Source organism: Cibotium barometz, chromosome 56 (genome assembly GCF_041138505.1).
Source record: "Cibotium barometz isolate CiBa-2024 chromosome 56, ASM4113850v1, whole genome shotgun sequence".
Lineage (NCBI taxonomy): Eukaryota > Viridiplantae > Streptophyta > Polypodiopsida > Cyatheales > Cibotiaceae > Cibotium > Cibotium barometz.
In genome coordinates, this window is record NC_141101.1 from 16,941,467 (window position 1) to 17,013,555 (window position 72,089).

Below are 72,089 nucleotides of genomic sequence, written 5' to 3' on the forward strand. Positions count from 1 at the left end.
GAATAATATTTTTAAGAAGACGTAAAATACATTCTTATAATATTCCCTCTTGCTTGGGGGCTAGGGGAAAGCTTTTAAGCTTTACAAAATAAATGTTAGCAAGGCTATGCTTCAAGTCTACCCTTGTAGAAGCACTACTAGTGGTTTCTAGCTCCAAGCTTTGTGCTCTCCTTCTTGTCTCACCACTAAGAAGATGATTCACCTCCCAGTAAGGACTCACCTCTCTCGCTCTTACTCACTGTCACACAATGAGCAAGAGACACATGCACCAAGATTCATGCACTCTACTCTTAAGTCTCTCTTTCTCTTAATAACAAGATAAGAGCAAGTAGACACGCACAACTCAATTGGCATAAAGGGGGATTGTGTTTTTTCATTATGAGAAAATTGCTTATATACATGTGGCCCTTATTCACACTTGGGCACCCAAACTTAAACCTAGTCTATTAAGCTTGGTCATTTGCCAGCTTTTCTCATAATATATATAATTTTTAGAGTGCCGTTTACATAACACTTATTTAGCTACTCCTATGTGTGTAGTAGGGAGTGATGTTTACCTAACACTTATTTGGCTACTCCTCTGTGTAGTAGGGAGTGTCTTTGTTAAGCCCAACATGGGGTTAACAGCTACCCCTTTTTACATAGTGGTGGTGGCCACTCTCTAGTTGAGCAAAGCAAGTGAAGGAGCTGATGTGAGTAGAGAATATAATGATGATTGAAACGATAACCAAAATAAAGAAAACATCCATTTTTTCCACATGGCACCTCCTGTTCTAATTTGGATTCTCGATGACTTTCACTCTTTTGGTTGGTAGTTTGTGACATGAATCCATCTCTCTACACAAGTGTTGTAAGTCCCATAATATAGAAAAATCATGCACATGATGTTGCTATTGACGTCCTTATAATAAGGACCCAAAGTTTGTGTGCACCTCTATTCACAGGTGCTTGAAGATGTGGTGGTAAGGATGATCACCCCCATTTGTCCTCATGATTAATGTTTGGGTTGTGTGCTTGAAGATGTGGTGGTAAGGATGATCACCCCCATTTGTCCTCATGATTAATGTTTGGGTTGTGTGCTACATCATAGAGATGTACCATGTCGATGTTCTAGTGAAGATGGCAGCCATTGAGGATGTGGATGCTGGTCATTGCCTTCATGTCCGAACAGCCAAAACTTAAGGGAGAAATCAATTGTGATATTTGCCTCACCCCTTTTAAGGAAGGGTTGAGCACTCTTGCAACATGCATTTCCACTCCAAGTGCATCAACTCTTGGTCCTCCGCCTATGCGCCAACTCCACTTTCTATCCCACCTCCATACATGCATCCACCTTTCGCACGCTAAGATGTGCATACAAAACACAAGCTTTCCCTTACAGATCAACAGTTTCCTTGTCTCCCTCTCTTTTAGATTGTGCAAACTTATAACTCATGTTTGCCTATTGGGAACACTTACCTTGTTTTAACCCCATGAGAGAGACTTAGGTTTTCTCTCCTCTGTGAGATGAAGAGAGTAGCATGCATGGGCTGGTTACTTAAGAGAGAGATTAGAGAAGTAGAAATAGATATTAGACTTGGGTTTTCTCTCTTCTTCCAGTTGTGGTGGTTTCCTCTTCCCCCCTCATTTTGTTGTCCAAAAGTGTGTTTCGTGGTGGTGAAGGTTTCCATGCTCTCTCAAGTCTAGACCTTTAGATATAGACTAATTACCAATCTCGTTTTTATTTAAGATTATCTAATGTTCACATTGGCTTCTCCCCCCCCCCCCCTCTCTCTCTCTCTCTCTCTCTCTCTCTCTCTCTCTCTCTCATTTAAGATTATCTAATGTTCACATTGGCTTCTCCCCCCCCCCCCTCTCTCTCTCTCTCTCTCTCTCTCTCTCTCTCTCTCATTTTCATTTTATGCAATTAAAAAGCAATTAGCATTATACATGATTATTTTTTTTCTAGGATTATTTTATATTTTTTAATAACATATGTATCATTACATTGTAAGACTATGCTAAAACTGAAGAAGAGATCAAGAGAAATGGAGATAGGAAGATTTTTTATTTCTAAAGAGCCTAATGTTGATGTTCAAAGTAATGATCCAAAGAAGAGTTGGGGTAGGACTATGTAAAAAATGAAGAAGACAACAAGAGAAATGGATACAAGAAGAGCCTAATGTTGATGTTCAAAGTAATGATCCAAAGAAGAGGTAGGATAGTTCTAAGAGGTTGTCAAATGTGGATGATATTACATTACAGTCAAATGTCAACTTAAAAGTTCTTAATTTGACTGTGACAATATCAGTAGGTGGGAGTGATATTGATGAAGCATTAATAATAAATCTCATTGAGTTTCTCACAAAAGAATGCCTTGTTAGCTGTTCATTGGAAAGAGGAGGTACAATTTTCCATCTTCACTATCAAATGGCACAGTCTATCATTACAGTTAATAAACACATCAAAAAGTATCTTGGATGGGATAAGAAGGTGCTATTTTCCATCTTCACTATTGGATGGTTATTAGAATTCATGTAGAGTCAATCATTGCCCTTAATAAATTGATTAAAAAGGTATTTTAGATGGGATAAGAAGGCTCTTGTTGGTAGAATCGTAATGTGTAAAACATGCACACATTTCATGGGATGATTGGTTATTGCATGAAAGATCTTAATATTAGTGGCAAAAGATAAATATTAAATATAGTATGGCGCTGAAAGTATGCCTCACTCCTATAAATATTTTTGATATGCCTCACTCCTATAAATATTTTTAATAGGGTATTGATGTTTTGGAAGTTAAACTTAAAGCATCCTTTAGGCATACATTTTTTACTACAATCCACAAAATGATCAAGATGAGAAAATACTATCCATCTTCTAATTGGATATAACACTATATAAAGGTAGACGAATGGAGCTAAGAAAAATTGATGCTTTATGGAGGGCAATGATGGTATATCCATCCGCATAACAACAATGGAAGATATTTAAGATATTTTTATATTTTGATGCTTCACATTTTAGATCAAATTGGTTTATCAATAGGTGGAAAAGAAATGAGAACAAAGTTGATGATCCAAGGTATGCATATGAGTGATGAAATAGTAGAGAATGTGAACGTAACTACAAAATAAACAATTGAAATAATAGAGCAAGAGAAAACACATAGACCTAAAAAAGAGAAATAAAATGAGAAAATCATTAATATAAAAAGTGAAGATGAAGAGATCGACAATGAAGTTAACATCCACAAGAAACATTATATTTGTTTATGCAAGGAGAGAAATAGTGCTATTGTAATCACATGAAAATGAAAAGAGAAATGGTGCTATTGTAACCACTTGAAAATACAATAAATGACACTTTTGATATGTTTTCTCTCAACTTTGAATCCATGGGAATTTTTGTCATTAGTAGAAGTAAAAAATATGTGTGGTTATATTTTTGTTTTCCTCTTTCTAAATTGAGAGATATGATTTTTTTCAAAGAGTGCAGCCAATAGGCTGTAGGAGCATACTAATTCAATCTGTTGAATAAGTTGTTCACAATATATATATTTGGAATATACTAAGAGACTATCTTATCCACATCAATGTCAAAGAATGAGAGAAAATTCAACTTCATCTCGATCACCTCCCTCAAGCCAAATCAATCTTTTGTTGGTTGAACAAATTGTACACCAAGTAATGGGAGAACATATAATCTTTTGTTGGTTGAACAAATGTGAGAACATACTAAGAGCATATAATCTACATTTTTTTTCCCATGCACGCCCCTTCTCTAGTACTTTGCTAACTCTAAGACTCTTGATTTTGATATGCCAAAACTAACTATAATTGTTGGTCATATTCAATTTCATATCCTACCAAAAGATCTATAGGATATGCCAAAACTAACTATAATTATTGGTCATATTGAATTTCATATCCTATAGATCTTCCCAAAGATCATAACTTAATCTTGGATAGGACTTGGAAATGTTAACCACACAAAACCATGAATAAAATGATGCACCTTTGCTTAAATGTGTAAATATGCTTAGGAAAGGTTGTAATCTATCATGCTATCACACTCTTAATGATTTTGCCTATGAAGTCAAATGAGATGTTTAAAGACATTCATGTTTTATAACATGCTTTGTTGTAAATGTCATGAAGGGGTGACTATGGTCAATGCTCTTCTATAGCTATGGTTAAAAATGGAGTGTCGTGTAAAAGGGAAGAGAGAACATTCATCATGAGACAAAGGCAATCCATACTACAACCCAAGAAATGCACACAATCGTGTTAACCTAACTAGTGGGAATCTAGCACCGCCACTGGCTACACTATTGTAGTAGTGCTAAAACAAGGTCTAGAATGGTCCATTAGGTAAATTTACTACTCTCTCTTCTTTTTGACAATAAGAAGAACTTCATCTTAGGTTTCAAATTGTTCAGTTTTAATACAGCATGTCTATTCTAAATTCACTATTAATCACACTCCCAAGTTATTTGCACCACTTACTCATCACTAATACTTTCACCTTCTATGCTAACCTAAGATACTAATAAAGAGAAGAAATAGATTGGGGACTACATGCTGAGTGATTCTACGCTTATTCCCTTTGCATTATCTATTGTAATCCTTTAGCCATTTTGTAGCTTCATTCCCTATACCAAAGCATAGAGTGATTTAATATGATTTTTAAACTCATATCTTCAATTGTAGCCTTCCCATTGATAGTATTAATAACAAAGCATGCCCCTAGCTTTTTCATTCCCATAAACAAAAGCAATAAGTGATTCTATAATATCAATAAGATTTATTATTTCTTATCAATAAGATTTATTATTTCTTACTCATATCTTAAATTGTGGCCCTGGTATATTAATAACAAAGCATGCCCCTAGCTTTTTCATTCCCATAAACAAAAGCAGTGCATGTTTATTAGCAGGCACAAAGGCTATTTTGTAACTGAGTGGTGCATTCTGCTGCTTGTGTGTGAAGTCCCTCTAACTAAGTAGTGTGGTTGGTGGTTCATAGGCAATGATAGTCGGGGAGGTGCACAATGGGTGTTGCTTGTGGTTGAATATACTCTTTGATTTATTTCTATATGTTAGATTTAACACAAAGCATATAGGATTTTATTATAGATAATAGGGGCATACAACGAGTGAAAAAAGATATTCAATTAATTAACTAAGGGGAACTTAGATAACATTTCTTAGTGTCAGTAAGGTTTGTAACTTTGTTGGTAAGAGCTTTTACTTTGAAAAAAATATTAAATGTTGCAATTTGTAACTGCATGATTTGTAGAAGCGCTCATTGCAGTTGGGTGTTTTGCAGAGGTGGTGGAAAATGTAGTTTCGCTTCTCGTGTGTAGGCGGTGGTCATGTTGTGTGAAAGTTCGTTGTTAAGGGCAATGCATATATGATGATGCGGTTGAGGGGCAATGCGTATATTACAATTTTCCAACAAGCACATGAGCCAGCGAAACGGTGCAAAGGTTGTGCTTGTTTTGCAGCATTGGAATTTGCACAATTAGACAACGATGATTAAGGTGGCAACATCGTCTATTAATTTATTGCTTCTAAATATTAATGTTTGGCTTTACTTATGGAAAAAAAATCATAGCTCCTAAGCAATCGAAGCCTTGTAGAATCTGCCTCCATTGTTATTTTTAAAAAAACCCAAGTAAAATTTGTATGGAAAAAAATACAATGAAAACCCCAAGACACACAATGAAAACCCTGTGGGGACAGAGAAATGATTTCTTCTGGAACGTTGTATGCCCCTATTAGCTGGCCGGTTGGTTTGAATGTGCTATAGCATTGCATCCACGTCAACCGAAAATCCACCTGGCCAATGTCACCGCCTCTTTCATCTCTCATGGACAGGGATAGATCATAGATTAATAGGTGATAGGCTGAGGCCACAGATAGCACTCACTGAACAGTGAGCACTAAGCACTAAGACTTAAGAGGCATCTGGGCAATGGGCATCCTCGAGGGCAGTTGCAACTTCAATCAAGTGGTGTCGAGGCACAAATTACATTGCTGCATGTAAGGGGACGTGGACCATGGCCCCCGCCGACTACAAGCGGATCATTGGACTGAAAGCAGAGATAGACATCCTTGTTGCTATATGATAAAATTTAATTGGCTGTTGTTGGTGGCTATAGTAGGGTTGATTTGGTGTTCATTTTGAGAAGAGATTTTAATTTATTTTTATAAAAGATGTGGAAACATTAACCGTACTTAGATTTTTTTTTTGAACTTACATTTCAGGCTCGTTGTGCTTTGGTAGTCGGATACAGTTTACCAAAGATATTTAGCATTAGACCAATTTCATTAATTTGGTAATATATATGTCTTTTGGAAATCTATTTTTATAGACCGTGGTTTAATTTGCAAATAAATATAATGTTCTTAAACTTGGCCAATCAACTGTTAATGTTTCTTTCCACAATCGTATTAGCAATAATTTGACTGTATTTTGAATTATTAACTTATTCTTTTCTTTTCTTATGTAGTGAAATGCCAAAAATGAAAAAAAGAGCAAGAGAAACAACGACTGGAAAATTTATAAATTCAACTAATGAAAGCCATGATGTTTCAAGCATAAAACCTAAGAAAAATCATGGTAGACCTAAGAAGGTCTGTAATGGAGATGCAATGTTAGATCAATCCAATGTCAACTTGAAAGTGCTTGAGCTAAATGTGACAATATCATTAGGTGGTAGTGACATTGATGAAGCATTACTAAATAATCTTCATAATTTTATCACTAAAGAATGCCTTGTTGGTAGTTGCTCGTTAGAAAGAGGAGGCACAATTTTCCATTTACACTATCAAATGGTCATTAGAATTCATGCAAAGTCAATAATTGCAGAGTTAATAAACTCATCAAAAAGTATCTTGGATGGGATAAGAATAATCCCATTAGTGGCATTGTAATGTGTAGAGCATTAGGGCAGAAGAACATGCACACATTTCATGGTATAATAGGCTATTGTATGAAAGATCTTGATAAGCCGCATTAAATGTGTCACATAATATTACTGTTGAAGATATTTCAATGGGAATAGAAATTTACATGCAATATGGTGTAAGAACAAAGTTTGTCTTACTCCAACAAACATTTTTGATAGAGCATTGGTGTTTTGGAAGTTCTATTTAAAGCATCCTTTAGGGAACAATTTCTGCACCACTATTCACATAAAATGATCAAGACAGGAAAGTATTACCCATCTTCTAATTGGATAACCCCATATCAAGGAAGAGGAATGGAGCTTCAAAAAGTTGAGTCTTTATGGAGGACAATGGTATATCCAACCATCAAACACAACAATGAAAGATATCTTTGACATTTTTATTAATAAACAGAATTTCGATGCTTCACATCCAAGATTAGATTGGTTCATGAATAGATGGAAAAGAAATGAGAATGAAGTTGACGATTTGAGGTATGCCTTTAATGAACGTGAAATAGTAGAGAATTTATATAAGACAAATAAGCAAACAATAGAAATTATGGAAGAAGAGCAAACACATAGATCGGTAAAGAAATGGAAAAAGAGAAAGACATTCCTATTGATGTTGAAGGTGATGATAGTGGACAACAATGAGGAAAACATCCACAAGCTAGAATATATTCCTTTATGCCAAAAAAGAAATATTGGTATTGTAATCACATGATGAAAGATCAATAAATGACATTTCTAATATGTTTCAACCAAATGTGAATGCATAGGAATTTTTGTCATTAAAAATAAAAAATATCTATGGTCTTATTTTGGTTGTCCTCTTTTTAAAAGTTGAGTGAATCATTTTTCCTGAATAGTTGAGCGAATAAAAAATGTTTAGTCAATTATTTTGAAAAATTACCATCAATTATTTATAAGACCGCATGAAAAAAATTACCATCACTTATTTTAGGCAAAGTTATACATTCCAATTACGCCTAGTGTGAAAGACTTGTCTTTGAAATTTGATCGACAAAGAAATGAGAATGCCCTGGAACGCCATGGCTGCGAGGCTTGGGCTGTCATTTCGTGCCCACAACACAGGCAAATCCGTCTCAGCTTTCCGCCCCTTGCTACGCCCTGTGTTGCAGGCAACACACTTTTTTCTACACGGGACGACCACGGAGCCTTATCACGGCGAGAAGAGATCTGCATCGGAGGAGCCTTCTCCGTCAGAGAGCCATAGCGGTAGCGTTGAGAGGGTCTCGCATGATCTTGAAGAAGAGCAAGAGAACAAGAACCCACACACAGGAGAGGCCAAGGGCCCCGAACCCACTCGCTTCGGTGACTGGGAGAAAGGCGGTCGATGCTCTGACTTCTGAAATTGCTGGTAAACCCTTTCCATTATTTTGAAAGCAAAAAAAAAAAAAAATCCTGGGAAAAAATGTGTGTGTGAGAGAGAGAGAGAGAGAGAGAGGTGTTATCCTAGAACTGCCATAGTGATGCATAATGCATCTCCCAAATCCTACCAAAACAATCAAAATGGAAATGAAAAATGAAATAGTAGAATCTCTAGAGTCTCTTGTGAGATGAAGGAACGTTTCATCCATCACAGCTAGTTGCTTGGAAATCTCCTCAGAAGACGTAACGAGATCAAAAAAGTCCTGTGTGCTGGTGGGAGTGTCTGATAGTGGATCTTCAATGTAGGTCTTTGATGTGTAGTGTGAATCACGTATGGGTTGCAGAGGCAGCTAGCCATCTGGATGTTGCAATAGGGTGCCTTGTTGTGGTGGTTGGTCTAGTGGTAGTCTGGCTGAGCCTCTCTGTGTTCAAAATGCTGCCCTTGCATTGCTGCTGGTCTGGAATGCACTTGCAGAAAGCGTGACTGAAGTCTGAAAGCCTTATTTTTGAGTTATGCTAATGACACATATCTTCCATCCAAGTGGGATGCTGCCGAGGGTTCCATGGATAATTTTGGGCCTGAAAGCAGCACTCTTAAGTCAGTTGAAGCTTTCACTATGCCAACTGTGGGTAAAGGTATTCTTTTTGTAGTCCCCATGGCTTTTGTCAATAATCAATACCTTGGTTTTGCCAAGGTCGACTTTCAAGCCCATTTCTTTGCAAAAGAGTGTGTGCAATGTTGCTTGGTGATGTTGGGGTCGGCAGGCTGTGCACTTTTGTCTTTGGGTCATAAAGAGTCCTTGCTACCTCCACGGCCCATGCACCAAGCATCTATCTTGAAGTCATTGCCCATGCACCAAGCATCGGCTCGGGGGTCATATATGACCATAGTAGCATGAAAATGCGCTTCAGACCGAACGAAACAGACCGAAACGTTTTGGAAACGTTTCGTTGTATTAAACATGTTGTTTCCCCAAAAAATCCGTCCTATCGTTGTACCAACTTCTCGTTTTGTGGCACACGTTTCGAGGAACTCCTTTTGTTTTTGTGCGCATCTGTCCTGACTCCTGTTGCTATGTACGGTTGGCCGACTGTGATTCGTGAATGTCATGTGCACAGAGTGTATCTACCATGTGCTACACGCACACAAGATGGGGAAGCTTGGAACTAGGTAGGCTGATTGGCAAGCTGGACTAGGGATAGACTGACGAGCGAGCACCCAAGTATGGACGGGCGGGCGTCCAAGTGTGGATGCCCGGTGACTAGCCAAGAGCCTATAAAAGGGTGGCCAAGGTTGGTCGATTGTTCGTAGAGTCTCGCGAGTCTTTGTGAGAGCTCTATCGTCAGGAGCCTGGATCTAGTGCAGATGTGCACCGGCTTCATGCAGCCAAGGCCGGCATATAAGCCTATGTGTTTTTTTTAAAGAATGCTTTTTATAAGCCTTATGTGTGGCTTTTATAAAAGCCCTCTAGCATAAAAAAAAAAAAACCCACAAAAGCAACACATAAACACACATGCTTTTGGGGGAGGCCTATAAAATACACCTAAAGTGGGCCTCTTGCCACACATCTCCTCAAGCTTTATAGCACTTTTCCTTGCTTCTAGCCAAGATTTTTTTTCTCACTTGCCCTCTTCAAGATGTCGACCCAAGAATCAAAGATGAAACCCATTCATGAACGTGAAGACTTGCCAGAAAGAGTGCACAGAGCAGAAGCAAATAAGCACTAGTGTCATGTGCACAGTGTGTATCTACCGTCGTGTGCTACACGCACACAAGACTAGCTTCGAGGTTTGGAGAAGCTTGGAGCTAGGCAGGTTGATTGGCGAGCTGAGTTAGGGATAGACTAACGGGCGGGCACCCAAGTATGGACGGGTGGGCGCCCAAGTGTGGATGCTCAATGACCGGCCAAGAGCCTATAAAAGGGTGGCCAAGGTGAGTCATTAGTTATATAGAGTCTCGCGTGATTTGTGAGAGCTCTATGGTCTGGAGCTTGGATCTAGTGCAGACGTGCACCTGCTTTACGCAGCCGAGGCCGGCAGCTGTCTCGAGTCCCGCGAGGGTAGCTTCGTGGCAGTATGGGACGTCGCGAGATAGAGATTGGTCGGTACGTCAACCTAGTTAGCTCAGCTTGTGGCTCGGTGGGGACAACCAAGATTGTGGGCTTGCCCACGGCTGTCGTGGTTGGGAGGTGAGTCAGGCCTGCACCCCCTTCTTGTTTTTTTGTTTGTTTGCAGGTTTGGAGTCTCGAACCAGGAGCGTTCTACGAGGAGATCCTATGGAGATTTGACAACTAGAGTGTGCTGAGTAGAGTGCAAGAGAGAGAGAGATATGGAGCAACTATGCCGAATATACTGAAGTGTTATAGTCCCAAGCAAGAGACAGAAGTAGTCTCATAAGTGAGGGAGCAAAAGATAGACTAGGCAAGATACAAAAGTGAGAGGCCAGCCCACCTATTTATAGGTGGGAAGAGCTAGCCGACTGGGCATGATAAAAGCTGGCCGATTGGGAAAATGCATCCAGGCTGGGAAAATCCCAGAAAAATATGTAAATAAGGGCTAGCCCACAATCAAGGGCCATGCAAAAGGGACCAAAAGGACACCAAACATGGGAAGAAACTGGGGATGAATGTGCTAACATCCCCTCTCAGTACCAGATGCTGAACAAACTCCGAGAAGCCGAAGATGAGGAGCCAAGGAAGCCTGAGAAATTGACTTGGTGAACAAATCTGTAGCATTCTCCGCTGAAGCTCCAAATGCAAATCTCCAGCAAGAACCCGTTCACGAACATAGTGATACTGTATCTCAATGTGTTTCGTACGAGCATGAAACATAGGGTTTTTGGCGATGGCGATGGCGATGGCGATGCAACTTTGATTGTCACACCAAAGAAGAGTAGATCCGGTAGGAGGACAGCCAAGCTCCTCCGATAATCTCCGCAACCAGATCGCCTCACATGCAGCATAACAAACCGTTTGATACTTCGCCTTTGTAGAGGAAAGCGCCACAATAGGCTGCTTTTTACTGCCCCATTAAATGGCTCCCGACCCAAGTGAAAAAAACACAACTAGTGATCGAACGTCGAGTATCTAGATCTCTAGCCAGCCCAATCTGAATCAGACCATCCGACAAGAGTGCATCCTTGGCCATAGAAGATGCCAAAGTCTAGAGTGCCACGCAAGTACCGAAGAACTCTGAGAGCACACCGCCAATGCTGCTGACAGGGTTTGGATGAGAAAGAACTCAATAAACTAACTGCGAAACACCAGCCAATTGGGAGCAGGTCAACCAAACCAAACAACCGACGAGAACCCGATACTGTCCCTGATCAATCCCTGGAGAAGCATCAAGTAGAGAAAGCTTCTCACTAGTATCCATAGGAGAAGATACTGGTTTGCATCCAATCATTTGAAATCCGTCAAGAATGTCCCGTGTGTACTTCTGCTGAGAGAAGAAAATGCCCTTCGGGATCTGCCAAATCTCAAAGCCAAGAAAATAAGACAGAAGGCCAAGATCCGTCATCTCAAACTCTGTCTCCAAAGCATCCATGACTGAACGGATCCGCACAGAATAAGAACCTGTAAAGATAAGGTCATCAACATAGACCACAATGATAACAGTCAACCTCCTCTCAAGGAGGATATAAAGGTTCGAATCTGCATGAGAACGGCGCAGGCCAAGCTTCTGAAAGAACTCATCAATATGTTGGTACCAAGCTCGTGGAGCCTGCTCCAGACCGTATAAAGCCTTCTCATAGTCACAAGGGACGAGGACGGGAATGGGGCGGGGGACGGCCGTATGTGTGAATGGGGACGAGGGTAGGAACGGCACTTAAAAATGACTTTGTCGGCGCCACCCACTCGCCTACACGGGCAAAGCTTGCATGCCCATGGCCGTGCACCGCCTCCATGAAAGTTGAGGGAGAACTTGAGTGTGAGGGTGGGTGGGGGTGTGTGTGCACAGTCTGTGTGTGTTTGTGTGTGTGAAGCTTGAGAGAGTGTGTGTGTGAGGGAGAGTGAATCTTGAGAGGCTAGAGCTTGCTTGTGCGAGAGCTTGAAACTTGAGACCTTGGCCCTTGAGACTTGTTGCTTGAGGGAGAGAGGCCAACTCCCAACAAAACCCTCAACTACTATGCTTTGCCAATGGTGATGACTCTTGAGTTCTATGTCATATAAGCCTTAATCATACTCGACTGAGTAAATTTTACAAAATACAATTGTCAATGATGTAAAGATAGAGAGAAGAGAGGAGAGAGACATACACCACACGTGTTTGGGTTTCAAAACCCATTGAAGGGCCTCCACCTTGTGGTGTATTTGCATTTTTATGATGTCGATTGAGTATAATGTAGACAATCCTTGACGTGAAGATAACTTACTTTTTGTTGAGGTGAGCATAAGCGTGTGGTTCCGGGCATCTTGTGGATATTCTTGATGGCTCCTACTTGCACAGTGGAAGCTTAGCACCTCGTTTGTTGAGCGCTAGCCTCTTTCTAGCTTGGGAAGCCCTTTGACCATCCCTCTTCTAGACCCCTCCTGAGTGCGATGAGGAGCTCCTTTCACAACCTCTTATATGGAACACACCCTTACAACTTCCGCCTGGCTCCACCTCACATTGCATCACATCATTTTTGGCCCTCTTGCCAGCACTATTGATTTTTGGCTCTGTTTTCCTACCCTTTCCTCTTTGGTTGCTCAGGAGAGGTTTGCTTGCCTAAGAGGAGATACGTGCCTCAGCCTCGACCTCGACCTCGACTCTTCCATTCCCCTAGAGTAGTGCACTTCCATGGATCCGCCTCCCAATTTTGTTTGGGTAGCCTCCTTCTCACAACATGATGTTTCCTAGTGATCGTTAGCATCGAGGAGGATTCACCCCGCCTTGCCTTTGTGGTGGGGGACGAAGGACGATTACTTCGAGTAGCAGACCTCACAAAGGAGGACTACTCCTCACACCCCCAGTAGGTGAGGATCGTGGGTTTCCACGACTGTCGGTGGCATACTAACCCTTCCCTTGTGAAGGTAGCTGATGATCTGACTTGGCGACTTTGGCTCTAGGAGAGCCATCCCTTAATCTGCCTCAAGTGGGATGTGGAAGAGTGGCATTGGCAGTGTGAATATAGTAGGTGTGAACCACCTCTTATTAAGGGTCAAAAGATAAGGCCTTGGTTCTTATAAAAAGCATGTATTTGGGTGGATTCTATTGGGTAGGAGGGCAGCTTGCGTGTGTGCGCGCGCACGCGGCACACACACACACAACCTCAAGCACAGAGAAACGTGAGTGCTGGAAAAGATGTACTCAATGAATAATAAAATAAAGTACAAGTGAGTACTAATAAAAAGCCTAGGGCTAAGTGCCCAACACAAAAGTGTGTTCACACGGGGAAAAAACCTGTCCAATCACAGGGAAAAAATGCCCGTGAGTAAGTTGGGTTCACACCTGAACTAGCCGGGAGTGGACATGACCAACAAACCCCGCTCAAGTGAACGTTGTGAACGGGTAGCAGGGTGATAAAGCTGTGAATGCTGCCCTGCACTATGCTCCACAGTAAGAATGATCAAGAGAGATCACGATGGCAAAGATGAACTGCAGTGCCAATGGGAAAAGCAAGCGCTATATGACGGGGAAAAGAAGAATCCCCAATGTCATCAAATCAAGAGGCATCGCAAAATACCCCCTTGAAGGCAAACATCCAAATGCCAAGGTGAACTGCATGTAATCCACATCAATGACAACAAGAGAGCAAAGCATAGCTCTGTAACAGCACCAGTGTGATAAGCATAAGAAGAGGTAGCAGATATACGCATGTGTAAAGGCAACAGGATCCAGAAGTCATGCCTGTGAGACATGCAATGTAAGCTACAAGATAGAAACTCATCGATGGAGGATCCAATGAGGAAAAATCAGCAATGGTAGGGCTAATGAAAGAAAAAATTCAGCAATGGGAAAAGCTGAAAATCGGGAGAAAAAGTGGGGGCACGGGCGGGCATCAGCCAATGCTATGAGAGGATGGGTAAACTCTTAGCGATGCCATGATCAGTGGCATGTATGGCAAGTGCATAATCCTACAATGAATAATATACATGTGACATGTCAAAACCATGAGGGCAAGCCAACACTGGCCAAGTGTGTAAAAGGCACTGCCAGTAAACATCACATGTGAGAAAATGACAATGGCAACACTGTAGAAAGAATCCTGCCGCAAGGAAAAGCAGCATAAAAGGCATCTCCATTAGACATCACATAAGAGAAAGTGTCTAGCATAGACAAGCATAAGGGTCAACAAGCATAAGTGACCATGAGGCATCACCAACTGCATGTGGGCAAGTAAAATCCCCCCCTGGAATGCATCTGCCAAACAATGCATACCAAGAAGTACTGACTATAGAGCATAGTCATCAAAAGCAACGACATCAGAAGACATCTCTACAGGTGATGAAGATGTAATGGTCAAGGCTGATACATGTCTAGCCAAGTTGGCTTGATCTGCACCTGTGGAAGAAGATGCCAGCTTCTTCTTTTTTTTCACTCTCAATACGCTTCCTGCATTCCTCTATGGTGTGCCCTGTTTTCCTGCAATAATTACAACGCTTTTTCTTTTCAGGCTTGTCCTCTGTCTTGGGAGGATCTGATGGGCTAGGTTTAGGCCCAGATCGATTCCCACGAAAGGGAGCAGCCATTGTTGACTCAGCAGACATCATGTTGTTCCTATTGAAACGGGATTGCTCTTCACTGAGCAAGAGAGTCACAAGGTTGTCAAAAGTGACCGCATTAGGTGCATTGCCAGCCAACAACCATAGAGTGGTGCCAAATGTCTGATAAGAGTCGGGCAAATTACGCAAAACTATCTGAACAAGATAGCCATCTGTCAAGACCTCATCAATGTTAATGAGCTGCTCTCGTAGGTCTTTCACATGCGTAAGGTAGTGATCGATAGAGTCACCTTCAAGCATGCGGTTAGTCTCAAGCTTGCCCCGAAGGTAAGCTACACGAACCTCATTGCGACCTGAATACAACGCCGCCAAGGTATCCCAAGCACCCTTTGCAGTGGTGCAGGAATGAATGTGCGGAATGATATGCATGCAGCACGAGAGAGCAATCAACGCATGGGCCTGAGCATCCCTAGCATCCCAAGTACGCTGCTGGTGGGTAGGAGGAGAACGAGGAGGTGGACCTGCAGGAGGGTGAGCGGGAATCACTTTACCTTCCGCTGGAGCAGGTGCTAGAGGACGCTTCTCAGTGCCATCCACATATAGCCATACATTCTTGGCAACCAATACATGACGCATCATATAAGCCCACATAGGGTAGTTATCCCCATTGAGCTTGTCCTCTTGAGATAGCATATGCCAAAGAGGTCATTATTACTGTGGGCCATGACAACACATCAAATCTGTCACAAGTCACCACGAGTAGGCAATGCCCAACAAAACCGAAAGAATGCGGGAGATAAATAGTAGGATAATCAATGGACTGAAAGGGAACTCCCTCACCGCAAGAAATACATATACATGTCCCAAATCTGCAAGTGTACTGCGCGATAATGCAAAACTGTCAAAGTGTCCACAATGGCATACATATACTGCAACAAACCACAAATGTATACATGTGCCGTGAAAAACACGATCAGCTGACACCTGTAAGAGCTGCAAGTGCTCAAATCCAGGTAAAATCAATGGTAAATGGATCAAATGTCGCAAAAATGGGCTCAATGTAGAAAAGCCCCAATTTTTAGGCAGCCAAGTAGACCAAATTTGAACCGGATTTGCGTCTGTAAATCTGCTAAAGCAATTGTCACCTGTACCAAATGTTGTAATGCCCAAAAAATTGGGGGAAATGCCTCAATGCCAAGTAAATGTGCCTGTAACACCCAAAATGCCTGCAAATGTCTATAATAGACCTGCAAATAGTGCCAATTTTTTCAAAATCCCCAAATTTCTAGTGCAATTATGCACCAAATCTGCTGAAATCAATGCCAATGTCGCAATTGCAAGCTCAATGGTGAAAAGCCCCAAATTTCAAATGACAAAATGTGCAATTTCAGGTCAAAAACTGCCAGATCCCACAAACTTGTAAATCTGTAAACCTATGTGGGCTGAAATTTTTGAAAAATTTCAGATGCCCCAAATTTTGTAGTGTGTAGGTGGGTGGAGATCTAAATGCTGTCAGTTCTCGCCAGGTACAGTCCCGTAGTACAGGTCGGGCAGAAGGTGTAGACTGGGCGACACAGGGGAGTGGCGGTGCTGGTATAGTCGGCACAGAGCGGCGTTGGTACAGTCGGGTGGCGGTGCTGGTACGGTCGGCACAGGGCAACGGCGCTGGCAGGACAATAGCGAAACAGCACGCACGGCAGCGATGCAGGCGACAACAGCAGGGGAGAGAAAACACAACTGTAGAGAGAGGTCGTGAGCCGTTTTTGCAAAAAGAGAGAGTGTGGCGTGTATGCACGATAGGCTGAAGCGGGAGGGAGAAGCTCAAGGGCAATGGGGGTAACCCTAACCCTAGCAGTACCTTGCTTTGATACTAATGTTGGGTAGGAGGGGAGCTAGCCTGCACACACACACACACACACACACACACACAACCTCAAGCACATAGAAACGTGAGAGTGCTGGAAAAGATGTACTCAATGAATAATAAAATGAAAGTACAAGTGAGTACTAAAAAGCCTAGGGCTAAGTGCCCAACACACAAAAGTGTGTTCACACGGGAAAAAACTTGTGTCCAGTCATAGGGAAAAAATGCCCGTGAGTAAGTTGGGTTGACACCTGAACTAGCCGGGAGTGGACATGACCAATAGATTCATCATCACAATGAATATCATTTGGGTTGTGCAAACTTGCTCTCTCTTGGCTTGAGTATCTCCTCTCTCCCTCTCTCCCCCTTTTACTTTCTCTTTCTCTTTCTCTCAGCACCATCTCCATGGCTTCATAGTACTTAGGAAACGCGTTTCCTACAGGGAAGAAAACTTGGAAACGTTTTCGAAACGCGTTTTCTTCAAGCAAATTTTTTGACTTTTTTTTTTGTCCTAGATCTAACGTCGAAACCTGTGTGACTCTTTTGTTATTTGTCATTCAAAGACTATAGGCTTCAAATTGATGTTTCCATGTATTCTATGCATTTAGAGTTATTTTTACATATTTTATATAGTATATATTTGAAATTTTGTACATTCAAAAGCGTGTAGGTATGAAACTTGTAGGAAACTTTGGGCTGATTTTACGAAACCTCATTGTACTTGCTTCTCTCCCATGGGCACACCATGGATACCTTCAAGCCACCATAGCTTGCTCCCTCTCATCCTGTGATATCTAACATGGTATCAGAGCTAGGATGATCTCATCACCCCTGCGTTTTCTAGCGCCGTTGCAGAGTGATCCATGCATTTTTTGTTCTTGTCACGTGCACGCCCGTGCCATGGCTAATCTCCAGCAGGAACATCATAATCCCTTATTAATCCATCAGTTAGGACAGCATTTAGGTCATCAGCAGGAGCATCTTTACCATCATTAGTAGTATCATCAGCATCAGTGTTAGCATCAGCATCATCATCATCACCACCATGAGGGCACGGGAGCCTGTCGGCAGCCAGCAAATCTCAGTCGGCAGCCAGTAGGTGACCTAGGTGGCAGGCGGCAGCAACATTGTGAAGGCCAGCCAAGTGTGGGCAACACATTGAGTAAAGTGCAGCCTTTAAGGCCTTAAATCTTGAATTGTTTATCCAAGAACTGGCCGACAACATTTGGGGCTGGCCGACCTGTACCTCAGCATAATATAGGCATCATTCGCAGCATTTACATCAGTTCATTCACCATTTCATCAGTCCAGAAGTCAGTAGAATTCATGTAAAGGGGCCAGAGGTCACCCCTTTGGGGCTGACCGAGGTCCTAATCACGCATAAGCATTCAGCAACGTTTTTGTACCATATAAATACAAGAAAACCTTGACACCAACCATCTCTCTTTTCTTCTCTCTCCTTTGTCTTAATCATGTTTATTCAGCATCTTGTTCTTAATCAAGCTTAGAACGTGGATCAGTACAACAAGGCTTCTGGGCATGCAACAGTTCTGGACTGCGTCGCCACCTTCTCTAGTGATTGACGTCGGTGTGTGCCCTCTTCTCCCTGCAGCAGCCATGTGACGGAGCATGGAGTTGGGCTGAACTACCGCCCTTTCCAACCCTCCCTTGCCTCACCTCTTCAGCCTTTTTCACAGTTGCCGCTCAGCCAATCCATGTTATCGAGGCTGCCGGCTCTAGCGTAGTCCTCTGTACCACCTACCACTGCGTGTGACTCCAACCCAGAGCTACCAAGCTCTATGTCTACATCAGCTGCTGCATCGTCAACAAAGCCTTTGTGTTTTTGTCAGATCTTTGCATTTCTCTTTAGTCTTTGGATTTTTATTAATCCACGTGATCATCTGCAAAGTTTGGTATCATCATCTGCAAAGTTTGGTATGAGGTAAAAAGAAATTAGTCAAATTTAAAAGCTTCTCTTTTGCCAATGGGGTGGTAGCTCAAGTGGCTAAGTTAAACACAGGCTGGCTAAAGTGCATGACGCCTATACTCGATAGGCCAAGAAAGACCGAAGGGATGTGATGTTCTTGAAAGGAGATTGGCTTTATCTTCGGATTATGAAGCAAAGTTTGAAACAGGTAGGCAAGCAATGCCCAAAGTTATCGTTCAGGAGCTTCGGACCTTTTCCTATCTAGAGAAAGATCAACGAGATGTCAACGAAGTTGAAACTACCTTAGAGCTGGGCTATGCACGATGTGTTCCATGTTAGTTGGCTAAAAACCATATGCAGGTCCAATCCCTTCAGAAGTGAAAGACGAAGCGGAACTAGACATAGTTGATAAAATTGAGGTGATGGTTCCAAAGCGGATCCTTCTGCACCGCTTCAAGTGTGGCTCAAGCCGAAGACAAAGATACTTCCTCACGAAGTTTCAGGACTGAGGGACTCATGGCTTGACAAAGAATTCTTCGAAGACTATCCGGCTTTATTGACGGACTATTTAGAGGCTTGTCCTCGTAGTTGACAGGAGTTTTAGAAACGCCTGATTTGAAACAGGTTTCAGAAACGTTTTAGAAGTTTCATATTTTTTTGAACGACAAAAAAAGTTTCAAACAAAAATGCATATATATATATATATATATATATATATATATATATATATATATATAATATAGAATGTACAATAGTACAAGAAATAAGTGTTTAGGCCTTGGCCTATTTCAGAGAGCAGAATACTTGAAAAACATGACTCATGAGAAAACACATTGGATTCATTATTATTCCATGTAAACAATAATTCAATGCTAGAACGAGATAAGAACCAGAATTTAGGATCCTCAGGTGCAGAATCTGTGGTGGACTTGGAGCAGGGCATGGGGATCATGGAGGAGGATGCTGTTGGCTGGTTCTAGAGGGCTGTCGACTGATTCCAGAGAGCCAAGGGGTCAGAGCGCATCAAGAAAAACAAGGCGGCTGATAAAGGGGCTTGTGTTTTTGTATTTATGCCAAGGCTGTTGGCCGACTGCTGGTCGGCCAGCTCTCCAAGGGATCCAAGGCCTATAAATAGGCACTCATGCTCATTGTTCTAGCCATTCAATCCTCTAGGGATTGGGTCAGTAGGAGTCCCATAGGGGGACAGAATTTTGGGTGTTATCACCTTTTTATGAAGGCAGCCTAGGGCTGTAGCAAAGTACCCTTTTTGTACTATATGAATATAGTGAATTTCCAACACATCTCTCTCTCTACTCTCTCTCTATATCTGCGTTTTTGCATCAGCATGTTCCCAAGAGTGTTTAGGGCTGAAAGAAGACCCCCAGAGCTTCCGCGTGCTACATTGGTATTAGAGCATCAGGCTCAGCAAAGCTAAACACTGATTCAGTCCCATATGATCGTGTACAGGTCCAAGGTACAGAAAAGTACACGGATACGAAGCCCAAGGCAAGGAACACAGATCGGGAAGAGCTCCCAGGAGGTTTGTTGGTGGTGTTCCACAAAGCCAAAGGGGATGGCAGTCTTGTGAGCCAGATAGGTTCTCAGGCAATGGTCCCAAGGGAGGTTTACCCTCCAAGGGTGAGGTGAGAGTGCCAGACTCATTTCTCAGGAATGAAAACCAAGACGGTGTTCAGAGTCAGGACAAGAATGGATTGTGGACTAGAGGGAACAGATGCATAGATCTTCGTCTGAGACAAAGTGGTTTGGAGAACAGGCCGGGCTTTCAGAGAAAAGGGTTGCCAGGGATGGATGGATGACAGAGGGACTTTGGGAAAAGGATTGGGATGGTGACAGTCATCCAAGAGCAGGTTGGATTCCCGTCATCAAGTTTAGCAGAGGGGGATGTCATGTGCATGATCAATGCCATGTACTTTCTCAGGGCTAATCCAGAAGGGGCAGTAAAAGACTATGAACCAGATAAGAACCAGAATTTAGGAGCCTCAGGTGCAGAATCTGTGGTGGACTTGGAGCAGGGCATGGGGATCATGGAGGAGGATGCTGTCGGCTGATTCCAGAGAGCCAAGGGGCTGGAGCGCATCAAGAAAAACAAGGCGGCTGATAAAGGGGCTTGCGTTTTTGTAATTATGCCAAGGCTGCTGGCCGACTGCTGGTCGGCCAGCTCTCCAAGGGATCCAAGGCCTATAAATAGGCACTCATGCGCATTGTTCTAGCCATTCAATCCTCTAGGGATTGGGTCAGTAGGAGTCCCATAGGGGGACAGAATTTTGGGTGTTATTACCTTTTTATGAAGGCAGCCTAGGGCTGTAGCAAAGTACCCTTTTTGTACTATATGAATATACTGAATTTCCAGCACATCTCTCTCTCTCTACTCTCTCTCTATATCTGCGTTTTTGCATTAGCATGTTCCCAAGAGTGTTTAGGGCTGAAAGAAGACCCCCAGAGCTTCCGCGTGTTACATGCCTCATCCTCATGATCTGCTAGTGTCGCACTGGTACTAGCAAGTGTCTGGGATTGTGTACCGTGCATGAGTTGTAGCTGTAATCTCCTCATACAACATGCAATAGATCTCTCTCTCCTCCTGAGCGATGTCGGGGATCTCCTTGCACTTTGTGATATCAATCTTGTCAAGATTGAATTGGTGAGGCAGTAGGCTCGATGGGGTTGCCTTTCTGCTCTATCAATTGCAAGTTGTAGTGACAGAACACAAGCCTCACCAACTGTGCAGTTGAGAGCTTATTCCTCTTCTTGGTGTGGAAAAGTGCCCATGTACTCCAGTTTCTCTCACAAGGTCTTGAACTACGTCTCTGCAAATAAAAATCAACACCATTTATCATTGAATAGAACTATAAGATTGTCAATATTCTTAGAAAAGTTATACTTAGTGACTTGTTACTTACTAAGTCAAGAGTACCAATGCTATATTTCTTCCACCGAGACAGGCTCCAATTGTGTGTTCCTCAATTGTGCTGTTGGCCGTCCAAACATGTGGCTATTGTTCAGATATATGAGACGCTCATCCTCTACCTTTTTCATAAGTTGCACATCACCATCCGCTAGCGTGGAAATGTAAGAGCTCCATCCTCTCTCTAGCTCTTCACTCAAGTACTGCAGCTCACTTCTCCAAAGAGGATGCAAAATGTGTGCAACATCGTGGATTGGTCTATGAAACCAATCTTAGAGTTGGTTCCATATCTCCCAAATATCTTGAACTCTGCATATGAGTTCAAAGTTGCAAGTGAAAAAACAAGTAAGCAAGCAATGAGTTTATACTTCATACCTCTAAGTTCTATGATCTATCTAACTTAAAGAGAAAGAATAAGAGTTATACCTCTCGGGAGACAATAATGTACAAGCATCGAGGGCTTCTCCAATCTTGTCCATGAACTCATAGAGGAGCCCAATGGTACTCCCCTCCATGTCCGAGAGTCGAAGGACACTATACATGGGATTGAGTGTCTTCACAAGTGCTTGCGCATCATTCCACCAAGTCCCCCTCACGTCCATACATGCAAATTGAAACCGACTTTGGTGCATCTTTGTAATCCCATGTTGCCTACTCACGACATACCATTGGCCAGGGCGCACCCTCACAAGCCTCTCCACCACAATGAACATGTAGGCAAAGCGGGTTTTGGATGGCTTCAAGAGCTCAAGATCAGAATTGGCTCTATACATGCTCAGCACTTTCGGCCTCTTGCTGACAAAGTTCACCATACTAGAGGCTACAGAAAAAATGTTTCTCACCCAATCCAACTTTCCCACATCTTCATCATCAAATCAAGGCTATGTGCAACACAATGTGTCCATACAATCTCGGGGAACTCTTCTTCATGCATCTTTCCCATGGAAACACAATTCGATCCATTGTCTGTTATCACCAGCACAATGTTGTATGGGCCAATTTCTTGTATAGCTTGGCGTATATGCCTGAAGATGAACTCCCTTGTCGACTCACCACTGTCCCTGCCACAGAGGCATCTATGATACGAATAAACATAGTGCCTTTGCATGAGGAGACCAGAGTGTTATAAACACTCTTCTTCACATCAGACCAACCATCACACATCAAAGTACACCCATACTTTACCCTAGTAGCCTTAAGAGACTTCTTCTCTGTCGCCATTGCTAGCTTCTCTTTCTGAAGCTCTGTAGTATGCAAGGCCTCATATGAGGTACCATTCCACTCGCAACCTATGTGTGAGATTGTTCTAATTGTTGTCCTCCATGGAGAAGTCTGCAAAATATTGAATGACAATGCACACTGTACAAAAAGCTTGGTTATCTCCCTTGTCTCCTTCATGGCAGCCTTTTGAAACCCTACCTTCACATGCCCTTTCTTCAACAAAGGTAAAGCGGTCCTCTTTGTTCGAGGTGTTGAGCTAGAGCTACTCCCAACAAAAAAGTGTAATGATGTTGACTTTACATGTCACGTATTGTAGAATCTTGCTCTTCCACGGTGATGGCAGGCTCTCTTAAATGCTCAAGATCCACATCACGTCAACAGGAAGGCCTAGTTGCTTAGCCTTCCCAAGCCTTAAGGCTTTCATAAACCTGGCTTGGTACGGCCTTACAAGGTCCCACCCCATGACCCTTTGTATGTGTCAAGTGTGCCTTCAACTGTGTAATGCTTCCAGGATGCACCTTTGCACAAAAATTGCACCTCCATTTTCCTGAGCCTACATACTTGCTCTTGCATGTGACATTGCTCCACAAGGGATCCTGTGTGAGGCATCTTGCAAAGTTGCAAGAGAAATACCCTGTTGCCTGCATCGTGAGACCTTGCATAGCTTCTGAGAAAAAATCCCCATTTCAGTTGTAGGAAAACAAGCATGATTTAACACCCTAATAACTATTGCCAACATGGTACACCCATAATATTTATGGAGCCATAGGCTATTGCTGCACAGGCTCCACAGTTCAAACTATAGAAGCATATGCCAAAAAAGGGCAGAAGACTGTAGGCAACATGCTAGAGCAGTCTATGTAGTATAGAAGCATATGCAAAAAGAAGCCTAGGTTGACCTTGGCAGTGGGCACTTTCACCCGTGAGTCGTGACCCAACAGCTTCACGAATCACAGTCGGCCAATTGTACATGGCAACGAGGGTTGGGTCAGATGCGCACAAAAACAAAAGGAGCTCCTCGAAACGTGTGCCACAAAATGGAAAGTCGTCGCACCGATAAGAAGGATTTTTTTGGGAAAAATTTGATAAATAACGTGTTTCAGACAATGAAATGTTTCGGTCCGTTTCGTACGGTTTGAAATGTGTTTCGATGCTACTATGATTGTCCTACACATGAAGCAGTGCCAGCCCGTATTGTGAGTCTCCTTTTGGAATGATGTTAGATGATTTGTGTTGGATTTGCGACCGGACCATAGTTGCCAGGCGTTTCATGAAATGTGCTTCATAAACGTTTCAAAAATGTTTCTTTCAAATCCCAGACGTTTCAAAAACGTTTCATACAAAACAGGGGGGTTACAGGCCCCAAAATTTATATATAAGTTTATGATATGTAAAAAATATGTTGCCTTCCTTGCAAAACAATATTACACATGCATCATTTACACATTAAAGCATGTTTTCAAGTTAAAACTAAAGAATCTGGGTAAAAAACGCTTAAATCGTACAGTTCCCAGGTGGACACGAATGAAACGTGTTTCGTTCGTATGAAACGTTTACGAAATGTTTCGTTTCATTCAAACTGAATGAAACGCGTTTCATTGCAACTATGGACCGGACACTAGGTGTCTGTTGAAGCATGTAGGATTGCATGTAGGATGGGGTCCATCCCATAGGGCTACCCCAAAAGGGAGTCTTAGACTCTTGCATTGGACATTGGGTATGCTTAGGCCACCCAAGCGGGGCAAGGCAAGCCCCAGGCCTTCCCCACCAGCCCTAGAAGGGCTGGGCAAGTTGCCAACCCAAGAGGGCTTGGCCAGGCAGCTGACAGGTCCATGGGCCAGCATAGTTAGGCGGCCAGGCCAACGGGCTGCCCGACAACCAGGCGGTCAGTGCCCTGGGGGTTCCCAGCAGCATGCGCAGGCGGCCAGACTTGATATGAAGGTGGCCAGAGCTACAGTGTGAAACCGTTGGAGAAAAAGCATGTATTTGCAAAAAGACCAAGTCGTGGAGGAAAATTAGAATAGGCCGACTTGCTCATGGAAGGGGTGTAAATACCCAAGTTAGTAATCAGTCTTTTCATCTCATTATTCACAATGGGTTGTTGCGTTCCAAGGACTAGGATAGCCAAGGGGAAGTGCTCAACCAAGGTGAAGAAGTGCAAGTCATGAACCAGTCTTTATTTTTAGATTTACGTCATTCTAATAAAGCGTGGTGGGGGCACTACAGAGAGTATTCGAGACCCGATACTGTGTCCTCTCCTCTCCTCTCCTCCCTCTCTCTCTCTCTCTCTCTATTTCTGCACATCTTCTTCTATGTTGTGCGTTATATTCGTCATGAACGATTGTTGAATTCTGAGCATTGAAGTTATCAATACTTCCATCGAGCTTCTGTACGATACATTTGCCTAGCAAAGCAAGTGCAGGTTCTCATCATGCATCTCATGTGACGTAGGTCATGCTCTTATTGCCAGTTTATGTAATGAAGAGGAACTTGTCTCCTTTGATGAAGCAAAGAAATTTGAAAATTGAATGAGTGCAATGCAATCTGATTATGATTTGATACTAAAAAATGATACATGGGAGTTGGTAGACTTGCCTCATGGCAAGCGGGTCATTGGTACGAAATGGGTTTACAGCCTTAAGCGTAAAGCTGACGGTAGCGTCGAGCAATACAAAGCAAGGCTTGTTGCAAAGGGTTCTTGCATTGGACATTGGGTATGCTTAGGCCACCCAAGAGGGGCCAGGCAAGCCCCAAGCCTTCCCCACCAGCCCTAGAAGGGCTGGGCAAGCTGCCAACCCAAGAGGGCTTGGCCAGGCAGCTGACAGGTCCATGAGCCAGCATAGTTAGGCGGCCAGGCCAACGGGCTGCCCGACAACCAGGCGGTCAGTGCCTTGGGGGTTCCCAGCAGCATGCGCAGGCGGCCAGACTTGATATGAAGGTGGCCAGAGCTACAGTGTGAAACTGTTGGAGAAAAAGCATGTATTTGCAAAAAGACCAAGTCGTGGAGGAAAATTAGAATAGGCCGACTTGCTCATGGAAGGGGTATAAATACCCAAGTTAGTAATCAGTCTTTTCATCTCATTATTCACAACGGGTTGTTGCGTTCCAAGGACTAGGATAGCCAAGGGGAAGTGCTCAACCAAGGTGAAGAAGTGCAAGTCATGAACCAGTCTTTATTTTTAGATTTACGTCATTCTAATAAAGCGTGGTGGGGGCACCACAGAGAGTATTCGAGACCCGATACTGTGTCCTCTCCTCTCCTCTCTCTCTCTCTCTCTATATATATATATATATATATATATATATATTATATTTATATAAATAATATATATATATATGTAATATTTATATAAATATAAATATAAATATAAATATAAATATAAATATAAATATAAATATAAATATAAATATATATATATATATATATATATATATAAAATATTATATATATATATATATATATATAAAATATAAAATATAAAATATAAAATATAAAATATATATATTTCTGCACATCTTCTGCTATGTTGTGCGTTATATTCGTCATGAACGATTGTTGAATTTTGAGCATTGAAGTTATCAATACTTCCATCGAGCTTCCGTACGATACATTTGCCTAGCAAAGCAAGTGCAGGTTCTCATCATGCATCTCATGTGACGTAGGTCATGCTCTTATTGCCAGTTTATGTAATGAAGAGGAACTTGTCTCCTTTGATGAAGCAAAGGAATTTGAAAATTGAATGAGTGCAATGCAAAATGATTATGATTTGATACTAAAAAATGATACATGGGAGTTGGTAGACTTGCCTCATGGCAAGAGGGTCATTGGTACGAAATGGGTTTACAGCCTTAAGCGTAAAGCTGACGGTAGCGTCGAGCAATACAAAGCAAGGCTTGTTGCAAAGGGTTCTTGCATTGGACATTGGGTATGCTTAGGCCACCCAAGAGGGGCCAGGCAAGCCCCAGGCCTTCCCCACCAGCCCTAGAAGGGCTGGGCAAGCTGCCGACCCAAGAGGGCTTGGCCAGGCAGCTGACAGGTCCATGGGCCAGCATAGTTAGGCAGCCAGGCCAATGGGCTGCCCGACAACCAGGCGGTCAGTGCCCTGGGGGTTCCCAGAGCAGCATGCGCAAGCGGCCAGACTTGATATGAAGGTGGCCAGAGCTACAGTGTGAAACTGTTGGAGAAAAAGCATGTATTTGCAAAAAGACCAAGTCGTGGAGGAAAATTAGAATAGGCCGACTTGCTCATGGAAGGGGTATAAATACCCAAGTTAGTAATCAGTCTTTTCATCTCATTATTCACAACGGGTTGTTGCGTTCCAAGGACTAGGATACCCAAGGGGAAGTGCTCAACCAAGGTGAAGAAGTGCAAGTCATGAACCAGTCTTTATTTTTAGATTTACGTCATTCTAATAAAGCGTGGTGGGGGCACCACAGAGAGTATTCGAGACCCGATACTGTGTCCTCTCCTCTCCTCCCTCCCTCTCTCTCTCTCTCTCTCTCTATATATATATATATATATATATATATATATATATATATATAATATATATATATATATATATATATATATATATATATATTTCTGCACATCTTCTTCTATGTTGTGCATTATATTCGTCATGAACGATTGTTGAATTCTGAGCATTGAATTTATCAATACTTCCATCGAGCTTCCGTACGATAACATTTGCCTAGCAAAGCAAGTGCAAGTTCTCATCATGCATCTCATGTGACGTAGGTCATGCTCTTATTGCCAGTTTATGTAATGAAGAGAAACTTGTCTCCTTTGATGAAGCAAAGGAATTTGAAAATTGAATGAGTGCAATGCAATCTGATTATGATTTGATACTCAAAAATGATACATGGGAGTTGGTAGACTTGCCTCATGGCAAGAGTCATTGGTACGAAATGGGTTTACAGCCTTAAGCGTAAAGCTGAAGGTAGCGTCGAGCAATACAAAGCAAGGCTTGTTGCAAAGGGTTATCCACATGAAAAAGGCATCGACTATGGTGAAACCTTTGTACCCACATGTCGTATGATTAACATGCGGAGTATCATTGCATTAGCAACACATAAAGGTTGGAATGTACGTCAGTTGGATATCGAAACTGCTTTCTTAAATGGAGATTTGCATGAGCAGGTCTATGTATCTCAACGTCGTGGTTTTGTCCAGAAAAGTCAGGAATAGGAAGCGGATCCTGTCACACAAATGCTCACACCGTCTTCTGTATCCTGAGTTTCGTGAGTTTAGCAATCCGCTTTAATACTTCAAACTTTAAAGAGATATGAGAACTGTACACCAGATTGGGTCCCGAATCACCCACTGAAGGGCCCCCTATCCCGATAACGAGATAGTATTTGCTTTATTACTTTAGAGAGAATGACTGTGGACTGTAGATGAGCCAAACGCAAGATCTCGGAGGATCGGAAGCCTGGCTGAACTGTACACGGCTGTAGAAACACCTCAATGAACTGATCTCGAGCCTATGCACTCTTCCCAAGGGCATGAAGAAGGGCTGCACACCTGAGGCTGAGAAAAGAAGGCGGTGGACTGTTCTAAGCTATGTTAGAATGCTGTAAATGCTTATGAATGATAGAATACCTTTACCAGATGACTGGTGTATGCCTGGATGATGCACTGAATGCTGGATACTGATGTAGACTGATGAATCAAGGCTGAGACTGCTGGAAATCTGCAAACGCAGGTTTGTGGGGCTTTAGGGGACTGAACTGCAGGCGGTTGGTTTATATGCAAAAAACGCAGGTGTATTTGCTGATTCAGGCCTGTAGATGTACTGTATGGCTGCGCTTATGGTTGTAGGGACTGCTGAACTGCATGCGTTGGAGAACCAGGGCTGGCTGAAGCAAACTCAAGTACTCCAAGGGCTGGAAGAGACTGCTGAAGGCAAGGGTACTCCTAGGGCTGAGGAGGAAAGCTCTTGGCACACTATAGACTGAATGGGAAAATAAGCCCTATGCAAGCCTATTTATACTAGATAGGGGTTGGTCAAGTTGGCTGGTCATAATTTAATAAACTTTATGTTGATAAATGACAATAAATGCCAAATAAATACCATAAAATATGAAAAAAATACCAGATAAATCCTAGTAAATTCCCTAAGGCTTCTAGGATGTTCTAAATGATGCACAGGCATATGAATGCATATTATGCAGGATGCAGAGTGCTTTCTGATACAAACCCTAAGGCTTCTACTGACTCTACATGCATGAATGATTCTTTCCAAGTGGGTTAAGGGACTTGACTGATTGACTGACCTGCTAAGGCTGAAGAATGACTTACGTAGCTCGTGCCTGACTTATCCTGGACTGAGGATGTACAATGGGGTCTCGGCGTACGACAATTATCATCCTACTGGGTTCTAATAATGTACAAATGTTGCACTGCTGATGATGAGGCAATTTGTCACCATGCACTGAGTGCAGAGTGCATGTGATACCAGTTGTGTGTGAGCGGAAGGTGTGCAGGTGAAGGGCAAAAGGGAAAAGTGTGTGTGTGTGCAAGAAAACGCAGGAAAAACCGCCCCAAGAGGGGTGGCGTTGGAGTTACGAAAAAACAGAGAGAGAGAGAGAGAGAGAGAGAGCTCGTAAGTTTTGGGGCAACCAAGAGTGCCCTGAAAGTGAGGGCACTTGCCCTTTATTGTTTGGGCCTTTTAAAAAATATGTCCAGCCAGGTTCAATGTGAACTTGGCCAAAGTGTAAAAATAAATGTACAATGTACAAAGAGATCATTTAGGCCTTTACAGACCCAACAACCTCCCACTTAAAGGCATAAATGGCGCCTTTAAGCTAAGTGACTCCCACCATCTGTATGCATAGCTGATGTTGTGCTTTGGGTAAGCACTTAGTGAGAGCATCTGCAGGGTTTTGTGACGTATTGACCTTAACCAATGTGATAAGGCCATCCTCAAGCACTTCTCGAATGAAGTGATACGGCACGTCAATATGCTTTGTGCGCGCATGAAACATGGCATTCTTTGCCAGACATATGGCACTCTGGCTATCACAACCAAGCATAGGTGCCTTGTCAGGCAAACCAAACTCACTGCATAAACGTGCCAACCATATGGCTTCTTTGGAAGCCTCAGTGGCTGAAATATATTCAGCCTCTGTAGAGTAGACAGTGCAACTATCCTCTGTAGTCTAGAGCACCATGAGACAGCACCTCCTGCAAGAGTATATACATAGCCACTTGTGGATTTGCGTGTATCCACATCACCAGCCATGTCAGAGTCACAAAATCCCTTCAATTCCAATGGGCCCTTACCATAACAGAGGCATTTGTTTTTAGTCCCTTTCAAGTACCTCATAATGGACTTTACCGCATCCCAATGCAACCTGCCTGGATCAGCCATAAACCGGCTTACAACTCCCACTGCATGGGCTATGTTAGGTCTAGTAGCAACCATAGCATACATAAGTGAACCACAAGCTGATGCGTAAGGAACACCTTGCATGTCATTGGCTGCCTGATCAGATTTGGGGCAATCTTCCTTGGAGAATTTAACATATGGTTGTAATGGCACACCAAGAGGCTTTGCATCAGCCATGTTAAACCTGTCCAGCACTTTTTCAATGTATTTTTCTTGAGACAAATACAATATGCGCTGGTCTCTTTGCCTTCTAATTCTTACTCCAAGAACATGTTCAGCTGCCCCAAGGTCTTTCATTGAAAATGCAGATTTCAGCTGCTGTTTAAGAGCATTTACTGTGCTTCTTTTCTTCGCAGCTAGCAGCATATCATCTACATAGAGCACAAGAATGATAGGGCTGCCATCCTCATCAATTTTTGTATACAAACAATGATCTGCATGGCTTCTTTTGTAACCATGTTTGAGCATAAAAGCATCAAACTTTTTGTACAATTGTCTAGAAGCTTGTTTCAGCCCATACAAGCTTCTGTTGAGCCTACATACCAAATGTTCCTTTCCAGGAATAACAAAACCCTCGGGCTGCTTCATGTAAAGCTCTTCTTCAACATCACCATGCAAGAAAGCTGTATGTACATCCATTTGGTCTATTTCCAAATCAAGGGCGGCCGCTATGGCAAACAATACACGCAATGTGGTCATCTTCACTACAGGAGAGAACACTTCTTGAAAGTCTATGCCCTTTGTTTGAGCATATCCCTTTGCAAGCAGCCTTGCCTTATACTTGGGTTTAGCATCAACTGTCTTGATTTTATACACCCATTTGTTAGGAATGGCTTTCCTTCCCTTGGGCAATTCCACCAAATCCCAAGTATCATTAGCATGCAAAGCTTTAATCTCTTCCTGCATAGCAAGCTCCCACTTCTTACTGTGCTCACATGTTTTTGCCTCTTTATAAGTGAGAGGCTCCCCCTCATCTGTCAACATAATATAATGCAAAGAGGGATCATATCTACTCACATTCCGCCTTGGACGAGTAGACCGCCTCACCCAATGATCCACATTATCTGGAAATGGGTCTACATCAGGTGGTACAACAATATCATCAACAATGGGCTGCTGTACATCATTTTCAGCCCTGTTTTCAGCATTGTTATGTGGCTGCACATGCCCTTCAGGAGCCTCATTTTGCTGCCCAACATCATCTGGCTCAAACACCACTGGTTCATCAACATTTTCAGTCATATGTGGTGCATCTTGAGGGTCAAAATCAGGCCTAACAGGTGGCTGTACATGCTGAAATTTGACCTTTTTATGGTCATCCTTAGAGGCACAATTGTTTTTAAGCAGCCTTGCCTCATTAAAAACAACATCCCGGCTGCGCACAACCCTTTTGAGCTGAGGTAACCAAATCCTGTAGCCCATTTCACCTTCTTCACCATATCCCATGAAGAGGCCTTTAATGGACTTTGCATCCAACTTACTCCTCAACTCAGGTCTTATATGCACAAACGCTTCGCAACCAAAGACGCGTAAGTGATCATATGAAGCAGGTTTGCGAGACCAAACCTCTTCAGGGATGTCACCTTTCAAAGACATGTGAGGGGATCAATTACATATATGCACTGCAGTTTTTAGAGCTTCTCCCCAAAATCCATGAGGGAGATTAGCTGTGGACAGCATGCATCTCACCCTCTCACATAGAGTCCTATTATATCTTTCAGCCACACCATTAGAAGAGGGGCTGTATGGAACAGTAAGCTCCCTCTTAATGCCCAAATTTTCACAAAACTTCTTAAATTCAGCACTTGTGAACTCCCCCCCATTATCCGTACGCAAGCATTTCAGCTTTTTACCTGTTTGGGTGGTCAAAGGCTTCATCCTTAGACTTAAGCAAATAAACCCAAATTTTTCTAGAATGATCATCAACAAAAGAAACAAGGTAGTGTGCACCCCCCTTAGATTTGGTAGGCATGCTACAAACATCAGAATGTACAAGATCAAGCACATTAGATTTGCGAGAGACACCGGAGTAATAAGAACTCTTCACTTGCTTACCATATTGACATTCATTACAAAAGTCAAGCTTTGTGCCTTTAGCATCAAGCTTATTCAAATTGCAAAGCTTAGTAAGGCCTTTTTGGCTCATATGGCCAAGCCTCTTATGCCACAACTCCATATGTGAGTTAATTTCAGCCAAAGCAATACATTTGCCCCAAGGCCTTTCCATGCAAGCAGTAAAGTGTCCCTTTCTTTGTACCTTTCACAATCAGCCTTGAGCCTTTGGTCATCTTCCATGATCCTTTCTCAAACAAAATGCTGTAACCATGCATATCCATCCGGCCAACAGAAAGCAGACTTTTCTTGATTCCCGGCACATATCTAACATCATGCAAGACAAGCTCATTTGTGCCATCTATAGAAAGATGCACAGTGCCAATACCCTCAATGGAACATGCATGATTGTTTCCAAGGTATACATGACCATGGCTGCCTGCATTAAAAGTAGAGAAACACTCCTTGATAGGAGTCACATGAAACGAAGCACCGGAATCGACTATCCAAGTCTGGGATAATGCATCATTAACAGTCAATAAAGCATCAATTAGATCACTCGTGGTGATCTGCATATCTTGTGTATGAACATTGAGAGAGGCATCAAGCTCATAAGCATCATCAGCTGACAAAGTGGCACATAAGATGTCTTCTACATCTGAGCTCCTCAATAACAACACTAGAGGCCACATTGGCCTTCTCTTTGTCCCTTGAGCTGTCCTGCGCATCTGTGATCTCTTTCTTCTCTTTCTTCTTGTCTCCACCATTCTTCTTCCTTTCCAACTTTGCCTTATAGTACCTGCAGTCGGGTTTCTTGTGACCTTTCCTGCCACACTGATAGCATGTCACATCACCCTTGCCTTTGCTGGCATTGCCCCTTTCTTTACTCTTACTCCTGCTCCTCTGTGCATAGGCATTCTTCTTCTCTGTCCTGCCTCTAACCATGTTGGCTGAGCCGCCTCCCTCTCCACTTGCTTTCCTCCTGATTTCTTCATTCATTATTGAACCCCTAACTCCATCAAAGGTCAAATTGGGATTATTTGAAAGTGAGAGTACCAATGTCTCCCAAGAATCAGGTAAGGTCATCAGCAAGAAGATGTTGGGGTTAAAGGCCCCTGTGCTGTCCGGGCGGTCTCCCGTGTCCGGGCGCCCACATGTGTATACACTTATTCATTACACATAGTGAATAAGGGGAGGGCTCACAGTACCACTACCAGACTACTTTGGTACTCTCCCCACCATATCGTCTCTCTCTCTCTCTCTCTCTCTCTCTCTCTCTCTCTCTCTCTCTCTCTCTCTCTCTCTCTCTCTCTCTCCTATGTGCGTGCTCCGTCCCCGTCCCCTTCAACTGGTATCAGAGCCCGGTGTGTTGTGTGCGCGCGTGCGCTTGCGGGTGTGCGGAGTTGTCTTTATCGTCGCGAAGAAGAAGCTCGACTATGGAGTCTTGAGCTTGGCAGGAGGAGAAGAAGAACTTGCTTTGAGTTTGGAGACACAGATATGATTTGCAGATCTGGTGAGGAGCTTGCAGGAGGCGTGGTGTCACCAGCCTGGACATTTCCCAGTCTGAAAGGGGTCTGGTGGACTCCAGGATGTTTAAATATTTGGAAAGTACAAGCTTTGGGAATGGGGGATTATCCTAGAATACAAAGGACCACACTCCTAAAATTTAGGAGAGTTGCTATTTTTGGCCCGACTTCGATAGAAATTTTGTTCGCGTCATTACATCTGGAATTGAGCAGATACCAAGAGTTGGCAAAGTGCCTATGACAGAATGTCTACCAGTTGGGATATTTTTAGAGGTAAAGATTATGGAAGGACCCATCTCTTAGATTGGGACATGTGGCAAGAAAGTGGACCAAAGTGAGACAAGTGGCCTGACACTTGTTAGAAAAAGGGATCAAAGTGAGACAAGTGGCCTCACACTTGTCACTTCAGCTATTGTGTGGCTCTCCACTTGTCATTGTAGCCTTCTCTTGCCATTTTAGCTCATGGGAGGCCCAAATCTATAAATTGGAGCCCTCTCTCTTCATTAATGGAGGCTCTCTTGCTCCACACTAGCCTCTACCACCGTTACAGGTTGCCCTAATGATGGCTACTCTCTTTCTCTCTCACTTGAAGGCTGCCCATGAAGAATACCGGCTGTTGGGGACTGTTTTGGAGGCTTCCATCGCGAAGAAATACTGAAGGCAAGGGTATTTAATCATTTATTATGATTTCTAGCCATTATACTTGTTGTACCAGCATTTGTACTTGTTGTACCTGCTGTACCAGCCCTTGTACTGGCTGTACTAGCTTTTGTACCTGTTGTACCAGCCCTTGTATTGGCTGTACCAGCTTTTGTACTTGCTGTACCTGCTGTACCAGCCATCGTACCGGCTGTACCAGCCACTGCACCTGCTGTACCAGCCCTTGTACTGGCTGTACCAGCTTCTGTACTTGCTGTACCTGTTGTACCAGCTACCGTACCGGTTGTACCAGCCACTGCACCTACTGTACCAGCCCTTGTATTGGCTGTACCAGCTTCTGTACTTGCTGCACCTACTGTACCAGCCACCGTACCAGCTGTACCAGCCACCGTACCAGCTGTACCAGCCACTGTACATGCTATACCAGCCCTTGTATTGGCTGTACCAGCTTTTGTACTTGTTGTACCATCCATTGTACCGGTTGTACTAGCTTCTATACTTGTTGTACTTGCTATACCTACTGTACCAACCATCGTACCAGCTGTACCAGCCATTGTATCTGCTGTACCGGCTGAATGGAGAGTTGTACTTGCTGTACCCTCTCTATTGCATGAAGACCCGTGGTTTTTGGGGAAGAATCAGTACCCACACGGAGGTATATGGATTATATTGTTGGCTCAGCATTTCTACAGCCTATGTTCCGGTTTGGTTGCCTCGTGTTGGGCTGTGTTATGGCATTTGTATATGGATAATCTGGCATCTCCCGTGGGGAGAGTAAGGTCCTCAAAGCTTGTACATGATATTATTCTCCTTGGGTAAAAAAATACTCCCAAGGGGGGGGGTCGGCCCATTCCGGCCTCTATGCGGTGTCACACGTGCAAGCTCCATTTTCAGCATTTGTGGATGTTTTGTCCAGCTTTTATGTTTTATGCAAAGTGATGATGGATATGTGTTAAGGCTGTGGCCATGTTTAAGTGTTTTAATATGCATTGATGGTATCAACAAGTGTGTCAAAGGCCCTAGTCCCCCGCCCACCGCCTGCGAGTTTCATTGGTATCAGAGCATAGGCTTGCTTGGAAGCGGAGGCTTCCTTCTTTCAATAAGAAAGAGAAAAGATCTCAAGTGGGGACCACACTTACCATCATTGCTGTTAAGCATGGCTAGCCGCTTCATAGCTTATGAAGCAAGAGCATGAGCAGTAGATAGCTTGTTGATCTAAGGATTTATGAATTCACAAAATTTATCTTGGAAGTGTGGAGTTGGCTTTATGTGCACACGTTTAGCACTCTTTCCATATGGATATTGTGGATTATATTATCAAGCTTACAGGCAAGCTATATGGAGATACTCAGGATATCTTAAGGATATGGTGACGAGATATTTCTTTTGGCTTTATGATCAACCTGGCAAAGAAAAGCTAAGTATACTTTGAATTTGCAAAGTTGGTGCTTTTGCTATTTACTATGAAGTGTTTTTGATGTTCACTAACCCTTGTATAGCCATGCAAGGAGAAAGGTGGTGTTGTTTGCCTTGAGATGGTTTCAGGGAAACATTGCTTATGGCTCCCTTTAATGGGATGAATTCTTTTCATGGCTCCCTTTAATGGGATGAATTCTTTTCATGGCTCCCTTTATTGGGATGGAATATATCTATGGAGATTTCTTTCTTGGACGAGATTTATATAGATATTGGACTTCACAAGCAATTTCTATGGACGAATCTGTCCGAGTTTATAGAGAAGAAATCTTTGGATATCTCATGGATATGATGCTTTTATGGATAAAATCCACCTCTTCTCCAAGGTGTGTGGTTAGCACGGAGTATGTGGTAAGAGTTATGGTATACAAGGATTATGGTATACAGGTCTATGGATTCCTGGACTTCTTTTCTAGGAATTTGGATCCATCCTCAGGTTTATGGATTATGTTTATGGCTCCCTTTTACTGGGATGGATTATTCTTTTTGGCTCTCTTTATTTGGGATGCATTGGACTTATGGAACTCACTTCAAAGGGTAGTGACAAGCACAACATACCCTGTGTAGTGTTCTCTTGTTCTACGTGCTCTCTTGAAGATTGTTTCTACCATGTGTGGGTGGAACAATAGAGAGCAGATGGAAGGGAACATGGGCACTTCAAAGAGTAGTGACAAGCACAACATACCCTGTGTAGTGTTCTCTTGTCCTACGTGCTCTCTTGAAGATTGTTTCTACCATGTGTGGGTGGAACAATAGAGAGCAGATGGAAGGGAACATGGGCACTTGAGAGGGTAGTGTGAGTTGGTGGCCGAAATGCCTATAAACTATGTGTAGCAGAAATGCGTATGGAACACCAGGTTATCTATGCCTGCGAGTGATTGTTTTCAGGACTCCTTGTTTAGCCGCCCTGTGTAGTATTTCTCTTGTCCTAAGTGCTCTTCAAGATGTTGCTACCTTGCTTGGTAGAACATAGAGCCAATGGTAGAGAATATGGGCACTGAAGTCGGGCCGGGCGTCAAGGCAGCTCCTTGGTGATCTACATCGACATACCATTGTTTTCTAAATGCTGAATTTCATATGCATTGGCATGGAGGATTTGGCAATGGATGCCCGTGAAGCTATGTATTGAATTTCTCCAATAGTAATACAATTTACTCAAGGGAGGGGTCGGCCGTTCCGGCTCATTGTGTGTCTCTTGTAAGCCCACCTCTCATTCAAGGTGTGTGGTCAGAGTATCAACACGGAGTGCAAGTGGTAAAGTGGACATGACGGGACTTATGTCTATGCCAAGGGTCATGTGGACCGATGTCTTGTTGGCAGGAGACTTATTTTGTCTCGCCCATTTACTTGGGACATGGATTATGATATCTGGACTTATGGGACTGTTTTGTCTCGCCCATTTACTTGGGACATGGATTATGATATCTGGACTTATGGGACTGATTTGTGTCGCCCATTTATCTTGGGACATGATTATGATATCTGGACTTATGGAATTGTTTTTGTTTCGCCCATTTATCTTGGGACATGATTTTGATATTGGTATTATGGAGACTTATTTAGTCTCGCCCATTTCTTTGGGACATGGATTCTTCAGTTATATTGGATTTTTGAGACTGTCTCGTCTCGCCCAATCGATGGGACATGATAATATCTTGAATATATGGCTTGAAGCTTAAAGTTGCGGACAACTTTTAAGAAGTTGGGGAGGATGTCACCAGCCTGGACATTTCCCAGTCTGAAAGGGGTCTGGTGGACTCCAGGATGTTTAAATATTTGGAAAGTACAAGCTTTGGGAATGGGGGATTATCCTACAATACAAAGGACCACACTCCTAAAATTTAGGAGAGTTGCTATTTTTGGCCCGACTCCGATGGAAATTCTGTTCGCGTCATTACATCTGGAATTGAGCAGATACCAAGAGTTGGCAAAGTGCCTATGACAGAATGTCTACCAGTTGGGATATTTTTAGAGGTAAAGATTATGGAAGGACCCATCTCTTAGATTGGGACATGTGGCAAGAAAGTGGACCAAAGTGAGACAAGTGGCCTGACACTTGTTAGAAAAAGGGATCAAAGTGAGACAAGTGGCCTCACACTTGTCACTTCAGCTATTGTGTGGCTCTCCACTTGTCATTGTAGCCTTCTCTTGCCATTTTAGCTCATGGGAGGCCCAAATCTATAAATTGGAGCCCTCTCTCTTCATTAATGGAGGCTCTGAAACCGATCCCGTTAAGTGGGAAAGACTCCGTTGGACACCCACACGCTTAATAGCACAACTTTAAAACCACAAATTTGAAATGGACAACTTAAAACAACTTGAAATTTAAATGAAATGAAATGGAAAGATGGACACCAGCACTGGGGCCGGAACGGGCCGACCCCCCCCTCAATATATGATATATTTATTGGGAGTATTTAATAAATACAATGCTCCATGGGTTCCAAGAACCAGATAATGTCCATGTACATATGAAAACAGTACCAAACAAATAGGCTCGAATTTCGATGTAGAAGCTCGAAGCAGAACGACCACTAGTGTGGTCCAATCGCTACGGTCCTGTGCTTTCACTGGACTCCGCAGAGAGCGCCTCACTGGTGTTCCGAGACCACGCACAAACAGGCGCTCTCGTACTAACGCCTGGCTCTCCCGATCTCAGCACCTTTGGACCGAGGTTCGCCAATATAGCTTGGACAACCTGGCACCGAACGGGTGTTGGCCGAGTGGGATGAATCCTTTATCAGATTTAAACATATAATACTTTACTCAAATCTGAAAATCACTTACTTGTAGATGGTTGATAGGAAACCAATACCCATGTGTGCAGTTACTAGTGACGAACACCAAGATGCAACAGCACGTCGAGGGGAGTAGTGGCCTGTAGAAAGATATAGCCTCCTGAAGAAGAGAGAGCAACCGCCTATGAAAGAAGACAGCCGCCTTAAGAGAGAAATGCCTTGCTGACTGCAGTGGAGAAAAGGCAGCCTGATGGAGGAGATGGAGGCACACAGTCACCTGCAGCCTGCTGGACAGAGGGAGCAACCACCTTGTTGAGAGAGCACAACTGCCTGCAGGAGAGGAGGTGGAGTATGCGCAACTGTTTGCTGTAGATGGAGCAACACAGCCACCTGGCTTCGAGGAGGAGGTGGTGTAGGCGCTTGCAGGGAACAGGCGGAATCTGCTGGCTGGGTAATCATGCACAAACTGCTGGAGAGGGCAGCCCGCTGGAGGTGGAGCCACCTGTGTGCAGAGCACAGTTGGCTGGTAGAGTCGCCTGGTGAAAAGGGCAGCCTGCTGGGGAATCAACGCAGCTGCCAGCTTCAATCCAGGCAGCCGTCTGGTTGCTGCAAACAGCCGCCTGGCTTCAACGTGAGGAGAAGAAGGCGTGGAGTATGCAGCCGACTGAGAGAGTATGTGCAGCAGATTCAATAGCCGCCTCAGGACACATGCGTAGAGATGGTCGCCGGTTGGTGGATAGAACACCAGATAGAAGCGATGGGTCTACACGCTTGAAGGAGGGAGTCTTTTTAATAAAATTTAATGTGAAGTTAACCTTGGTGATACCCACGTTTGCATGTGGGGGACTAGTGGGGGTAGGTGACCATGCCCACCCCCACACTCACTTAAAAGTGGGGCTCCCCACCTTGGCCCCAAAGTGGGTGCCCAAAGGGGGTGCCCACTTTTAAATAAGTGTGAACACCTAACCTTATAAAATAAAGGGTTAGAATAAAAAACATTAAAACAACAAGTGCGACATACTTACCACCTGTTCACATGCAACAAAACTCGTCAGAATACAGAGCAGACTTCACGACTCACTGGCAGGCGTCCCCGCTCAGTAAGTAACACGTCAGGCAGGCAAACACACAAATACATGTCATGCGAAAACAGTGTCAAGCATGCAAATCATGTGTGCATGTGCAAATAGTAACATGGACATATCTCCCGTTCATGGAACAAGTACAAAATATCTGTCGGCACAAAACTGGCACGACATAAAAACATAAAAATCTGGTCTTCCTATGGAGTGACAGTCCCATAGGTAAGACACAGTTCCAGGCACGAGTTTCCCTATGGTGTGACAGTCCCATAGGTAAAACACGGCACGAATACTGGCTCTTCCACGGCGTGACAGTCCCATGGATCGAACACAGTCCAGGTCATACACGGGTGGCACTGATCTCGCTCCCGTCCATACGACACCATCCTGCTAACACACGGGTGGCATCAGTCTGGCTCCCGTCCATGTCAACAAAATACTGGCCTCTTCACACGAGACACTGGCCTGGCCTCAAGTGAACGAGACACTGGCCTGGCCTCTTCACACGAGACACTGGCCTGGCCTCAAGTGAACGAGACGCAAAAACTGGAGATGGACCAAATGGTCGGCCAATTGGTGACATCCCCCCGGGCTTCTAAAGAGTTGACCTCAACTGAAAAGCCTCAAGATATGCCTGCAACAATTGCGGATAATCTGCAAAATAATCCTCATTTACCCACTTGGCATCAATAGGCAAATAATTCTTAAACTTCACAAGGTATCTCTTGGAAAGCTTTCCTGCAGGTAGCTTTCTCTCCTTGTGAAAAACAATCTGTTCTGGCTGGAGGATCTCCTCAAGCTCTTCAATCTCTGGCGGATCTTCTGTGACAGGGTCATCAGGATCTGGCCCCACATATTTCCGAAATAGACTCACATGAAAAGCATTGTGAATCTTCCAATGACTAGGTAAAGCAAGCCTGTAGGACACTTCATTGATCTTGTGAATCACCTTGAAGGGTCCATAATAGCGAGGAGAAAGCTTAGGATATGATCCTTCTCGTCCTGGCCTCTTCCGAAGCCTAGCCTTCTCAAATTTCAGCAATACCCAATCACCTTCTTTGACTTCCATGTCCCTTCTATGCTTGTCCGCAGCCATTTTATGCTTATCCTGAGATCTTGCAATGGCTGTCCGCACCTGACCAAAGGCAACATCCAAGTCACGAACATATTCATCAGCTGCAAAAATCTCATCCTTAGTACGAAGGATGGGTGGCAATACCACTCTGCCATAAATAATCTCAAACGGAGCCTTTCCTGTGGAAGCATGGATCGTATTGTTGTAGGCAAACTCAACAAGTGGAAGATACTTCTCCCATGCACTCTTTTGATCTGCCACATAACATTTCAATAAATCCAACACGGCTGAATTTGCAGCTTCACTTTGGCCATCCGTTTGGGGATGATAAGCTGATGAAAACTCAAGTTTAGTACCCATATTATCAAACAAAGCCCTCCAAAATAGGCTTGTAGTCCTGGGATCTCTATCCCCAACAATGGATTTAGGCATACCATGATGCTTGAAAATATTAGCAAGAAAAAGCTTTACCATATGATCAGCTTTAATGGTTTTCTTGACGGGCAAGAAGTGAGCTTGTTTGCTAAACCTGTCCACAATAGTCCAAATAGCATCATTCCCATGCTGGGATCTAGGCAAATCCATAATAAAATCCATCGTGATACTTTCCCAAGGTTGTGAGGGAATAGGCAATGGCTGAAGCAAACCTGGAGGCTTTTGCCTATCAAATTTCACCTTTTGGCAAGTGATACATGCACGCACATAAGCCTCAATGTCTTTACGCATGCTTGGCCAAAAGAAATACCTCTGAATCATGCGAGTAGTAGGCATAATACCTCTATGACCAGCATAAGGCGGAGCGTGACATTCGTCCATAACCTTTGGACGCAAATCCTTCACCACACATAGGCAATTATCCTTCATGAGATAACCCTCATTGATAACATAAGAGGCATGTGAATGACCAGCCATCAAATCAGTCCATATATGGCAAAAATCAGCATCCAAATGATACAAATCTCTCATAGCAGATAGATCTCCATGAGAGGCCACTGAGATTGCAGCCACATAAGGCCTCCTAGATAGTGCATCGGCCACCACATTTTTCTTTCCTGGAGTATGCACAATCTGAAAATGAAACATGGAAAGAAAGTTTGCCATTCTCATCTGCTTCTCTGAAAGCTTGGTTTGAGATAGAAAGTATCTCAAGCTTTGATGATCTGTCTTGACTACAAATTCAGCCCCAAGAAGGTAGTGTTTCCAAATCTTTAAGGCGTGAATTACAGCCAAGAGCTCTTTCTCATAGATATCCATATGAAGCTCAGCATCATGCAAACGACGGCTCTCGTATGCAATTGCATGCCCTTCTTGATTTAGGACAGCTCCTATGCAATCACCACAAGCATCACATTCAACCACGAATGACTTGTGCAAGTCAGGAACAATCAATACTGGACCACATATGATCGCATGCTTGAGCTGCAAGAAAGCATCATGTTCCTTTGAAGTCCATTTGAAAGCAGTTTTCTTCTTCGTGAGATCATGTAGAGGAGTGGCAATCATAGCAAAATGCCTTATGAAACGCCTGTAGTACGAACATAATCCCAGAAAACTACGTACTTGATGTACGTTTTGCAATTCGGGCCAATTCCGAATAGTCTCGATCTTTGCAGGATCCATTGTAACTCCATCTTTGGATACAATATGACCCAAATAATGAATCTCTGAAAGGAAAAACTCACTTTTCTTGGCATTGACGAAAAGTTTATGCTTTCGCAACTCTTCGAACACTGTGACCAAATGAGTTCTGTGTTCCTGCTCATTCTTGGAGAAAACCAAGATATCATCAAAGAAGACTCCTGTAAACTTGCGATGGGGTCGGAATATCCTATCCATCATACGATTAAAAGTAGCAGGAGCATTGGTGAGACCAAAAGGCATTACCAAGAATTCATATAATCCGAAGGCTGTCCTGAATGCAGTCTTATGGACATCTTGTGGCACCACGCGTATCTGGTGATAACCACTCTTCAAATCAAGTCTGCTAAAACAAGCTGAGCCATCAAGCTTATCCAAGATATCATCAATACGTGGAATTGGAAATCTGTTCTTGATGGTAAGCTTGTTCAAAGCTCTATAGTCTACACACATACGGAATGATCCGTCCTTTTTTTGAACAAGAAGCACAGGAGAGCAGTAAGGTGAGGAACTGGGCTGAACCAAACCTTTCTCTAAAAGCTCGTTTACCTGCTTCATGATTTCTTCTTGTTGTGCAGCACTCACTCGGTATGCGGGTTTGTTAGGTGGAGAACTACCTGGCACAAGATCTATACGGTGATCTTCGGGCCTTTGGGGAGGTAATTCACCTGGCAATGAGTCAGCAAAACAATCGTTGAATGCATTAAGAAAATTCAGCCTATCATTAGACATAGCATCCACATTTTGATGATTTGGCACAAGACTATCACGCACAAAAACCAAGTACGCTGAAAGACTCTTTTTCATTGCTTTATTAATTTGGATGTGTGATACAAGTGGGATGGAATCCCCTTCTTTGCCAGCATCAATAAAATGCATGCGGCCTTTATGCATAAAAGAAATCATATTGGACTTGTAGTCTTTGCGGGGCTCAAGCCTATGGTGCCATGGCTTGCCCAACAATACATCACATCCATTCAAAGGAGCAACTAGGAAATGCTCATTATCAAGATAGCCCTGAATATGGATACGCAACTTCCCAATCAAAGGGGTAACTTGCACCTCTTTACCAATAAATGCAGCTTCGGCTTCAATCTGAGGTCCCATGTTTTCAACCTCAATTCCCAATGCAGCTGCCATTTGCATAGAGATGAAATTGTCAGTTGCACAGTCATCAAACATAAAGAGTGCGGGCTGATCCTTGATTTGCCCCCAAGCCTTGCAAACCATACGCTCTTTAGCATCATGACCTGTATTACCTTGCACATTAGGAACTGCATGAACTTTTGCTTTGTTGTGCTTGTCCTCGTGCTTTGGTTTGCGATCTGGGCATTGCCGAAACATGTGGTCTTTGCTACCACAAGAAAAGCATTTTCCATCCTTAGCATATTGCTCTCTTTGCTCGGGGGTTAAGCCAAATTTGTTCTTTCTTGGGCCTTGTTCTTTAGATGTGTTATTTTCAGCTTTACCACCCTTGTAAGGCTCCCGGAAGTTCTTTTTAGGTGGCTGTCCACCCTTTTGGGACAGCCTTGTCCTTCCCCTTGGAACCTCCTTGATCTTGCTTGATCTTGAGCACCAATTGCTCCGTGGCAAGAGCAGAAGCTGTGAGTTGTTGCAACGTATGTTTCGGGTGCAATTCAATACCCGATCTATAAGCTGGTTGCAATCCAGAACGAAACTTCCTCTTTCTTTCATCCTCAATGATTAGCATGAAGGGAGTCACTTCCAGTAACACTTTCCAGAATTTGTTAACATACTGTTTCACACTCTCATTATCTTTTTGTTCCAGCCTATCCCACTTTTGAGTGAGAGTTTGCTCTGCATTGGGTGGCAAGAACTGAGCATAAAATCTATCTTTGAATTCCTTCCAAGTAGAGATGGGATCCTTGGTGATCTTTTTAGTGATCCACCAATGGACAGCAGTGCCTTTCAGAAACATGCTAGCATGGCGCACCTTCGACTTTTCTGTGAAATCCTCATCGCTAAAAGCAACGTCGAACTGTGCCACAAACGCTAACACCTTAGAAGCATCATGTTCACCATGAAAGACATCAAATTTGACAGATTTATCACCTGCTTTGAATTCCTTGAGCTTCTTGGCATGAGGCTCATGGTCTTCTCTTTTTCTTTTCCCCTTATCCAACGGGGTAGCCCTATCTGCATGGGCTCCATGGGCCGTCATAGAAGCTTCATGGGGCACGGTGGCATGTGCTCCACGAACTCGAAGCTCAGATGCATGTGACTTACCTGCATATGGCATGGTCTCTCCATGAGACAACTCAGAAGGCAAAATTTTTCTGGAAGTAGACCTGTCACCATGAGATACATATCTTGCATGCATGTGACTTTCATGCTCTCCATGAGCACTGGCATATATATATCTATTAAGCTTAGTGCCTTGGGGAGAGGATGCATGACGAGAGGTGACAGTCACCTCTTCCTTTTGCATAAAAGATTTCAGCCTCTGAGATGCGGGATCTCCATGCTTCAAACGAGGTGGATTTCTGAATTCAGCTCTCCGTCATCCCCCTCTTTGATATCACCTTTGCGAAGGAGATAGGCAAGTGCCAACTCCCTTGATTTCTTGCCCACTTCGCGAGCCATTGATTCGAAAGTTACATCAACCATAGCATCAGCCTTCCTGGCTTCAATAGCACTTTGTAGATGTGGATCTTCATGCAAGAACTTTAACTCTCGCTCTTGAGCCTGCAAAAGTTTTCTCATATGTTCCATTTCAGCCCTCATAGCTTCAGGCTCTTGTTCAAGCATAACTGTCTTCCCTGGAGACAGTTGACCCTTGGATTCACTATCCATAACCCTTTCAAGGGGCTTGTGCCTACCACGCACGGCATCAGACCCACGAGAAGCACTAGATGGACCCCTCGAATTTGGTACTTCCAAAGGGTTGCTTGGCTGTCCATTGTGTTTTAAGTTTGCTAAAAGCGGGATGTCCAGTACACAGGTTCGTTTCCCCACTAGGAAGAGGGAAACAGCCGTGCTCTGATACCAATGAAACCGATCCTGTCAAGTGGGAAAGACTCCGTTGGACACCCACACGCTTAATAGCACAACTTTAAAACCACAAATTTGAAATGGACAACTTAAAACAACTTGAAATTTAAATGAAATGAAATGGAAAGATGGACACCAGCACTGGGGCCGGAACGGGCCGACCCCCCCCTCAATATATGATATATTTATTGGGAGTATTTAATAAATACAATGCTCCATGGGTTCCAAGAACCAGATAATGTCCACGTACATATGAAAACAGTACCAAACAAATAGGCTCGAATTTCGATGTAGAAGCTCGAAGCAGAACGACCACTAGTGTGGTCCAATCGCTACGGTCCTGTGCTTTCACTGGACTCCGCAGAGAGCGCCTCACTGGTGTTCCGAGACCACGCACAAACAGGCGCTCTCGTACTAACGCCTGGCTCTCCCGATCTCAGCACCTTTGGACCGAGGTTCGCCAATATAGCTTGGACAACCCGGCACCGAACGGGTGTTGGCCGAGCGGGATGAATCCTTTATCAGATTTAAACATATAATACTTTACTCAAATCTGAAAATCACTTACTTGTAGATGGTTGATAGGAAACCAATACCCATGTGTGCAGTTACTAGTGACGAACACCAAGATGCAACAGCACGTCGAGGGGAGTAGTGGCCTGTAGAAAGATATAGCCTCCTGAAGAAGAGAGAGCAACCGCCTATGAAAGAAGACAACCTCTTGCCAAAAAGAAGTTGGAGTAGCCGCCTTAAGAGAGAAATGCCTTGCTGACTGCAGTGGAGAAAAGGCAGCCCGATGGAGGAGATGGAGGCACACAGTCACCTGCAGCCTGCTGGACAGAGGGAGCAACCACCTTGTTGAGAAAAGACAAAACTGCCTGCAGGAGAGGAGGTGGAGTATGCGCAGCTGTTTGCTGTAGATGGAGCAACACAGCCACCTGGCTTCGAGGAGGAGGTGGTGTAGGCGCCTGCAGGGAACAGGCGGAATCTGCTGGCTGGGTAATCATGCACAAACTGCTGGAGAGGGCAGCCCGCTGGAGGTGGAGCCACCTGTGTGCAGAGCACAGTTGGCTGGTAGAGTCACCTGGTGAAAAGGGCAGCCTGTTGGGGAATCAACGCAGCTGCCAGCTTCAATCCAGGCAGCCGTCTGGTTGCTGCAAACAGCCGCCTGGCTTCAACGTGAGGAGAAGAAGGCGTGGAGTATGCAGCCGACTGAGAGAGTATGTGCAGCAGATTCAATAGCCGCCTCAGGACACATGCGTAGAGATGGTCGCCGGTTGGTGGATAGAACACCAGATAGAAGCGATGGGTCTACACGCTTGAAGGAGGGAGTCTTTTTAATAAAATTTAATGTGAAGTTAACCTTGGTGATACCCACGTTTGCATGTGGGGGACTAGTGGGGGTAGGTGACCATGCCCACCCCCACACTCACTTAAAAGTGGGGCTCCCCACCTTGGCCCCAAAGTGGGTGCCCAAAGGGGGTGCCCACTTTTAAATAAGTGTGAACACCTAACCTTATAAAATAAAGGGTTAGAATAAAAAACATTAAAACAACAAGTGCGACATACTTACCACCTGTTCACATGCAACAAAACTCGTCAGAATACAGAGCAGACTTCACGACTCACTGGCAGGCGTCCCCGCTCAGTAAGTAACACGTCAGGCAGGCAAACACACAAATACATGTCATGCGAAAACAGTTTCAAGCATGCAATTCATGTGTGCATGTGCAAATAGTAACATGGACATATCTCCCGTTCATGGAACAAGTACAAAATATCTGTCGGCACAAAACTGGCACGACATAAAAACATAAAAATCTGGTCTTCCTATGGAGTGACAGTCCCATAGGTAAGACACAGTTCCAGGCACGAGTTTCCCTATGGTGTGACAGTCCCATAGGTAAAACACGGCACGAATACTGGCTCTTCCACGGCGTGACAATCCCATGGATCGAACACAGTCCAGGTCATACACGGGTGGCACTGATCTGGCTCCCGTCCATACGACACCATCCTGCTAACACACGGGTGGCATCAGTCTGGCTCCCGTCCATGTCAGCAAAATACTGGCCTCTTCACACGAGACACTGGCCTGGCCTCAAGTGAACGAGACGCAAAAACTGGAGATGGACCAAATGGTCGGCCAATTGGTGACAGGCTCTCTTGCTCCACACTAGCCTCTACCACCGTTACAGGTTGCCCTAATGATGGCTACTCTCTTTCTCTCTCACTTGAAGGCTGCCCATGAAGAATACCGGCTGTTGGGGACTGTTTTGGAGGCTTCCATCGCGAAGAAATACTGAAGGCAAGGGTATTTAATCATTTATTATGATTTCTAGCCATTATACTTGTTGTACCAGCATTTGTACTTGTTGTACAAGCTGTACCAGTCCTTGTATTGGCTGTACCAGCTTCTGTACCTGCTGTACCAGCCCTTGTACTGGCTGTACCAGCTTCTATACTTGCTGTACCTGCTGTACCAGCCACCGTACCGACTGTACCAGCCACTGCACCTGCTGTACCAGCCCTTGTACTGACTGTACCAGCCTCTGTACTTGCTGTACTTGCTGTACCAGCCACCGTACTTGCTGTACCAGCCACTGCACCTATTGTACCAGCCCTTGTATTGGCTGTACCAGCTTTTGTAGTTGTTGTACCACCCATTGTACCGGCTGTACCAGCTTCTATACTTGTTGTACTTGCTATACTTGCTGTACCAACCACCGTACCGACTGTACCAACCACTGTACCCATTGTACCGGCTGAATGGAGAGTTGTACTTGCTGTACCCTCTCTATTGCATGAAGACCCGTGGTTTTTGGAGAAGAATCAGTACCCACACGGAGGTATATGGATTATATTGTTGGCTCAGCATTTCTACAGCCTATGTTCCGGTTTGGTTGCCTCGTGTTGGGCTGTGTTATGGCATTTGTATATGGATAATCCGGCATCTCCCGTGGGGAGAGTAAGGCCCTCAAAGCTTGTACATGATATTATTCTCCTTGGGTAAAAAAATACTCCAAGGGGGGGGTCGGCCCATTCCGGCCTCTATGCGGTGTCACACGTGCAAGCTCCATTTTCAGCATTTGTGGATGTTTTGTCCAGCTTTTATGTTTTATGCAAAGTGATGATGGATATGTGTTAAGGCTGTGGCCATGTTTAAGTGTTTTAATATGCATTGATGGTATCAACAAGTGTGTCAAAGGCCCTATTCCCCTGGGCACCCGCCGCGAGTTTCACGTGGAGGTCAACCACAGTGTGCAGGGCAGAGCCGTGGGCTCGGGTCAACATTGTGGGGCGTGCAAGCAGTGTCCGCAGTGTGTCCACAGTGTCCCAGTGTTCGCAGGTGTAGATTTGAGACAAGTGGATAGTGTGCGTGGGCAGCCAGGAGCAAAACCGTGAGCAGCTCATACAAGAGGCAGTTCGTAGGTGCTAAGGAAATTCGCAGAGTCCACCTTGCTGCCGGATTTGGTTGTGCGTTGAGGATTCCGCACATTTTTGCTCTCTGGTGAGAGTGTTTTGGCAGCAGTTTGCTCTCGGATTAGAGAGTGTTTTGACCTCTTGCAGGACACAGCTTCTCAGCAGCTTGTGAGCTTGGTTTAGCTCAGGTTCAACACAGAGATTGTTACATGTATACTTACATGTGGTGCTGCTTGTGAGAGGAATTTGATCCTCGTTTATGCCCTCGCTTGGATGCTATGCACGGTTGCCTCGTATGCATCATTGGATGCCTCGTATGTGAATGCCATGTGCTTTGTTGTTGCATGCCCATTTATGCTCCTCGTATAGATCGAGGGTGAGCGGTTGTTGGTGCCTTGTATGCGCGATTGCTCCAGTGATTCCGGTCGAGAGTTCTCTCGGACAGTACCATTTGGATGCCCGATGGTGTGGGTGACAGTTTGAGAGGGGTGTGATCCTCCTGTCATTACCCACACTTGGATGCCCATTTTGGATGCCCGTTTGTGTGGATGCCTTTGTGAGAGGTGTGCGATCCTCTTGTTGATATCCACATTTGGATGCCCAGTTTTGGATGCCCATATGGATGCGCTTTATGTGTCCTTTGGATAACATGACAGGTAGTTGTTGATGCACTTTTGTATGCATTTAAGGCAGGTTTGTGACACGGTTAGCTCGTGCTTGAGCTCAGTTATTACAGCGTGGGCATTTATTGGATGCCATGTATGCATTGTTGGATGCATGACCGCCTCTTGCATGTAAACAAAGTGTGACATCTGTACATGTAAACAAAGTGTGTGAGCTTTGTTGGAGCCATATTGGCATTGTTGGATGCACATTTGCATCTAGTTCGTCGTGTAGACAAGTTGGGGGTTTCTCCTAGATACAGGGGAGACTCTGTCGGATTTTTTGCAAAATCCGTGCATGTGCATTGGATGCTCGGTTGAGCTAGCACACGCTAGTTGAGAGCATCTTACAGTTGTCTCTATACATTTGGATGCGTTTGGTTCAGGAGGGAGACATTGACAGCCACACTACTCTCGGGTAGGACAGTATATTGTACTCGAGCAGTTTGTCTATCTTGTTTGTGGACAGTCATGGCTTCGGAGATTGCCCACCATGCTGTTGCCCGTTTAGATGGTACATATGCTACAGGTACAGGGATGGCTGTGGTTGAGACGCCTCATGTGAGAGGCAGGTCTCATACTCATGAGAGACAGAGATCTAGATCACGTCGACAGCAGAGATGTTGGCATTGTGGTCATATGGGGCATATTAGACGTAGTTGCTTCAGGCGTATGAGGCAGCAGAGACAACGGAGTCGTGATGCTAGTTTGGCATTGACAGCAGTTGACAGTGAGATTGACTCAGCGGTTGAGTATCAGTGTGACGGTCAGGTCACCTTTCTCACTAGTGTTCCTTCATCGTATTTTGAGCCTATCGATTGCACATTATCTCCACGATGGTTACTAGATACGCATGCTACTTTTCATGTCACTCCGCAGCGTGACTGGTTTAGTAGTTTTTCTAGTGGGAGACTTGGTTGTGTGCAGCTGGCAGATGGCTCAGTGTATGACATTGAGGGTGTTGGAGATGTATGCATGTCTTTGCCTAGTGGTGCATCGTATACGCTTTGTCATGTACGCTGTCCGGGACTCATACACAGTCTCATCTCAGTCTCACAGTTGAGTGACCAAGGATGCAAAGTTTTACTCGATGAGCATTCGTTTCGGATGCAGTGTGGCTCGCTAGTCATAGCGAGAGGTGCGAGGAGTCACCTAGTATACCCTTTGCATGTCACTCAGATACGAGATGGTCTGGTCTCAGTGATACTCCTTTCATGCAGGCAGCGCGACTCTAGATGCATTTCTTTTGCAGATGAGTTGCATGGTGATGCTCAGACAGTGGTCGAGCATACAGAGCCCGAGGTGCATGGTTTGTCCAGCGTGGGACATGTTGAGAGCAGTGCTTGCTCTAGAGATGCACTACAGGGGCAGCAGTCACGAGATGTGACACAGGAGCCAGTGCATGAGATGTCTATTGATGGACATGTGGAGCATCTGTCCTCTATGGATGCACAGGGCGAGTCATCATGTGTGATGGCGGAGATGACTGGTTTAGATGCTGATGATGCTTCGGTAGTGCAGTCATTTCTTGACATGCTGATGTCAGACGAGATGCTACAGTTAGAGCATGACGATGCTTCTAACATGGTTCCAGGACACGTGGATACGGGGACACTGGCCAGTACCCCGGAGCTAGCACATTCATATGTGGCAGAGTCCAGTCCTGATGCGTCAGCTATGGCTGACATGGTGAGGCTATGCGAGATAGCCAGAGTAGCATCAGTGTTCGGGAGTCTCATGTATGAGATACTCATGTCGAGACCCGAGCTTGCATTTGCCGTGGGCGCATTTGCAGTGGGAGTTGTGAGCCGTGCGGTGGCCGACTCCACGGACATTCAGCATGGGGGAGAGATGCAGATCATTGCTACATACCTGCATGAGTGCATGAGCTCTCGCAGACAGGATGCAGAGATGGGTGATATCTCTGCATGGCTTCCACCGTGCATTGGTCTGCTCAGAGAGCCGGATGCACTACGACACAGTGAGCCGGATGAGATCCCTCGTATCTCGTCCATCTTGTACATACTAGTTGTAGGCTAGTAGGTAGTGGGTTCTCACTTGAAGGCGCATTGGCCTTTAAGTGGGAGGTTGTTGGGGTTAAAGGTCCCTGTGCTGTCCGGGCGGTCTCCCGTGTCCGGGCGCCCATATGTGTATACACTTATTCATTACATATAGTGAATAAGGGGAGGGCTCACAGTACCACTACCAGACTACTTTGGTACTCTCCCCACCATATCGTGTCTCTCTCTCTCTCTCTCTCTCTCTCTCTCTCTCTCTCCTTTTTTTTTTTTTTTTTCCGGGAGAGAGATCCTACTAATAGTTAACATTACAACTCGCTCAACGTCCCAGCCACGCTGGTGTCGTGAGCTACAAGACCATCTACGCGGCCCTCTGAAGAGGGCGACGAGCACACTCGACCACAGAGAGCGGAGGGGCTACACTGGAGTCCTCCTGGGAAAGGCGGCCAGAACACGATCGACGCCGAAAGGGAAGCTTAGGAGAGCGCGGATGAGAGATGCCACCGAGGGGTCCAAGCAGGGTTTGAACCCAAGACCTTTCGGTCCTAGGCAAACACTTTACCACTTGGACTATCACCTCTTGGCTCTCTCTCTCTCTCCTATGTGCGTGCTCCGCCCCTGTCCCCTTCAGAAGATAGCTTTCAGCTTATCATCAAAGGGGGGCAAGCTTGAATCTTGTAACTGAGATAGAGTCCCTGTATCATGTGGGAGGAGCTTGTGCCCATGGTCCTGGACCAGCAGGAACGCTTCACGAACCCTCCTCAGGGTGGAGGTTCGGAGGCCTTAACTGGCCAACGGTCGAAAGGCCGTAACACGGGCAAAGGGAAGGCTTCGTCAAAGAAGTCTTCTGAGAAGAAGTCCGTTACTGACCGCGAGAAACTAAAGGCAGAGAGGATTTGTAATGATTGTGGCGAGAAAGGCCACTACTGGAGGCAGTGTCCCAAGCAGAAGACCGAGAAGGGTGAAGATTCCTCAGCAGCAATCATGAAGACTCCGGCTTTTGTGCACCTGGAGGTGGTGGACACGGATGTTTCATTTTCTTCAGGCAGTGAGGAGATTGGAGGACTCTCCGCAACGGATACTCGGGAGTGGATTCTAGATAGTGGTGCTTCCAGGCACATGACTCCTTCCCGTTCTGGTTTACAGGATCTGTGCAAGTATTCTGGTCACATCCTTACTGGGGATACATCCACTATCCCAGTTCACAGTGAGATCCTTGTGAGCAGTGTGATGCCTCTTTGACTCAGAAGCAGAATGGTTCATTGATCTGGTTGATGGACACCAGATTGGACGGGAGCTTCCTGATGAGGCAGTTGAGCTCATGGTTGCGGATGACTCTTTGGGAGGCAGGATTGCATTTCCTTTGGTTTCTGCGGCATGCGAAGGATCATGGACTCTTTTACACAGGAAGGGGATTGTTGGATGGAGTCTGACTCCACGGTTGGAGTGACTCAGTTTGGGGAGGAGATCCGGACACGAGGAGATCTACTTCAGGCCCAGGAGTAGTTTTACGAAGCAGTAAGAGACAGCCATCTTTTGCCTTGTCGAGGACAGAGGCAGAGTACCGGGGTGTTTGTGATGCTGCTTGTGAGGTGGTGAGGATGCAGAGGTTGCATTGCAGGTTTGGGCTTCCACTGGTGGGCTTCCACTGGAGGAACCCATGGTCATCCAGAGGCACTTTGTTCGTGAACAGATCGTTGCTGATGACATCTTGCTAGAGTTCTGTTCGACGGAGGACAGTACGGTGGACCTCTTCATGCAGTCGCTATCTCAGGATTTGCTCAGGCGGCACCCTAGCTCTTTGTGGTTGGTTTCACAGCCAGGAGCTGAGAGGGGGTGTTAGAAGTCATCTCCTGTCTATTTTTATACACGACGGCCTTTGTTGTGGGTGTGCCCGCCCTTATGAGGTGTTTTCTCAATTTTCCCCACTCCGTATTTTTCCCCATTTTTTCCCTATTTTTCTGTGGCATGGGAGGCAGTCTAGTAGTGGCAGGAGGACCTTGAAACTGGCCGACTGTATCTGTGGAGATTCTGGAAGTGGCCGACTGCACTGCATGAGTCGTGGGACTTCTTTGATGCTGGCCGACCCACTCAGCTGCTGGCCGACTGTGATTTTTCAGTCGTGGAGGTTTCTTGTGTCCAGTCGGCTGCCCTACAGCAGGCCGACTGTTGATGGGGGGCCATATAAATAGGCCCCCAGCCCCTTGTCATTGTTTGTATCATTTCTGGGGATCTTCTTGTGTATATAGACCAGAGTTACACGCCTCTATCTCTCTCTCTCTCTTGTGCTGTGAATCATAGTTGCAAAAAAACGCGTTTCAAACTTTAGGCTACTCGTTTGAAACGTGCAAACGTTTCAAACGTTTGAAACGCGTTTTTTTGCTGGGCCAGTTTTTTTTTATGATAGAAAACGTACGATGCAGTATCTCCTGGCATTTCAGTTTTGAAAGTGACGCTTGAAAGAGACGTTTCCAGCCTTTGAAGTCTTCCAGGTTTGCTTGCACCCCTACCTACGCACCAGTCCTTCTCCCCCGGCCCCTACGCACCGTAGGTAACAGGTTTGTACTAACCCTAAATCCTGATTTTTTCTGATTTTGGACCAAATTTCAGATTTGAAATTTGGGCATTTTTTGCCAGGTTGCCTACATTGGTGCATGCACACCTTGCCTACGCACCAAGCCTACTCCTCCGGCCCCTACGCACCCTGCTTCTCAGGTTTTTAATAACCCTAAATGCTGATTTTTTCTGATTTTGGACCAAATTTCAGATTTGAAATTTGGGCATTTCTTGCCAGGTTGCCCAAATTTCTTCATTCATTCATCATGCCTCGGGCTAAGGATGCCATGTGGAACCACGTAACTCCTGTGAGCAGATATGGGGGTTCAGGCACAGAAAGGTGGAAATGCAATTTTTGTGCCAAAGTGTCAGGTGGGTCTATTATTAGGGTAAAGGCCCATTTTACAGGAGTAAGAGGGGAAGGCATTGGCCCTTGCAGTCAAGTACCAAGAGAGGTTGTAGCGTCTCTTCAGCAATGGAAGAGAGAACATGAAGCAGCAAAGGGAATTCAGCCTATTGATGATGATGTACAGGATACAGATTCTGTAGGTGATGTGTCCAAAAGAGCTAGGACAGAGGATGATTTGCAGAGTCAAGCAGGTGGGTCTAGCTCCATTCCTGTAGCCCACAGATCTTCATTGCCCACCGTGCCTTCTCTAAAGAGGGCAGGCATTAAAGCAGGCATACAAAAGCAAGCTGTCAAGGAGGCCACACGTGAATTGACAAAGTTGTTTATACAATGCGCTTTGTCATTTCACGTCGTGCGTACTCCTCGTTGGAAGAAGGCCATTAAAGCTATCAGCCGCATTGGGTATGAGTGGGAGGGTCCATCTTATGAGTCCCTTCGCAAAACCCACTTAAGGAAGGAGAAGAAGGCAGTGGAGCTTGAGATGGAGCCTTTGAAGGCAACCTGGCAGAAATATGGATGCACATTGCTTTGTGATGGCTGGACAGACATGAGAAAGAGAAATGTATATAACATTTTGGTGTCCTGTTGTAAGGGCACAATGTTTTTGCGTGCCATTGATGCCTCGGTTCCAGGTACAGTTGTGCTTAGTATGTTGCTTAGTATGTTGTAAGTTGTAACTTGTAACTTCAAACTGGTTATGCTATTAATAATTATATGGGTTTTTGCCATCTATGATCTAATTCCTGATTCCTGAAGACTGCCATGTATCATGTATGATGTATCATGATTCATGTTACATGTATGATCATTGTATGATGTAAATTGTAATCATGTATGATGTATTAAGAATCAGGATTCAGTATGAAATTTGAATCATGGATTCATCATTCATGATGTATCATGATTCATGTATATGAAAGTTGAATGTAGATTTTAGCATTAAACTGTACCAAACATAAATTTATGGACACCCCCCTAAAAAAAACCTGGAAAAAACACCTGAAAAAAAATTTGAAAAAAACTTTTAAAAAACTTTTGGAAATTTGTTTGAAACGTTTTTGAAACGTTTCAAACACGTTTCAAAAACGCGTTTCAAAAAACGTGTGGCAACTATGGCTGTGATTTTCTGCACTGCGTTTTGCTCTTGTGTTCCCAGATCTGGTCATCATCTCCACTGCGTATTCTGACACTGTCTGCGTTTTTGCATCAGCATGTTCTAAGTGGAGTTTAGGGTTGAAAGAAGACTCTCAGAGCTTCCGCGTGTTACAACTTTCCTCCATTGCCATCCGGAATGAGGGGCATTGTCCCTTCACCAAGAATGGGGACAATAGAGTTATCTTGTATCCAAAATAAAAAATCAAAGCAATACATGATGGGTTGCTGGAATAATTTCTGTCTCTATAAACTAAGGTTTTGGGTCTGTTTAAAAAAAACTTCACCGCCTATATGCTAAGAATGAGTTCCAGGGAGTAAATAATCATGAATTTTTAATTCTGTAATTATAATTATAATTATAATCCCAAAATAAAGAAAATCTATTTTACATACTTCTTCAAGGGTTTAGGTGAAAAGGGCCTTTTTCCCATTAAATATACGTGTATTAGTTTCTGCCTCTATTTATTGACTTAACCGGTAAATAATCTTATGAAATTTGGGATTCAAAGTCAACAACTAGAGGAATTTAAAAGTATTTCCTTACTGTACTTTACAGACACGAAACAAGTATTTTATGTTAAAAAAATGATTTTTTTGAATAGACATGAGTGAAAATGAGTAAAGAGGGGTCAAGACACTTGCTTACTTGTTGATTTGTTTGAGCTTCATACGAGGATGTCGCCACAGTGGATTGTTAATTGCTAAGCCCAGAAATCGGTGAGTTGCCCAACAAAAAAGAGTTTCCACGTGTGGATTGTCGTGTAGCATAAGCACTAACCCAATTTGAATTACTATAGGCATAGTGAATGTCAACTCCTTGTCTTAAAACAATCCAAGTGTGTGTGTGCCCTAGAGGCACTCGAAGATCCTCTTCATAGCTTTCCAATGTGTAGTGCATGGGCTTCACATAAATTTGCTTGGCAAGAAAACACCATAAGATATGTCTAGTTTGCTGTTACATAGTGAAATTAGGCATCCAATAGACTCTGTAGAGAGTGGCATCCACAGAATCTCCGGCATCAAAGCTACTGAGCTTGAGGCTTGTGTCAATGGAAGTTGCAATTGGCTTGAAGTTTGCCATATCAAACCGCTTCAGAATCCCATTGATATACTTTGTTTGAGACATTACTATGCCATCCTCTCCATGCACAAACTCTATGCCCAAATAATAATGCAAAAGACCAAGATCTGACATCTCAAAACCTATCCCTAATTCAGCCTTTGATGCTGAAATTTTCTCAACATTATTCCCTGTCAAGATCATGTCATCTATATAAAAGCAATAAGATGACCAAATCTGATTTTTCCTTCCAAATGCTGCTAGTGTTCTTAGTTGGACTAATACGAAACACTTGGTTGCTCAGATACGCATGTATCTTCTGATACTAAGCTCTAGGAGCTTGCTTCAATCTATAAAGAGCCTTTCTTAAGATGCACACATGCTTTTCGTGTCCTCCAACCTCATATCGAGGTGGGTGCTGCACATAAACTTCTTCTTGAAGTTCACCATTCAGAAATTTAGTCCTTCTGTCCAACTGATACATCTTCTGTTCCCTTGAATTTGAGATTTTAGCTTCTCTCCTTCTTTCTTCATCCAAGGTTCTTTTTAGTACGTTTCTAGGTGGATGTTTTGTCACAATCTCTTTCCAAGGTGGATTTTTGTTGTGCATGTGCATCAATTTGTTTAACATATTTTGTCGGATGTAATCATGTATGCTGGACCCATCTCTTCCATGAGATCTGTGACCACATTTCCTTGTGCGCTTCTGGATTGCGTTTTCGTCAAACAAGCTCATATGATTAGGAAATCAGGCAGAAATTGTGCTTTTTAGTTCTTTGTACTAGTTAAACTAACTTCACATCATGTCTTTGTCATGTTCTGTATTTATGAACAGCCGACTGATGTCTTCCTATTGATGTCACTTTCTTTTTCTTTTTCGAGTAGTAAGTAGTCTTTTGCATCTTCTCCAAGTGAATATGCTTTACAGTGAACTTGTCACTCGACATGGATCATTGATCATTACGTGGCTTTTGGTTAAAAGACATCATTATTGTGTTAACTAACACTTATTTTTCTTTTAGGTTAAAAGACATCATTATTGTGTTAACTAACACTTGTTTTTCTTTTAAATGACTCTCTAGTACCATATGTTGGAGAGTTGATGGTGCAATAAGCAGCCTATATATAACTTGAGTTAATGACATGTGATGCTATCCATCACATAAACCCTAGTGGTTTCGAGTCCTACCTGCCTTGGTGATTCAAGAGCACCTAAAGTTATCAGGATTACATTTTTCTATGTGCCAATGGGCTGCCATAACCAAATAGGATGTTGGCTATGCTGGTCTTTTTAACATCTTTTTTTAACACTTGCACAATGTAACTAGTTTATCTTATGCTGAGTTCAAAATGTGTTTTTTTCTAGTTCGCTTGCCTCAAAATAACTGATCGCCATGAAGCCTTTCTATCCTTCATCAAGGTCATTTAACTGAATGCAAGGATGAATCCTTCTATAACGAAAAGCCAGCTAAGCATATGCGGCCGCCATATATGAAGCAGAGACTTGGGTCAGAAGGCACGACGGAAGGGAATCTATTGGAAGGCTTATTCAAAGACTGGAACAAGCTCGACCTGAGGCCTCCCCCATTTTGAAGTGGATTAGGGCCCTTCAATGGCCTTCCTACTCCACTTTGTTGGGCTGTTTTACTTTCCTACACTTAGAAGTGGTGGTAAAACTAGGGATTCTTGGCTAAGTGGGGTTTGGAGCTTTGCTTATTGGCTAGGGTTTGATTCCGCCTTCGGTGTTGCCTGCTTGTAGTGTGACGTTGACGCTTTGGTTGTGTTGTGGTGCCTGTCGGTGTGGTTGTTGGCCTGCTTGTAGTGTGATGTTGACACTTCGGCCTCTCTGGTCAGTGGCAGTTTGGTGGCAGGTTCTGTGTAGTATGCCCATGGGCTTGACTAGGCTTGGCCGGCCTGAGTGGATATCCGCACGGCCGTTTCAATGTTCATATCAACCAAAAAAAACCTGTTTTTTTCCAAAAAGTAAAAAGCTAGAAACCTTGTTTTTTCCAGAATTCTAGAAATGCAAGATGATAATTAAAAAAGCATCCTTATTTTTGGCGATGGTGTAGAACTACAGGTATGGAAGAAACAGCGAGCATATTTAAGGCATGCAAAAAGCTTGATATGAGTTTTGTTGACGAAGTACCTGTGGTTTGTCCTTGATGGAAGTATGCTAAAAGGGATCCCGATGTTTGGTAGTGGTGTTTTCATGCAAGTAGAGGCAGCTTGAGTTTGTATTGGCAAGAGAAGTAGATTGAACAGTTCAGTGTTGGGCTTGAGAAGATGGAGGCATGAAAGGCTTGTAGAGCAGCATGACTCGTACTTGTGTGTGTCACACCCTCAAAACACCCAGTCTTTTTGAGAGGCCCTGACACACGTATTGGTTGGTGTGTGGTGACTTGTGATGTAGACGAGTAGTGACCTTGATGTGTTTGAGATGCAACATTGGAGATCGGATACTTTTGAGATGTTTTTTCAAGGAGAGACTGACATGGTTCTTCATCAGTGGATCTTCATCAACTACCTTGGAGTGCATGAAGACTTTTTAAGTTGATAAGTACATCCATACTAGTCAACTTTGGGGGGTGAATGATACCAGGCTTTTTGTGATGTGAATTTACATTAATTGATGTTAAGATCATTTACATTAATTGATGTTAAGATCATGAGAACATTGTAAATCTATGCTGCCAGAGAGCTTGAATTGGTTGAATAGAATAATTGGATCATCTACTATAAGGTCATTGGCCTAGGACAAGCATTAATTTGGATTATGGTAATTAGAGGTGTGCATATTAATAATATTTAGAGAGTTTGCTTATTGGCTTTTTTGGAGCCAAGGTTTTGTATAAATAAGGCTTGTCTCCCTCTCATACATAAAGGAGTGGTTGGGTTCCAACTTTTTATTAATTGGGACTCTTCTTTCTGTGTCGCTCTCTATCTCTTATCATCAGTCATGCTTTTAAGCGGGCACACGCACACGCATGTACCAATCTAATAAAATCTTGTTGATTATATGGTACTTCTTTGTGGATGCAAGTCTCAACATAATAAGTTGAAGTACACATCATACAACTAACTATTGTGAAATAAAAGTTAAGATTGGACCTTATAAGTTTTTCTATTAAAGTACCCATCTCCAAGTTAGAATGGATGCACACATTCTTTCATTGGTACACCACCACAATAATCAATACACTTCTATTAATCTCTAAGTTGGTAGTTGTATGCATTCAAGTTTGTATGTCATAGCCATTCTACTAATCGATATGTTGTACACCAAGGAATGGTGCACACCTATGTATTCTAATTAGTATGGCGTTATTGGGAATGGCGTAGTACCTAGTCCATACTATGCATGTTGGAGTTGATAGTTTATTGTTTTGTGGTTGACTACCATGAGGTTATATATTGCACTTTTTTATAAGGTGAATTTCAAGATGTTATGGTAGGCTCCTTCAGTCGATACACATCTTCAAGGCGGATGTGCATCTCTCAATTGCTATACATGCCTAGCATTCGCATGTGCCTAAAATCAATACATGGGCTCAAAGTCAATACGGTTGATGGTTGTGCTAGTTGTTAGGGGATCCCAAGTGGAATCTAAGAAAGTTACCAAACAAAAACATTAGCAAAGAAAAAGTGTGATCATACAAACTAATAGATGCACAAGCTATACAAAACTAAATGATGTAATTCAAATGAGCACATAATGTCTTGAATAGGGGCACCACAAAGGGGATCTAGAAAGGGCTCAATTCCAAGAGTTGAAATACAAGTAGACCAATGTCAGAACATATGATGGAGGTAATGAAAAGCTAGTCCTCTTAGTGAACTCTACAAAGATTAGGGACTAGGTGGATGCTGTTTTTATATCCGCATTGTTTTTATGTCGTAAGGCATTTCTATCACAAGAAAATAGAATTGCTTTCCAATACCCTTGTAGTTATGATGGAGACATTTTTGCTTTCTTCCATGGCAGTTTTGCAGTTGTCACTTCTTCCTCATGTTTATAGGGCTTTTTACACTAGGAACTACCTTTCCACCAATTCTTCCTTCTTCTATTGAAAGGGGCACCTTATTGAAATCCACCGTCTTGTTTTGCTATTGGATACCTATTGTTTTTGCTATTAGATGTCTTTCCTTTTTTCTCTCACAAGATTTTCAAGATTGACGATCAGATTCCACATCACAAATTTAAGGTGATGAAGTATGGCAATTTATTGGGTTGCATGATGGGCTTTGTCTAGTTTTAGCTATTGCGATATAGTTACACCACTTTGATCATATTGAGGGGAGGATGAGATATGATAGGGGCCCTTTTATAGGGTAAATGTGTTTAAGGGATTGATTAAAAAGGAATCCAATAGGTGAATGTCATGTTCCCAAAAGTGTTGAGTTCTTTGTTCCCAAAAAAGATATCAAAGATTGTTGGATGTCACTTTGAATGTCTCTATCATTTCCTTTTTAGCTTTAGCATCTAATTTGTAACATTGTACTCCCTTCCTTCCCTCCTTAGACACAACCTCGTGCCATCACCTCACTCTAGCCCAAGGTTGCATTTAAAACCCGTTTTTTATTATTTAGTACTTTTTGGACTTTCGAACGTTTCCAAACGTTTCAAACTTAAAAAATGTTTGTGTTTTGGTTTCATCCCCCGTGTCCTTTTTTCTATTTATTATGTTCAACGATCATTTTGTATAGTCCGTTTGTGCTCATGACATCAGATAGATGTGACATTATCATTTGATTTTGATTTATCATTTGTTTCTACTATCTACTTGAATTGTCAAATTCCAATCATGGTGTATTTGGGTATGTCTAGACAGGCTGAAATGCCAGAATGTGACATGTGTTGTCACATCACTCCTTGTCTATCAAAGGATATTAGATATAGACTTCGAGCTTTCTTGACCAATCTCTCACACAGACAGACACATATATATGATTTGGACATTGTAAAGTACATAACATTTTTGATGTACTTTATCGGTCGGCAGCGTTCTATACCACGTACTAAACTTGTGCCGTTTCGTACGTTTCGTATGTTTGAAACTACCTTGCTCTAGTATCCCATGCTCCTCTCTCCAATATCCATTCTCATGCTTCCCATGCTTTCTTGCACCCTACAATCCTCTTGGCCCTACTCCCCTATCCTCTTTGAGCACCCTATAAGAAGTTTGTAGACCTCTTACCACTGTGCAGAACTCTTTGCCCTACTCCCCTCTCTTTTGAGGAATATTTGAGCACTCTCTAGCCCTCTCTATATGAATCTATGAGCACTTTGCAACCCTCTCTACGAACCTCTGAGAACACTTTGAAGACAAATTTTCCTACTTACCTCTCCTCTAAGGAACCTTTGAGCATGTTGTAGATCTCTTAGAAATCTATATACCTCTTTTCCCTACTCCTCTCTCGTCTAAGGAACCTCTGAGCACTCTTTCCCCCACTCCCCTCTCTATTAAGGAGCCTCCAAGCATTCTCTCTAGACTCTTTTCCCTATTCCCCTCTCCACTAAAGAACCTCCGAGAAATCTCCAAGCCTCTCAGCAATCTGCATACAGCTTTCCCTTAGTCTTCTCTCCTTCCGACGAGGAACTTTTCAGTACTCTACATACCTCTTTTCCCTACTGTCTCCTCTCAGAAAACAACATACCTTTTTCCCCTAATCTCTCAGAAAACAACATACCTTTTTCCCCTAAGGAACTTTTGAGTACTCTACAAACCTCTTTTTGTTACTCTACTCTCCTATGAGAAACTTTTGAGCACTTTGCAGACCCTTTTCTCTTACACTCTTCTCGCCTATGAGGAACCTTTGAGAACTCTCTAAACCTCTCCAAATTATGCAAATCTCCTTGACTCCCCTCTCTTGTGAGAAACCTTTGACAATGGCTACACCCATAAGTAGAAGGACCAAGGTTCCTTGTCCTCAAGCAACATTTAAGACAAGGATGGACAATGGGTATCTATGGAGTTCAACAAACTAATGTGGGTGACAATGCAAATCTTAAATGAGGGGTGCACATAGAGAGATACTTTTATCACCAAGCCACCATTGGAAGGGTTGAATACTTGATTTCCAAGGTCACAAGGATGGAAAAAGGCTTGTGAAGGTTCAACATGTGCATACACCATCATTGTTGAAGTTGGAAGCATTGAAAAATGTAAGAGCAGTAGTAAATACTATTTGAGTCTCTTCATTGATGCGAACTCAATGGCTCTTGATTTTTGATTTTATTTGTTGGTATGTGTGCTCAAAATATTTTGTTAGACATTTTCCTCTCAAATTGTGTATAGTGGCAACCTTGGAGTGCTTGATAAGGACTTTCAAAGCTCTACATTGGAGAGTTGGTATATGTGGGGAAAAAAGCATTTGAGCTTGCTACTCAAGGGATTTTCTTCTACAATGCCTTGACATTGTCCCAACCAAAAATCATCCTTATAGAAGTTTGGATCCTATTCCTCTACCATCATGCAGTAGCCTTGAGTGATCCCTCCCGATAGCTTCACAATTGAATACTTCAAGGGTAGGTTACATGCAAACATCCACGCTACTATGAAATTCTCATATGGATCACATCGAGCTAGTTTGGGATGGTTTATGCACTCCATGCAATTATTTTGGTTTTCTCGCAGGTGGCTGCATAGGACCCCAACCATGTGGATTTCTAGAGAGTGCAAGAATAAAATAAAGATATATTACTTGTCGATGCTTGTCAATGAGGATTGGAAGCTATCAAACATGAGATAATATCTACTTTTGTATTATAATTTTGAGAGTGTTTTCAATTTCATTGTTGATGGTAAGCCCATATGTGAAAAGGCAAAAAAGGGAGGTGTGTATCGACTTTCAATCCCCTTGCATGATGTCAATACACAAACATGGATAGAGATAAAGCAATTTACATAAGATTTTTTTTTTAGCAATCCAATTTCCTTTTGTAAGTTTAAGTTAAATTTTTTTTGATGTTTGTGAAGGTTTTTTGTAATCCATGTCTTTTGCAAAAAAATGTTTTAATTTTTTTAAATAATATTGATGATAGCGTTTGTGTAAATTTATGAAGTGTGTGAAGTGTCTTAGAAAGGTGAACTAAAAAAGTCAATTGCTTTCTAAATGACCTCATTTCTCAAAGTTGCACCTTTGTTTTGATCTTCAACTCTCTTTTAGCTACCACATATTTAGTACCATGGCCTCACCAAGCTCTAGTTTTCATGGCTTCCTTCTTGAGGGGAAAAATATTTCTATAAGACAATGCTAGGCTCACACCTGTCTTTAGTGAAGAGATTAATGTTCAAGAAACCCTCTTAATGCACAAAGAAAATTTTGAAGAAATTTTGGAGTACATTGAGACCGTGATCCAACCATACTACATTATCTTATAAGATGCTGATAAAACAATGGGTGGGCGTCCCTAGATTAATAAGTCACATCTTCAACAAGGATAACAATTTCAGATTTACCAGCTCTGTTAACACTACACATTAATATACCCTAGATCTAGATCATGTAATAGATTTGGGAGTGAGTAATGATGGTTTAAAATTTATATCTTTGAAGATGATATTAATCTTGTTCTTTCAAGAGTTAGAGACTCAAAGCAGGCTTCGAAATCTAGGAAGCTAGTGAAGCCTCAACACAATGCTTTCATGGTGACCATAGTAAAAAATGTGGAAGAACCTATGACTGTAGCAGTAAAAAAGGGCATGGAATTCACCTTATATGAGCTAGAGGCAATAATAGTGAAGAAGAAGATCGAGCACTGGACGAGAAGGAGCTCCTACCAAACTTGGATGTTCATCTTCTCAACCCTATAATGGTGGATGGAAAAGAGTTCATGCTCCTAGATGACATAGAAAATGCTTTGGGCCTTAGGGAGGATAAGGTTTTCTCTATGTGAGTAAATATGGATAGATCATGATGATAGTGACCTAACCAAAGCCCATAAGTACATGTCCTATGATGAAAGTTGGCTTGATAATATTTTATTGTTTTGAACCTATGCGTCCCGCTGCCTGTTTTACTAAAATTTCCAAGAAATAATACTGATCAAGAGAAAATACATGAATTGGTAAAGATAAGAATATCACAGAGGACAAAAGAGATATTTATATATTCCATGAAAAGATTAAATTACATACACGATCCCACATAAGACTTCTTGGCACTTGTATATCTTTCGGCTTGAGGGTGACTCAAATGCCATGCACAAAGCATAAAACACTGTCCTCAAAAAGGCTAACCAAGATCTCTTGAGCTATTTCTTCTTCTTTCATAGGATCCCTAACTCTCTTGTGCCCGCCTTCATCTTCAGCCTTGACTTATGGCCTTTTCCTAGGTTGCTATGATTCTTGATTCTAAATGGAAGGATGACCACTAAATATATTGTCATTGGCTTCCAAAAAGGTGGTTCTTGTAGTAGCAGTGGTGGGTAGGGGTTCCAATGACAGCATGGAGGGGATTTCTTAATCGCTCCCTATCAAAAGAGATTATTATGCACCAAAGTATCAGTGTGGGGATGTTGATGAGGCTCAAATTGGGGTCTTGGTTTGTTTCATAAACAATGCTCTCTATGGCACTTTCTATGATGGGAGAGTTCTTTGTAATAGAGAGTCCTTCTTGTTGGGGGATCTCTAGTAGGCTCTGGAGATAACTACAAATTTCCTTCTACGGTGTGTGCTTCTTTTGTGATGCATGAGTAACTAGTGTAGTTGTAAATATGACTCTTTCCATAAAACGAGTTCAAGTTATAAAAGAGTGATATTTATAGTTTTACAAGGGGGAGTTAACTAAGTTTTAAGTAAAAAGAAACCCTACTATGTTTACCTTGCAAGTAAGTTGTGTCACCTACTATCGATATCATGTATGAAACCATTATTTTTGCCCTTGTTGTGCACTTAAATTTCTTCATGCCACATTCGCCACCCTTGTGATCACATAGCAAAATGTTTGTTCTTGTCTTTTTGCCTCCATATGTTGCCTTCCTCCTAAACATTTATAGACCCAATCAAACATTTCATGAAGAGCATTGCTCTTCCTTGTTTCTCTACCATGCCTTGTGCTCTTGAAGAATAAAACTTCCATAAGTAGATTTCACAAGGTAATGATAATGTTCCATGCCTTTTGTGCTCCAAAGTGCAAGCTACCCTTATTCATCCAAGAAGTAGGGAACGTGTGCATAGAGACTCTGCTAGAAAACAATTAAAAACTAGTGACAATTAAATTAATTCAAACGTAAACTTGTGTCTAAGGATTTACCATGTACTGTGTAATATGTGTCTCTTCTAATGCATCGATCACAGCTGTGGGTAAAGTGCTTTGATTTAGGGTTGTGACATTCTCCATTGATAATTGTGCATTCTCAAGTAATGGAGCTTACATGGAGGAAACATGAAGAGATAATATCTTACCAACACCCATTCTCTTCTAATTGTGCATTCTCTCTCACACCATTACATATTCTAGGCATAATTTATATGTAGCTTTAGGAGTTTATCTAGTAATTTGAGCCTTAAATACAAGGTATAAGGATGAACTCAATGAAGTGCAATGTCAAAGATTGGGTTCTTACTTCTTTTGTTTTGCCATGGTCCTTGTCCTTGTCCTTTCCCTTTCCCTTTCCTACTTCCTTTGTATTAACTTCTGAATGACAACAAAAAAGGTAAGTAAATATCACGTTATCTCTTGATGTGCACCCATGCATACATTTTAAGGTCTTCAATTAACGTACCAAGTGTTACTTCTGTTGAAATTAGAGCAATGTGATGAGCTATGGTGGATCAAATACTAGAATCAATATCATTAACAAAGTGATTAGCAAATAATTAAGATGTGATTAGTGAATAATTAACAAATAGCTTAATGTAGGCATGGATAATAAAAAATTAGCAAATTCTCATTAGGCCAATGCCTCAATTTATAGAGTTTACATCCAAGCATCAAATCCCACTAATTTCTCCTTGATTCACTCCACCTTCCCAGAATATCTCCACCTCTTTTGCTTGATTCTCTCGACCTCTTCACTTTTCCCAGAATATCTCCACACTTCCTAAATCTTCTCATGCTACCCTTTATTCTCTCCCAGTAGATTCTTCTCACCTTTTCACAGGTTCTTTCACATTTACACATTCTCTTTTACAACCTCTAACCAAGGGCTTGTTCCCGCACACACCCTATTCACTTGTATATTTCAACACCTCCCCTCTCAAGTGAATACTCTCTAGCACACCTGGACCCTATACCAAGTTTCCCTCTTACTTGATAGCCCGTGACCAGTTCCTCAAGTCCCTAAACTCATAGTCCTTGACACTCTCTCTCTCTATGTGTCCAAGGCTGCTACAAGTGCCCGCGACCTTGATTAAAGTGCTCACAGATACATCTACCACGTGGCCTACATCATCGGTGGCTCAGAGGTGGTTTTACTTTGTTGGGGCAGGTTACATTGGGTTGTGGGGTTTCTCTCTCTCTCTCTCTCTCTCTCTCTCTCTCTCTCTCTCTCTCGCTCTCTCTCTCTCTCTCTCTGAAAAGATGATCCGACTCCACTTCCTTTGGAGCCTCCATATGAAGTTTGCCGATGTCGTTCCTGCTCCACTGGGTTTGCTGTAGTAGCAGTCTCTTGCCATGTGTCCTGGCTTTCCACATTTGTGGCAAGTGAAGGTCCTTCCTCCTACTCTGCCTCTTCCTCGTCCTCGTCCTCGAGAGAATCCTCCTCGGGTGAAGAGTGCTTTTTCTTCTCCTACTGTTGAGTCGAGCCATTTCTTCTCTTTGCCTCTGCTCTCTTGCTCTAGTAGAGCTGCTTCTATCTTGTGTAGCTTCAATTCAGGTACATTCTTTAGTGTTGCTACAATATTTTCATATTCACCTTTGTCCACACTCTTCAGAAGCACTGCTAGTGCCTTATCATCTTCTACCTTTTTGCCAATAGCTGGTGCTTAATGCTTTTAACACCATATTGGGGAATATGGGAATTTCCTAGTAGTTTGGGACACGTGGTCAAATCTTTGGATTAATCATAACTTGAACACCGTTACTCCAAATTGAGCGCTCTATAGCTCACTAGATTCCATTTTCCACGCGCTTTCCAACAATAGGTCACATGATATGGTTTTAAGAAACTTATAGGCATTTTAACCAGGTCCCACCTTTTTAGTATTCAAAAAATGGGAGTTGGGAAATTCCCAAACTCACGATTATAGTGTTTTTTATATTTGTTCACGTGTGTGATTAAAGGTTCACTTTCCTTCATGTCCAATTTGTAGAATTGCATTAACAGATTTATCTTTGAATTTTTAGCTTGTGTGCCAAATAATTAATTGAGTTTATCCCATGCATCTTTTGTCCATTGTATCCCTGTGATGTGATGAATGATTTCATCATTTAAACTGAGTGCAATAAGTCCCAATGCTTTTTCATTCCTGCTCTTCCACTCATTTTCCCCTCTTGTCTCTGGGCATTCATCTCTTCCCTCAACTAGCCCCCACAGATTTTTTCTCATGAGCAAATACATGGTTTTTGTCTGCCATGTGTAAAACTGCTCCCCATTAAATTTGGCTATTTCTTGTGCTGTACTCATGGTGATGTGAAGGGGGTCTTACCTCCTGATCCAATTTCAAGATTCAAGGGCAGTGTCTACCATTTTACAACTCAATCTGGTGTTTAAGAGATGATTACAACAAATTTATCAGCATAAAATCACCAGAAATTACATTAAATCAAGGGTAACCAATTTGTACGAAATGGTTGGAGTATCAAACTAACTCCGAATTGCAATCTGAAGTTATAGGGATCTGTATCAGATATCTAATGATTAATTTTAACCCTCAATTGTACCAAAATATAGTGATTAGCATTGATTAATCATTGATTAGCAAATTAATCCATTATTTTATGTGCAGAAAACAGAGTATGCGGGGAGTCTAGATCTGGTGCCTTAGACTTCAAATGAGCTCAAATGCTTTCAAAGACATCAATAGCAATGAGCCTAGTAGAGGATTAAGCCAAGAAACATAAGATTTGAACAAATATTGAATGCTTAATCTTTGTTTTACCAAAGTCACCCTGCAGATTTGGTGAAGAGCTTGGATCTCACTGTAGACTTGATCAAATTGAATTCTGACTTCACCAGCTTGTAGAGCATGCTTGAAAACACTTGGGGCTAAGAGGAATTAGACTGATTCACCTTGAGTGAGTGTAGATTTGAGATCTTCTGCTGAAAAATGGCACCTGCTAAAACAAGGATTTCTCCTTCATCCGGCGGCGGTTTGCTGCGTTGTTTGGACTGGCTGGAGCACAACGGTTATGCCTAGCTAGGGTTAAAAGGGTTTGGCCTAATTTTATATGTGCAAGGAGCTAGAGCTCCTCCACCAGCTGGGGGTACAAAGGTGAGTTGAAAAAAGAGGAAAAAATTATAATTTTTTACTAATCCTAATTAGCAAAATGATTAGCAAGATAATGGGCTCACAAAATGATGGATTCTAGGCATGGCTCTGATATCATGTTGAAATTAGAGCAATGTGATGAGCTATGGTGGATCAAATACTAGAATCAACATCATTAACAAAGTGATTAGCAAATCATTAAGATGTGATTAGTGAATAATTAACAAATAGCTTAATGTAGGCATGGATAATAAAACACTAGCAAATTCTCATTAGGCCAATGCCTCAATTTATAGAGTTTACATCCAAGCATCAAATCCCACTGATTTCTCCTTGATTCACTCCACCTTTCCCAGAATATCTCTACCTCTTTTGCTTGATTCTCTCGACCTCTTCACTTTTCCCAGAATATCTCCCAGAATATCTCCACACTTCCTAAATCTTCTCATGCTACCCTTTATTCTCTCCTAGTAGATTCTTCTCACCTTTTCACAGGTTCTTTCACATTTACACATTCTCTTTTACAGCCTCTAACCAAGGGCTTGTTCCCGCACACACCCTATTCACTTGTATATTTCAACAACTTCAACACTAAATGCTTCAATACCTTCCACATTTAAATTTACCCTTGCTTTCCTGTGCTGCCTAATCACTTTTGGTATTGATGTGTTCTATTAAAGTATCACTTTTAGAGTTCCATGTGATTATTTTATCCTTTCGCATACATCCACATCCATCCTTTCACATACATACATCCACATCCATTCTTTCACATACATCCACTTCCATTCTTCACATACATCCACATCCATTCTTCACATGCATCCACATCTATCCTTTCACATACATCCACATCTATCCTTTCACATACATCCACATCCATTCTTCACATGCATCCACATCTATCCTTTCACATACATCCACATCCATTCTTTCTCATACATCCACATCCATCCCATATTATTCATTTACATCCTGATTTCACATGACATCTCATCCATCCATTCATTTACATCTATTCACATGAAATCCATCCATCCATTCTCATCTATTCACATGAAATCCATCCATCCATTCATTCACATTTATCTGATTTACAACACACCTATCCATCCATTCATTCTTTTATAAAAATCACCTTCTGTGGGAATAACACTTTTATAAACATCCTTTTATATATCTATTTATGCATAAATTCAATTTTAAAGAAAATAACACTTTCAAAATAAAAATAAATTCCTTTATGCATCTTTCTATGCATAAAATCAAAATCAATGAGAATAACTCTTTTGAATTAAGAATAATTTTTTTTATGCATCTTTCTATGCATAAAATAAAAATCAATGAGAATAACTCTTTTGAATTAAAAATAAATTCCTATATGCATCTTTCTATATGCATAAAATCAAAATCAATGAGAATAACTCTTTTGTATTAAAAACAAACTCCTTTATGCATCTTTCTATGCATATAATCAAAATCAATGAGAATAACTCTTTTGAAATAAAAAACAATCCTATATGCATCTTTCTATGCATAAAATCAAAATCAATGAGAATAAATCTTTTGAATTAAAAACCAATTCCTTTATGCATCTTTCTATGCATAAAATCAAAATCAATGAGAATAACTCTTTGGAATTAAAAACAAATTCCTTTATGCATCTTTCTATGCATAAAATCAAAATCAATGAGAATAACTCTTTTGAATTAAAAACAAATTCCTTTATGGATCTTTCTATGCATAAAATCAAAATCAATGAGAATAACTCTTTGGAATTAAAAACAAATTCCTTTATGCATCTTTCTATGCATAAAATCAAAATCAATGAGAATAACTCTTTTGAAATAAAAATGAATTCCTTTATGCATCTTTCTATGCATAGAAATTAATTCTAATGAAAATCACACTTTTTATAATAAAAAATATCGAATATGCATCTTTCTATGCATAGAAATTATTTCTAATGGAAATAACACTTTTATAATAAAAATATTTCTAATATGCATTTTTCTATGCCTAGAATGAAAATAACACTTTTAGAATACACAAACGGTGGGTATTACTCTTTTTGAATAATAAAAGATAAAACTTATTTCACAAAATTTAAGAAAAATTTACCATAACCTTCTTTAAATGGCTGACCATTTTTCAATTTTTTTTCATTCTCAAGTTACTTAGAAATTATCCCAAATGGTTTAAAGCATTCTAAACTAATCAAATTTCACTTTTTAAAGAGAAACAATATGAAAAGTTTAATTCTAACAATTTGATTATATATCTAGGATAAAGAAAGGCTGAATTCAAGAATGAAGAGAGGGGGAAAGCCTTTCTAACAAAGCATAACATCATTTTTCATTTTAAAGAAAATAAAAATTAGAGAACCATTAAATGGAATAAAGAAAAAGTAGGATTTCTAGCTTACATAAATTTTTGTGAGCTTTCCTTTGGCTTGATGGTTTGACGGATCTACTCTTGTTTGCAACAAGAGTGGCCACTAGTTCTTTTGAAAAGGAAATGGTCAAAAACTCATGAATTATCAATAAATTCATTGTTTTTGGCTCTGGGGAGGAGTAGAGTAACAGTGCATAAAACACTATTAAGCTTTTACAAAGGGGGGCGGCTTTTATTTATAGGAAAAAGTGAGCCTCTAACCAAGCAAACTGATTCTAGAACTTTCCAGATCAATTTGGTCACTTTTTAACCATTTTTAGGTCAGTTTAGCTTACTTTTTGGTTCTAGTTGAAACAGGAGAGAGAAGAGATAAAATATCTCATTATTTGAGAGTTTAAAACTCCACCACACATGTGAAATAGGCCCCTCTTTCATGAGGCAAATTTTCCCACACTGAGGTGTCAAAAATG

The 72,089-nt window shown here is 42.6% G+C and overlaps 1 long non-coding RNA gene across 1 annotated transcript; it reads left to right on the plus strand.

Moving 5' to 3' along the window:
- The first annotated feature begins 7,931 nt into the window (after window positions 1-7,931).
- Window positions 7,932-59,873, plus strand: LOC147606962 (uncharacterized). The gene is made up of 2 exons (XR_015264893.1): window positions 7,932-8,319; window positions 58,921-59,873. It is a non-coding gene; the product is annotated as an uncharacterized LOC147606962 (long non-coding RNA).
- Window positions 59,874-72,089: the final 12,216 nt, after the last annotated feature.